At 37.2% G+C, this 72,089-nt stretch overlaps 4 protein-coding genes across 4 annotated transcripts in view; 3 read left to right on the top strand and 1 right to left on the bottom strand.

Moving 5' to 3' along the window:
• Positions 1-21,746, bottom strand: part of LOC140152279 (endoplasmic reticulum membrane-associated RNA degradation protein-like) — a 33,706-nt gene extending 11,960 nt beyond the window's left edge. Inside the window, exons 1-12 of the mRNA XM_072174584.1 lie at positions 21,558-21,746; positions 21,104-21,205; positions 19,483-19,572; positions 17,160-17,257; positions 16,645-16,778; positions 16,176-16,290; positions 15,327-15,429; positions 14,820-14,849; positions 14,207-14,275; positions 12,988-13,167; positions 11,244-11,509; positions 10,610-10,849 (exon numbers count right to left, since the gene is read on the bottom strand). Of these exons, the coding sequence (XP_072030685.1) occupies positions 10,610-10,849; positions 11,244-11,509; positions 12,988-13,167; positions 14,207-14,275; positions 14,820-14,849; positions 15,327-15,429; positions 16,176-16,290; positions 16,645-16,778; positions 17,160-17,257; positions 19,483-19,572; positions 21,104-21,205; positions 21,558-21,746 (1,616 nt within the window). The remainder of the gene's footprint in view (positions 1-10,609; positions 10,850-11,243; positions 11,510-12,987; positions 13,168-14,206; positions 14,276-14,819; positions 14,850-15,326; positions 15,430-16,175; positions 16,291-16,644; positions 16,779-17,159; positions 17,258-19,482; positions 19,573-21,103; positions 21,206-21,557) is intronic.
• A 5,020-nt stretch (positions 21,747-26,766) lies between these two features.
• Positions 26,767-40,544, top strand: LOC140153370 (mitochondrial import inner membrane translocase subunit TIM50-like). The gene is made up of 9 exons (XM_072176104.1): positions 26,767-27,163; positions 28,029-28,060; positions 28,900-28,980; positions 30,101-30,220; positions 32,019-32,126; positions 35,288-35,386; positions 36,518-36,674; positions 38,740-38,843; positions 39,491-40,544. Exons 1-9 carry the CDS (start codon positions 26,779-26,781, stop codon positions 39,584-39,586), a joined length of 1,182 nt encoding a protein of 393 aa, XP_072032205.1. The 5' UTR covers positions 26,767-26,778; the 3' UTR covers positions 39,587-40,544.
• A 24,003-nt stretch (positions 40,545-64,547) lies between these two features.
• On the top strand, positions 64,548-66,058 carry LOC140152278 (gamma-butyrobetaine dioxygenase-like). Its single transcript, XM_072174583.1, has 2 exons — positions 64,548-65,298; positions 65,929-66,058. The coding sequence occupies exons 1-2, from the start codon at positions 64,772-64,774 to the stop codon at positions 66,056-66,058; spliced, it is 657 nt and encodes a 218-aa protein (XP_072030684.1). The 5' UTR covers positions 64,548-64,771.
• Positions 66,059-68,825: 2,767 nt separating this feature from the next.
• LOC140151904 (gamma-butyrobetaine dioxygenase-like) lies at positions 68,826-71,314 on the top strand. Its single transcript, XM_072174217.1, has 3 exons — positions 68,826-69,023; positions 69,281-69,447; positions 70,705-71,314. Exons 1-3 carry the CDS (start codon positions 68,830-68,832, stop codon positions 70,869-70,871), a joined length of 528 nt encoding a protein of 175 aa, XP_072030318.1. The 5' UTR covers positions 68,826-68,829; the 3' UTR covers positions 70,872-71,314.
• Positions 71,315-72,089: the final 775 nt, after the last annotated feature.

The raw sequence follows: 72,089 nt of genomic DNA, 5'->3' as shown, positions 1-72,089 counted from the left end.
ATTTTCAGGATTTTGATTTTGGGATATTTTGTTGATTTCCATGTTTCCACTTCCATTTTCTCCCATTGATCTAGTTCTAGTGGCGTTTCAGAATGTCCTTTTTCTTTTCTAAATACCAAGTGATTTCTGAGATGAGTTCTGTTTCTATCTGCGTGTTTACACTGAGCACTCTGTATTTTTACCCGGTATTACCTGGTAACCCACAATCCGATTCAGGCAACAACCAGCACGTTTCTACTGAGGCTTAAAATAAGGGTTGTGGTGTGTACCGGAAGTACTGAAAATGTTTTCCTGACCCCCAAGCTGTTTTCAGGTCACGATGTGATACATAAAATGTACATAAAAGAAGTTCAACACCCAGCATTAGCCCGGGGGGGCCACTATAGTGTCAGGAGGGGGTATCAGGCGCGTCCGAGGACTCTCAAAAAGCACCCTAAACAAGTATTTCCGAGACTGAAATTTTCCCCCCTAAACAAGTATGAGTTGCACGATTTGCTACCCTAAACAATTTTCCCCAACCCTAAACAAGAAATTGATGCAATTATTAGGCCTACCCCTAAACAAGTAAACAAACAGAACCCAGGCGGCGAGTGGCATGATAGGGCTAGCAATTTGTGGCAAGCCGTCTGAATTTTGAGCCATACAAGTTTACGTGGTGCTAAAGCTTACCTCAAATTTCGTGCAGTAGCCCCCCCCCCCCCCATGTCCAATATTTTCAAGATTTTTGGGCCAATAATTTCCCCATTTTGGATCACAGGTCCAACCCTTTTTATTGAAATGTTGTAGAATGTATTCTTTGGGATTGGGATGTACCCATTTCTCCACATATCCAAGAGAATTTTGAACTGCAAGTCCAACGCAAATTACGACCATGGCGATTGCAAACCACACATTGGAAGAAGACGGCAAACACGGCCAGTTTAGCTTGGTTTATTTCCTAATTTCGTCTCGATTTAAAACATCCTAGAGCATTAATTATCATACTGGATTTAGTGGTAAACCCAACCAATATCCTGAAACTCATTGATTTATATTTTAAGAAAGCCAAAATAGTTCCAAATTATTCAATCGTTGTGTTTGTAAATACCCTGGTAAAATTTCACACATGTCAAAAGTTCATTGACACAACTTGTTTACAAACCTAGAAGTTCGTGGTTGCTTTGTTGCTCCTTTAGACCATGTCCGATCAACCAAATTTTCTGGGCTGGAAGCCACCAAGACTATGAATATTAATGAGTTTAAAGAGGTTCGGCCAATCGAAAATCCTCTTATATTTTTCCTCATAATTTATTGACTCCACAGTAAAGAAAAAGCATGCTGATTGGTTGTAGGCCTATATTCTGAACAAGTTGTGACCTCGTCCGGGGACCTCGTGTTTAGTATGCTAGCTGGGCCAGTATAGGGATCTGTCATCTCTGACAGCTAAAAGATGGCTTTTAACTGCTTTTGGGGTGTAGGAAGAAGACACTTTCCTTTCACTTTTCATGAATGAAGGAGAAAGCACAAAATCCCAAACTTGGCAAAACTACCCTAAGTACGTAAGAGCTCCAAAAACATACCCTTTTACACCAATTTTACATGAATTTGATACCCTATTCACGTTACGCACGTAACGTACCCTAGTCTGAAAAAATACCCTTTTTACGTGAATTTACGGACGCGCCTGATACCCACCTTCACCATTACAGTGGCCCCCCCGGGAGCATTAGCAACCGTTAACCGTTGTGTTTCTACTGACAGAAATACCGGGTGTCACACCACATCGTCTACCTCATGAGGTGGATCACAGTTGCCGGGTGTCCACACCGCATCACTCTGAACCGATCTGTTTCCACTGAGCACATTAACCGGTAACACTCTAAACTAAACCACATTACCCGCCAACCGTTCCTCAGTAGAAACACGCAGTATGTGATGTAAGCAGGTCAAGTAAGGGAACAAACCAAAAGATCGATGACGTCCTATAAACGAAACTAGTTTCATTTAGGGGGGAGGGGGTAAAAATGTGTTATTATTATTATCATGTCAAAATTTTCAACATTTTATTATTACATTTCTGGCAGGGAGGGAGGGGTCGGCTGAGAAACGAAACTAGTTACGTATATAGGACGTCATCGATCTTTTGGTTTGTTCCCTAAGTAGGATGTAGACCATTCAATATTGACTTCATACAATGTAAATACTTTATCTTACTGAAACTGTCATTGCAACTGACCCATTACTTTCTTAATAGACAAGAGCACAAAATTAGTTGCTTAAACAAATGAAAACAAAATAAATGGTTTACTTGTTTTGGCTGTATCTTGAAACAATGGGCTGTTCCAGTTGAAATCTATACACCCCCTTATGAAAGACATGACATTAATCTTTCACACAGGGAGTGTGAATTTCAAACGAGGTTACCTGAATGCAGCGGCGGAACGATTTTGAAAGTGGGGGGACCAGTCAGGGTGATGTAAAAAATCGAAATTATGGCTGCGAAGCAGCGATCGCGTCGCGCTTGCATGATGCAGGGGGGTGTCTAAGGGGGGATATGCCCCCCTCAGAAGTGAGAAACTTGTGCAAAATGAAGGCCCAAATGAAACCATTTGTTGATGGACCATTTTGGTACTATTATTGTGTACAATTTGAATTTGAAAAAGCCGAAAATTGGTGAATTGAAACTATTAAAGCCATTCGTGGACAAGTTCTCACTAATATTATTTATGTATAAATTATTACTGTAAACATTAAGTGTCGGGTGTCCAAAGTAGAAAAGGGGCGAAAGCAGGGGGGTGTATGAGGGGGAAGTGAGAAACTTTTGCAAACTGAAGGCCCAATTGACACCATTTGGTGGACCATTCTGGCACTATTATTGTGTGCAATTTTAGTTTGAAAAATCCGAAACTTGGGTTAAATGAAGGCCCAAATTGAAGCCATTATTGCTTTTAGTGTTGGGTGTCCAAAGCAGAAGCGAAAAGGGGAATTTGTTTATCCATAGGCCTACACACTGTGTATTAACACAGGGGAGTTGGAAAATTTTGCAAAATGAAGGTCCAATTGAAGCCATTTCATGCATCATTTTTACACTTTCTTTAAGCATGTTAAGGGTCTAGAATAGAGATTTTATTATTTATGTTCACCCAGACATGTTACACACAGCACATTATGGGTTCCGCTGCCGATGCCTGAATAAGTAACTACATTTGAAAACAATCTACACCTCTTGTGTGGGAGATTAAGGTCATGTCTATCATGTGTATGGATTCCAACTAGAATAGCCTTATTTCCCAACATCCTACTCATAGTACTTTCACATCACATATTATTCTCACCAACAGGATTCACAATTTCATTAAATTTCCTCACATTATATTTTTAGACATTTATGTTTGTTTCACAACATAGAATCTGTCATCTTAGGCCCCCATATGGCCTATTTTGTAAAAGGATGCTTTTGTTCCGTAAATTAAAATTGATTTATTGCCATTTACTAGGAGATACGCACCTGATATAAAACACTTCTTAATAGATGCATGTTCTAAAATCTAAAATGCATTATACTGAACCTTGTAGGTGAGTGGTCCAGCTGTGTCTTTGACAGCTTATTTGGCTCTGAGCTTGTTGTCTTGTTTGCTATTGAGTTCTATTTCAACAACTCCTCCTATACCTTTGTACAGGAGCCAACCGTTGTTAATCCGTGATGAATCCACACTTTTACTGTAGCGTACTTTCACGCTTGACGCTTGCGAGACTACGCATTCACGCGATAGCGCGTAAAATTCGTCATGTTTGGAAACTGTGTGCGTATGCAAGCTTTACAAATTAAATTCAGTATTTTTCAGCTAAACATTGCAGTTTTATTCTGTAGTTTTTGTCGGTGTGGTTTTGTTTGTCTGCTTATGTGCACAGTGATTTATCACTTCCAGTGTACTTGTGTACCATTTTCCTGACACTTCTGTTGGCTCCAGAATTGGTCATTTTTGGCCATCAAACTTGGTCTACATTGTTGTTTGGTTTATTGTGTCTGCTTATGTGCACAATGATTTTCATCACTTGTTCTAGTGCACTATTCTGTTCGGATTAATCCCTGTTGTTTTTGCGGTTTAACACCTCTATGGGCCTTGGAATTTATAATTTATAATTCCGGTTTAACACCTCTATGGGCCTTGGAATTGATAATTTTTAGCTACTTTTTCTACTTCTATGCCTACATTTCTTGTTTTTGTCACTCCTCTGCATACCGGCTAGTCTGTATTTTACTTGTTTCTCCACATCAAGTTGGTGTACCTTGCTCTTTATCTTTCCATGGTCAACTAACCTTATTTTAAACAGCAACTTCCAAAATATTCATGATACTGTGTACATGGATGATTAACCGTTACACACACACAGATACATGACCATACTTATTCTACACCTTCTCATCCTCTTTTAATGCTCTGCATAGGCTTCAACATAAAAAATCCACTTTTGAGATATTTTCTCAAAATATCAAGAGCTATCTTAAGAACCAATGAACCAATACTAGGCTTGTTTGTACTCATTTCAAAGCATTTGTCATGGTCGTTTATTTGGTTGTGAAAATGTACAATTCTGAAATGTTTGAATTGAACAAAAAAATTGTCGTCTGCAATCAACACCCACCTGGGGACAGTTAAGTGATGTTACCTTGAAAGTGTTGAATGGGAGTGGTCAGGAATCTCTTAATGACATTTTTAAGCTAAGGGGGTGGTGGACCTATATTAATCTTTAAGGATCTTCATTCAAATCTAGGTTAAGCTTTACTTAGCGATGACAAAGTCACATCTTCACAAATAGATAACAGATTCTGGTTTTAAATGATTCATTGTCCAACAGAAACTCAAGCTAACTCACTACAGGCACAAGTTCACCCTATATTTAAATTCTAAAAAAGGGCACAGTTCTGAAGGTACAGTTCTGATGTATAAAACAAAATTAAAAGCATAGTGCCTGAATGTTTAGTTGTAGTTGATGATGTTGTGCACTGCCCTCACTCAATCTATTGGCTATGTAGTGCTGTTGTGCCTGGGTCATTCCTCGCCGAATAAAGGTTGTCAAGAAGTTTGATTCGCTTTAAATGCAGGATTTCACTGTTGTAGAGTTGTTTTATTTTCTCTTGTTCCTTTTACATCTTCATGTTTTGTATCATAATACTAATCATGGCATGTCCGTCCGTCCGTCCCTCGGTCCGCGCGCTATCGCGTGGCTCGCTAAATGCATGCTCGTGGTGCGTATCGCGTAGTGCGCGGAGTACCGGAGTGCGAGCATCGGAAAGCATTAGTGTGGTTAATCGTGCAGGTGCATCTCATCGGATCAATAGGCCTATTTTCAACACATATTTCAAAACGGCACACGTGCAGAGGCCTATAGTAGCAGAACATGAACCACCCAACCCGAGAACCGCGAAATCTAGTCTTTTATAATATCATTGACATTGTACAAGAACGGACCATCAGGTTGATGAGTGCTGTTGTTTCACAAGCGTTGTTCAAATAAAAATTTTATCAGATTGTTATAATACCCCCACATTTATGCACACTGTTGTAAAATATTCATTAAAAAAAAATTTTAAAAATTTATTTGCAAATTAGCTCATTATCATATTAAAGAATATGTAAAATTTGCAAATTAAGACCAAAAAATGGTGTGAGAGAAAATATGAAAAAAAAACATAAAAAAAAGAAGAAATTTGGATAAGAAAAATCAAAATTGGCTCCTTATCATATTATCGAATATGCAAACCCCACATAAAGTAGCCGTATTCTCAACCCATGGCAATACCTATCCTAGAATATCTGAAGTCAATTCACCTATCCATTCAAGAGACACAGCATCCGTAGGTACGGACAAAGGTACATATGGATAATGCAAACACAGTATGCCCCACGACAGAAAAAATGTTTGGCGTTTCCAAATCATTGATATATAATAGGAGTCTAATAATAAAGAACACAGGTTACACAAATGAACTAATCTGGGCAACTACCAAGACATTAATTAGCAATTAATACATTTGGGCCAGTACCAAGACATGTCATCCATATTATAGCTCTATATAGATTACAATAGCTTAGATACATTTTGGACCAATTTCAAGACAATGATTTAAATGTTAACCTACTTACAAGGTGAAATATTACTTAAGAGGGGCAGTCAATAAGTTTGTAGAACAAGGTATTATACCTTGTTGTAAGGTAACAAATTTGGTCTCATTTGAAAGCTTGCTCCTTCACATTACTGTAGAAAATAGAAGATTTTTACATTACTTTATAGGCATAAAGCCTATCTCCATGAATTCACAGGCACTACCAGAAATGAAAACCGGGTCATCGTAGAATTTGTTCCCGACAAAGACAAAAACTCCAGTTGAAATCCATACACCCCCTATGGAAGACATAACCATAATCTCCTACACAGGGAGTGTGAATATCAAACGGGGTTTACTGAATGGGTGGCTCCATTTCAGACCCCCTGTGTGAAAGATTAAGGTCATGTCTTCCATAGGGGTGTATAGATATCAACTGGAATGGCCCAATAGACAGTTGCTGTGAATGGTGATGAAGTCCTTAATATTTAACAGCAGAAAAATGTTCCTTTGAGTTCGAGCCACCTTGAAGATCATCCAAGGTCCAAAAGACCTGATGACTTCACTACTAATGACATGTGTGCTGGTACAAATACATTAATAATGAATAAAGAACCAAATAAGAAAGATGAGATAGCCACAAACTATGACATCACTGATAAATGTGTTTTCATCATAATTCTATTGACATTTGGGTATTCCAGTATTACATGCAGGTCCCATAATCTTTATGCACAAAATTGATACCAGTTGACAGAATTGGATCTCACGCCCCTACATAGATCATCACTCGGTCACCATAGTGCAATGTCTTCATCAATGATTTCATAATATCAGGTTTGCTGGTGATCAATGCTGGTGAACCTTCACTGAAGAGCGGCTTATGCAACAATAGGGAGACTTCCATTTTGTTAACATTTCCATTTGGACATCTTGTAAAGTATGCCAAGGCTTGTGGATAAACCTTAGGCGTTGTGCCTGTGCGTATCACACTATATATATCACTGTGCTTCTTTTTTATTGATTGTTCTAATTATTGTTCTACAATCATTAATTATAGCACCTGCCAATCTGTTATAATCTTGAAGGTAGTCTAGTTTTTCTACAAGGATTTTCATAGAGTTTGACTCAATGCCAAAAGTTAAAACAAGAGGGGAATTTTATTGCATGATTCAAACTAGTCTACTCCAAATATAGACACACAGTTTCCACTCATGTTCTAACATTTAATATCCCAGCTGGCTAGTGCCAAAAAAGTTTCTGCATTTTTAGATGCAGAGAAATCAAAACAATACAAATATTGGGAAATTTAATCAAAATATGTTGCATTTTCGATTAAAGGCACTTTTAAAAAAGTTTTTAAAAAAAGGATAATCATATTTTCGCTGATCCCAAATTTAATTAAAATGTAAAGGTATAAAACAAGTTGTTCCGGTTGTTTCCATAAAATGTCAACAGATTCTATCATAAGACAAACGGAAAATCAATTTTATCAAATTGCCTTCATATGAGCCCCAGACCTCCCAAATAGGTAAATTTGCCCCTAAATGTTTCAAATATATGACTTTCTACTTCCGATTTTGCTAATACATTCTTCCCACAAGGCATTATTTTTGGCTATGTTATCCCATCTGTCCCATAATGCATTCATATTTCCTGCCCTTTCCTGCTCACAAGGCCTCATTTAGTCCATAAGCAATGGTCGCTTGACTGCAGCCTTAGAATTGAAAATGTCATGTCATAGAAATGTTACGTCATCGATGGGCGATGACCATCGTGTTGGGTTATAATCCCGAGGATTATGATAACAATAGCGGTTGAAGTGTATAGAAACATGAATGTACACGTCGGTTATGTGTTTGGAACTTTGATGATGGTTCGTTGTGATTCCTTCTCATCTACTATTTCCATGCATTTACAAAATTATCCATATCTTGAAAAGTATTGATGCTATTTATATAATTTTGGTACCATTTTAAAGCTTATTGTCTAGTGCTTACATTTTTATTCAAATCATGAAATGTCAAAAATGTGACGTGTTCCTGGATTTGTCATGACACGAATATAGGTTAATTGAACCCAAACAATACTGAACCAGACATAATCATGTAATCACCAAATTCATTGTGTTCAATTTCAATCTTCAAGCTCACAAATACATACATGCCAACCCTAAAATCTCACAAATAGGGACAAATGAGAGAAAAAAATCTGAAAATAGGGACATTCCTGAATTATTACTATAGTCATATTTTTGCAAAAATAGGGACACATTGTAAAATCGCTCTCTTTTATGCTTTTTGTTTCAGTAAAAATTGGGACAGTCCCTATTAAATAGGAACAGTTGGCAGGTATGCAAATGTTGCACTCCAGTTGTAGAGTCACAGGACTAATGCTTCCACCCATATGATACAGATGCTGATGATGACAAGTCAATCATCTTCTGAAAACTTTGCTGTGAGGGCCACAAATGCCAACTTCCAAAAGTCTCATTTTTTGTTGAATCACTAATAATGTGTGGGTTATCCAACTGAAGTTTTTGGAATGCTTTGATAGATACTATAGAAATATCATCTTTAATGTGCTAAGTTTGCTTTAACCCCATGAGAACTACCTGCTGATTGGCCAAAAAGAAGTTTTCATTATTAATTCGACCAATCACAACATTGTTACAATAATTTCACCACGAAAGCTCCATTCTGATTGGTGATTCAAGTGAAGATATCATGTAATTGACCAATCAGAAGCAATGTTAGACTGGCAGGTAGTGCTCAGGGGGTTAATGTGAATAATTTTACATGGATGGCAATTTGGTCCACAATATGTGACACTTTATCACAAAAAAAGAAGGAATAATTATATGAAATGTGAGGAAGTTGAACATCTTCTATTAAGTTACAAACATGTACACACACAACAAGCTGTGGTTCTGGAACAGGGATGTAGCTACAGCGGGCGGCAGAGCCCAACACTCAGATTTAGAGCCCACCACTGATAAACAATTTAAGCTCTAGCACCCGGCACTCAAGTGTCAAAAATTGCCAAATCACATAGAATTTAGCTAAATTTAGGCAATTTTCAATAAAATTGTCAATTTTCACAAAAAATTCCCTCAAATACCACCCGGCACTAAAAATTCTCTGGCTGGTCGTATGTCATAAGTTGGTACAATTTCCATTACATGGTCAAATATGACAAAAAATGTATTTTTTGATATGTTGCTAAATGAAATCAGGCAAATAATGACTCTAAGTCCCCCTATAGAACTCTGTGTTAAGCTTAAAGGAAGTGTACAGCAATCACAATATTATGACAACATAATGTTAGAAAAATGTTATGGTCAATATGAGTTTGTTTAAAATAAAACCATGTGATTTGTGCCTGCTAATTATTTTTCTAACATATAACTAGACATAATGTTGTGATTGCCGTACACTTCCTTTAAACGCCCATAATAACCAGTGGGGTTTCTTTCACTTTACCTTGTTATTTCAGCTTATAAATGGACAGAAACCCTTCCCGGCAGTTATTACTAATATTATTTCACCATAATTGGGTGAAGAATAACAAATTTAAAATTTGGGAAAATAAGTTATTTCTGTGATAGAATATGTATCAAGGTTGATATGTGAGCACTATTACTGATACTGTGGATTTCCACAAACCAGAACAATTACCAACATTAGCCTAATTATCTGACACTAGCGGGATACCCGCGCTTCGCGCGGGTCCCCGCTAGATGAGTAAATGGGAGCGTTCACTATAACAGGAAGAATTACTGAACAGGTAGAATCATTGAAAAGGTACATTTTATTTATCTAAATCTGTCTCTTCTTACACTTTCTTTTTATCTTTTCTGTTCTCATTATTTTAGCTTCTTTTTTTCATACATTTCCTGATTAGTTTCCTTCCTTCTTTGTTTCGTTCCCGTTTCATTTAGTTACTTTAACCCGTTGGCCTAATTACTCGTACCCTTTTGTCCTCATTTTAATTTAATTTTTCTTTATAGTACCGCTTCATGTTGTTTACAACACATCTTTTTCCCGTATTTATTACGTCCTCTCTTAGCGTGTCTGCTGACGTGTTCACCCGGTATCCCGTGACCCGTCCATGTACCTTTTTGTCCTTTATTTTTCCTTCTTTCCGTATTATCGTGTCAACTGGTCTCTGGCACGCAAGTCGTGTGCCTCTGCGCCGTTTCGCGCCCATTGGCGTAATGCGTATTACGCACGCGGCCCCGACGCGATGCCGGCCAGCTGCAGTGACGCGTAGGCTGGTAACCGATTTTCATAACAAAAACCCCGTTTTTACCCATATTTTCACTGTTTTTGCAGCTAATTCTTGCCCGTTTCCAACCAAATTTTCGCATAACCGTCTAGGTAAGTTCTTCGATCTCCCGTATGAATTTGGCGACATTTGGATCGAAACTGACGGAGCCTTTATACATGATACATAGATAGATACATAGATACATACAACATTAGCCTATTTATAGTAAGATTGGACAACAGGCCTACTCACTTGTTAAGAAGCCTGGCATAATTATTCCTTTGTCTTGATCTCAGGTTCTTCTCACACCACTGCTGATATCGATCTGTCGCTGTCTTCGCTACATTGGTAACTACTACTCTGCACTCTCGCACTATTCGTCTGAGAAGCGCCACCACTTCAAGTTCACTCCGAGGTCTAAACAGGGTATGAAGCTTACATTCCTTGCAAAATGATTGTAGTAAATCTACATCAGAGAAAGCATTTAAGCACCTATGGAGTGGAGGAACACATGAGGAATTAAATCGCTCTTATCCGCACAAAAAATGTTAATTTTCATTAACCAAATCATTAGTCAAATTCCAGGATGGTAATAAGGAAAATTTGATCCATTATATGAGACCAAAAACTCATCAACATTGAGAAAAAATAGGAGGGAGATGAGGCTGTCGATGGCGGACCTTTAAGCAGTAAAATATCAAAAACATTGGGAGTCAATTCAGAAACCTATTACCTACTAAATAGAGCTGCATTTTGAACCATTGTCAGAAGTGAAGATTAAATTAAGGTTCAGGTCAGTAGACTACCAGTCGCATTCCTAAAAATCTAGAATTTCATAAATTTGTACTATTACAACAATAAAACTTTTTTGAAAATAGCAAAATACCTTATTAACTCAGAAATATCCTGCTCATTAGCATTCCCTGCTAGCATCAAATGTGCTGATGAATACACAGGTGATGTCATGAAGTTTTCCTCTGTGTAGGTGCACCATGGGATATGTTCTAATGCATCATGGGATGGGTGATTGAGGTCAATCCATGAGGTCAAGCTGGCGATGTAATCAGTAAGTTCTGATTTAAGTCTTGACAAAGGATGAAAGACTGATGTGTAGCTGGTTGATAAACACACAAGCTTATCAAGAATATAAACCTGTGACAAAACAAAGCAAAGACATGGCAACATTTATTTCATTGTGTTCCACAGTACTAGTACTGACACGTGTTAGTTAGTTATAAATTTGAGCTGCATAAGGAATGATCTCCGCTGAATAAAATCAAACTGAATGGTCATTCATTTAAAGTTCTGTGTTCTTCCTGCGATCATGTGCTCGTAATCAGCGCTGAATTTGGTGATCACAGACTCAAAAATATTGAATAGACTGTAACATATTTTTGGATTCAAGCATCATTTAGTTGTTTTGTGATGCTTTTCGGGTAATGCATAATGATTGTGGTAAAAAATATGAGTGCTATTTTAATACTATGATCCGTTTTATAATGTGTAGTGCCTATGTGTGTGTACACTATATAATAACAGTATATGGTAGTGATACATCATAGAAAAACAAAATACACACAAATCGTGATGACAAATATTGGCACTCAATTCTTACTTTGTACAATTGTGTTTCTGGTTTAAGAATCATAGTTGATGAATTTCAGAGTAAACCTCAGCAAACTGATTGAGATTTACTATATCGGCAGTTTCCAATTCATGTTGAAATCACTGTGATATTCTAGTTTTTACAAACTATGCCACTGCAGTTGATCTTGCATATCGCACACGGTCTTGTGAAAAATCCAGTCTCCTCCATAGCTGGCTTGATTCCCACTCACCCCACATGAAACTGGATTGAGCAGAATCAAACTGGCTGCAGAAGAGAAGAGATGGTGCCCAGTTTAACCCCATGAGAACTATACCTGCCGATTGTCCAAAAAGAAGTTTTCATTATCAATTGGACCAATCAGCAACATTGTTAGAATAATTTCACCACACAAAAAATTGGGGTGAATTAATTGCAAAGCTCCGTTCTGATTGGTGATTTAAGTTTAGATATCATGTAATTGACCAATCAGAGGCAATTTTAGATCGGTATGTAGTGTTCAGGGGGTTAATGAGGATCAATAATGTGATGAGAAAGCAAGGGCTGCACGTTATGTTATGAAGTACACTACCTCTTATGGTAGGCGACTCGTGTAGGTCTTCAATGGCAGGTTTCATGCAGGATATGCGCATATAGACTGCATGGGTAGGTACGTTTTCCATGAGGGATCTACGCATGTAGACTGCATGGGTAGGTACATTTTCCATGAGGGATCTACGCATGTAGACTCATGGGTAGGTACATTTTCCATGAGGGATCTATGCATATAGACTGCATGGGTAGGTACGTTTTTCATGTGGGATCTACGCATGTAGACTGCATGGGTAGTTAGTTTTCATGGGGGATCTACGCATGTAGACTGCATGGGTAGTTAGTTTTCATGGGGGATCTACACTTATAGACTGCATGGGTAGGTACAGTTTTCTGCTGTGGATTAGTTGCGAAAGATGGCAACTGGTCCAACCAAGGCCATCAAGCAATATTGAAGTTAAGCATCATTACTGAAAATGATTACAACACTTACACAGTCTTTGCTACTGCTAACATCCTTTCTTGGTCCTACACATACACACAAAACAGATGACACTAAGAGAACATAGTTTGCAATGTCTTTGGAAATGTTCAAGATGTCAAGCTCTCCATGGCTGATGTGATCTCGCAATCTTGGCCCCTCTTGGTGCTCAAGAAGATCCAGAAGCATTTCCTGTGGCATAAGTAGAATTGGAGACAAAGAAAGATTGAATCTTCTTGTTCATTTCTGACATTACTTTTATCAAAGTTTAAAACTAAATTGAGAAAGTAATATGATAAAATGCACATAGACAATAATGATTCTAATGGCGAAGTGCTTTATGTTAATTAATACAAAAGATCCTCTAACACTTAAAGGTGACTGAGGCAATACCCATTAATATCTTGCTTTTAGACAATGTCAAGCAGGTCATATTTATGTATTGCTTCGTCATACAATTCATACATTCACACCTCTAAAAATCTTTTTGAGATTCTGACACATGAAAGGAGCAATCATGTGTTTCAAAAGATGAGTTGACTTGTACCTGGTAGTATGTGCGCATCATCACAATTTTCATTGTAAACATCTCAAAAAAAGTAACTAACCTCCCTTAAATAATGATCATTATTCAAAAACGGGTAAAATGTGTTGGAAGCAGAATTTATTTCTGCACATTTTGACACCTCATTTGCAGCAATTGACTAAATATTGACGTCACAGCGTACATTTAAATCAATGTAACCCAAGATTTGAAAGTTGCAGTAAATTGTATTGATTTTGAATTCAGTGTAATGGAAGGAAATCTGTGTAATGATATCTGAGTGTTTTTGTATTGTAAAAATTTGTGTGTAAGTGCAACTTTCAAATCTGGACCTCACTTCATTACATTGACTGGTGTTTTATTGTTTTGTGGGCTATCGTATCAAATGAGGTGTCAAAATGCACAGAAATAAATTCTGCTTTCAACCCATTTTACAGATTTGTAATACTTTTTTTGAGATGTTTATTTGCCTGGCAGTATGCGACTGCATCAGGGCCCGTGGTTTAAACAAAACCCACCACATCACAATAAGGGCTATTGAACAGTGTAGTGGTTGTATGCAGTTTGCTCAAGCATATCAATATACCAGTCCCTTGCCTTTGTTGATAAACATTGAGGTCAACTCATCTATATAAGGACGGAAGAAGTGGACATCACATATTGAACAGAGTACAAAATATATCTTACCATAAATGACACTCCAACTCTCTGTACTAATAAATTGTCTGTATCATCAGGAAGAGTAGAACACATCATCTGAATGTAGAGAAAAAAACAGCAATTCTTATTAAAACTTTTTTACGAAATAGGTAGGTGGGAATTAGTATGAATGCTTGCTGAAGACAAAGAGATTGGATAGATCAACTTATGAACCATAACAACGTTATATGTGTAGTATTTGACTTAAATCAGTGCTTCTGCATCCTTTTCTCTAGGCATTCTACCAATATGTTAACAAATCTTCATAAACTCTGCATAGAGTTGTATAGGATTATGAAGTTTCTTTAATTTCACGAGAAAAGGAATGATCCCTTGGTATCAAAACTGGAATGCCAGAGGGCAGAGCAACATACCAGTTAATTAACAGTCAAGTTCAGTTAACAATGAAATCATATTTATTCTGTGTTGTTATTGAACTATGAGGGGTGGAATATGGTGTGTTCATGTCCCCCTCCTGAATATACCATGATTTTCTCAAAGAGATGATACACTACTGGTCTCAATGTACAGTTCACAGAGATATAGTTATAACATCTACAACATGTTTTATGATTTTTAATAATCTTTATTCATACCTTACCTCATCAAAAGTAGTAAATAGGATGGCAGACTGAAAAATAAAAAAGTGAAAGTAAATATGTGAAATAGTGAGTATTGTTGTGATATGGGTTATATTATTTAAAATTACTCTTAAATCCATGGGCCTACTCTGAAGGAACTAGATTTTGCATTTGAAACATTTATATTTGCACATATACTTGCCTAAATAAGGCCAAAAATATTAATTCTGTGGCATTTTTGGTTTTTGGTAGGGTAAATCACTGTAGCCTAAGGTAGTGCATTTGACTCGTGATGACAAGCTTGTGGCTTCCCAACCTGCCATAGACAACAATAATGTTTTGTGTCCTTGAGCAAAACACTTTCTCTCGATTGTCCCACTCCACCCATGTGTAAAATGGGGAGTTGGCTGTGGAATAAATGTAAAGAACTTTCATAACAAAAAAAAAACAAAACAAACAAAAAAAAAAAAAATAAAGGCTCCATATACATGCCTACATTTCTTTATTTATCATCCTATCATACTTACCTCGGCTGTTAAGACACGATGTTGACACTTATTAGCTGATGCAAACACCTGTCTTAAACTCTGCTCTAATTGAGTCAGTAAAAGCACTACACAAATACCATACCTGTATCACACAAATACATGTGGTCAAAATAGATTACATTATGGAAGAAAGCAGTTACCTTGTATGCCAACAACACCAGAAAATCAACAATAGGGACCAAAATAGAATACCATTGCTCAGGAAATGTATGTTATTGATTGGGACTATAATTTATTCCCACATCCCTTCCCCAACAAAATGGAGGGTACTATGAACTAATTAAGATGTTGAATGTATCTTTTTGACGATATTTATGATAAGCTGCTGAAGGCAAGTGGGATGGCAGGAGCCATATTTTTCCAGTTTTAGCCATTAAACTAAAACACTGCAGTGTACTTCTTAATATTAATACTTTGATCTTATTAGAAATAAGTCAAGGAACAAAATAATTCATTTATATTTCCATTTATAGGTCTTGCAGCTCTCAAGTTAAGGCCAATGATATATTGAAATTAAAGTTTTGGTAATTTTCTCCTTCCAAGAAAAATCATGTCAGGGATGGGTAAAATGACACTCCTTATATCCTGGGGATATCATTTATAGAACCCACACCATTCCTTGTATGTGTCAGCTTTATTTGTCTCAATATTTGAGTGCAATCACTACTAGGTCATGCTCCCCTCGGACTCACTTTAAAGGACTACAGGAATGAGACGACAAAGGAAATACAGAAATACAGTGAACCTGGAGAGCATCATGATTTAGTTTCAATCCAGCTAAGCATTATGGGCTATAGGCACCTCATTATTGCAAGAAAATGTTCAAACCTTTCTTCTCTGTAATACTGCACTGCCGCATCCCAGTAAGGTAGCATTACTTCGGCTATACATATTGAGTTACTAAATAGGTTACTTATCACCTCCAGTTCTGTGTCGGTCAAATCTAGGAAAACAAACAAACAAATAAATATGTTGGTTTGCATATAGAAAACAAAATCATCATATGAATGTAGAATAGATTTCATAAAAAAACATTACATAACCCACATGTAAGAGAATCATATCATACACACTGTAATGTGTCACTGGTCGCATGATGGGCATAAAGAGTGATGTCCAACTACTCAGTGTGATGATCACAAACAAGTAAACAGTTTAGAAAAGTCATGTCTTTAAAGATACCTCATCTTTAAAGATGCCATGATTCTTAACAGCAAAGTACTGGTCTGAATGACATAACAACGAACAAACAGAAGAAAACATACAAGTAATAACTGTGACAAAAATACAACTGTACCTGGCAGACTATGTTGCAATTCACATATTTGAGGAAAACTCAAAGGTTGTCTGTGTGTCACTTTACCACCAGGTATCTTCTTACCAACAATGACTCCTAGACTTGCTGTCAACACAAGCAAGAAACTACTGTATCTGCAAAATTTAAATGAAATAAAAAAAATAAGTGAAATATTGTCATTAACCCATCTTGCTCTGTGATTTTCTTCGCTGACCCAAGCAGATTGATCAATAACATCATCAACGCTTTGAGAAAGCCAGGTTTCTCGCAAAACTGTCAGCAGAAAAACCTAAGTTAATCAATTGGTCTTTGCAAATGAACTCAAAAATAGCTGATTAATTAACAGATGATCTGATGAACCTCTTCAATCATGTTCATGGCATCAGCATGGAAAATGCATTAACATGAGTACAAACAAGCCTATTTTGAGATTTTGATATTTTGAGAAAATATCACAAAACTTGGGACTTTTTATTTTGAAGCCTATGGCCAGTACGCAGAGCACTAATACTTACCTGACTGAGATTTCTTGTGGAGCAGCAAAGCCATGCCAGATAATATTACGTAGATTCAGACTGGTAGGAGGACCAATCAACACACGTAAACAGAAAACCTGATCAAGAAATAGATTTTAAAAAACATGTAAAAATGCATCTTGCCAACAAATAATCAAGTCATATTTCTGATCATTTAATAATGTATCAGTTTGAAATCATAAAATACCTCCAAGACTACCATTAAATAAAACCATACATGTATCAATCATTGATTCAAGGGCTGATACAGACATCAGTTGGTGACAAAAGCCAAGACTATTTTGTGATGTGACTCAAAAGCACACACAGTATAAAAATCAAGGGAAATGGTACAACGTAGATATGCCCGCTTCGTCTTCCATGACTACAGAACTACCAGTAGTGTATCAGCCATGCTTCACCAACTGCAATGGCCATCCCTACAGGAACGGCGTGCCCAGGCTAAAGTGGAAATGATGTACTGCATCACTTATGGACTTGATATTCCATAGTCCTACCTTGTTCCAACCGTGATGCTACATAGGCACTTAATAAAATATCATGTGCCATTTGCCAGGACAACTGTTTACCAACAGACTCTGGAATGCACCACGTAACTGTTATTGATATTGGCGTGGTATTTTGCATTTGTGCTTGAGAGATCAAATGCTGAAGACACCCAAACAATGCATGTACCTATAACTGACATTTGATGCCCGGGGTGGTACTCAAGTTTGGTTTAAGCGTGGTATTTTGCTCCAAACCTCGAAATAGACCAGATTTGGACTGGAAAACTTACAAGGATTCAAATTAACTGAACTGAACTCATATTATGTACAAGGGACTACCCCGGAGAACTACAACAGACTAGTGTCAGAAAAAGTTTATGCATCAAAGAAATTACCTTATAAATAAATACCTTGTAAAAATGTGTTCATAAAACTATTTATTTTTAGAGAGATATAGCAAAAAACACCAAAAAACAAAATATATTACAAAATACAAGTGAGGTGTCTATAATTATGCAATATGGAGACGTTTTATTTTGGCAATAATCATGAAATAACCATGTCAAATAAAAAAATAAAAAAATAAAAAAAGAAACCAACCAGGTAAAGTAAATGAAGGAAATACTGTATATAAGTCAAAAGTCTTAAAAAGCTCTTTGAAAATTTGAAAATGATACTTATAAAGTATACAACAAATTTATTTATGTTCGATTTCAATATTTTGCTGATTTATTTTCTGTCTGTGTTTTCGGGGACCCAGATGGTTTCTACCTTATTTGATTTGTTTGCAATTAACAAAGAACTTTAATTGCAATTATTTTTTATCTTTTTAACATTTTTGTATTAGAAATTGGTAAGAGTTATATATTGTTGGTGTTTTCTTTCTGTTATGTCTGTTAATATTAAGGATGTATGTGTTAAGTGCTCAAAAATTGTAAAACAATGTCACAAGGATATATCATGTAAAATTTGTAACGGTTAAAAAAAAAAAAAATGTACCTTATTAAAGCCTAAACAATTAAAATGTCTAAATCCAAAGGATTGGATCTGCTCGAAATGCATTGAACCCATTGATAATAGCGATAATTCTGATATCGAAGCAACTTAAACCAAGCATACCACGTTAATTTAACAGATACAGACCTAGAAAAATATAATGAATTTAAACCCAAATTGTCTCAGTTTTTACAAATTTTCCCAACATTTTGAAAATTTTGGCTAGATTAAGGAAAAATTGGGCTATTTTCTGAAAAAATTGAGAAAATTTTGAAAAAAGGACCCATTCATATACCAAAATAGGCTTTGAAAAAGGGGTCATTGATATACCAAGAGGCTGAAAATGCAACCCATATTTGCGGCCCGTCCCCGGATGGTTATTTGTACTGATTACCCCCGGATGTGATGTCACATTGGTTATCTCTATACACCTGTTCACTGTAAAATACATAGCTCTCATAATTTAATAGAGACAGGTCAGAGAAGATATCTAACACTTCCCACAATGCATTTCTTCCATTTCAATTTACTGTACTGATTTTCTATCTAGTGTAACATTTGTCGATAGTGATGAAATGTACCAGATCTTGCAAAATATGTTTATTTCTTGACTATCGACCCATGTTTAGCCAGTCTATTCTCAAAATGAAAACAAAGGGAACCTGCACAAAGTAATAAGAGTGTCACTTGATGTAAGGTGATTTGACATCTTGCAAAGGATTCTGGGAAGGGCAAGATATCTTCTCTGCAACAGGTCATAATCTGGAATCAATAGGTGAAAAACCAAAATGACTGCTCATACAGTATAAGCTTCTTACCACAAAACATCCAAATATATCTCTCAGCTCTTCTGTGCTTAACAAGTCTTTCAACATAGATGGACAAGGAGAGTTTCTTGTTAAGAATATCTGCAAATGAATGAAAGTAAAATAAAGTGAGAAGATAGTGAAAAGCAGAGTCTATAACTAAACATTTACCCATCTGACTATCTGTGCACATAAAGCAACAAATCAAACAATGGCACCAATAGGATGACTCACGCTACGCAACTGTTTTTGACACTTTTAGCACTCCTGATATGTGACGGTCATGTCAAAAGGAGACACTTTTGGGCAGGTTATCAATTTTGAGGTTTTTACATATCTTATATAAAGAGATATTTTGCTCCACAACGCCGTTTTCCCCAATGAAATCGGACTTTCCTAAGCAAAGATATCGAGTTCGTAAGTTATGGTATTATAAAATTGGAAATTGAGATATCGGCCTTTAAAAATATTTTTGACAATGTTGAAAGTAGGAAATACCTTGAAAAATGTCTCAAAAAAATACAAGATGCCAGTTATATTCCGGTGTGAAACTATCAGACAATATTTTAAACATTAATAACATCACAAATTTGCAGCAAACCCAAATTGTTAAAAATCACCCCCGGGCAGATATTTGGCTATTTCTCCATTTACGATCCTGCCCAAAAGTGTCTCCTTTTGACATGACACGTCACATATGAGCAAGGAAACCAACTCTCTCTCTGGGTCAGATGGCGCAGGATTGCGCTGCTGTGGTCTTCACAAGAGTACGCCATCTACTTCTATCAAAAGCCAAACGTGTTGCACCATACATTCCGTGTGATGAAACGTTCTTAACATCATTTGTCATGTTGATGGATGTCCCCTTCCACGATGGCCTTCCACAGCTCCCTGAAGAATCTGCGCCAGTCCCCCGGGTAAAAGCAGGGGCGCCCAAATGAAGAAGAAGGGCGGCAAAAACGAAGGGGCGAAAAAGAATTAGTAGAGAAAAAGGGTCTATACTTAAGAATGTGCCGATTTTATGGTGCTAGCGCCTGCAACCCTTTTTTTTTTTTTTTTTTTTTTTTTTTTTTTGCTCTTCACTTTTTCAAACGACCGTGAAAAAATTTGGGGCAACCTTTTCGGGCTGTTGAGGAAGGGGTGGCAAAATTGAATTTTCTTCAGCCCCCCCCCCAGGGTTGGGGCGGCCACGGTACGCCATTGGATTGATTTCAACTTGAATACCCCATTAGTGTCCAATGTCATTCCACTAATCACACTGAATCTCACAAATTCGTAATAATCACACTAAAATGATTAAATAATCAGTCAGTGATTATTGTAGTATTACTCATTTCAGAGTTATTTTAGATTTCACTGATTTTTTTCACTGATTTTATTTCATAGTGAAAGAACTGCAATTCAATGGGATATATCCTTGTTAAGCTACAAATAACTAGATTCCATTTGACTTCCTCAAGGTAGTAACATCAGCATGATCAGTGCGTGCTCCAGTGAGCACAATAATAAGTTGCATGCATTAATTCAAAGAACTGGCATGTTAACACACATGAACAAAGGCAGTGAGCACACATACACGTAAGTAACTGCCTTGAGGAAGCCAAATGGATTATTATCATGATTATAGACTTACATCTCCTAATGATCTTTCTAAAGCAGCAGTCAGCAGCATCAGGCACACAGAATTACCAACTGATTCATTACTTCTTACAGCTTCAAGGCTCTCAATGAAAACCTGTACAGAAGTGAAAAAAATATGTGAAGATCTAGTTTCTCCCTATGAATTGGTGAATTACACGTTTGGACCATTTTGAAGCACAGTGCCTAGGATGACACCATTGCGTGCTATAATGGATACACCGCAGTGGCCTACATGTAGGATGACACCATTTGTGTGCTATAATAGATACACCCCATTGGCCTAGGATGACACTGTTATGTGATACAATGGATACACCCTGGCAGTGGCTTAGGATGACACCATTATGTGCAATAATGGATACATCTCAGTGACCCAGACTGTGCCTTTGAATTTACAACACAATTACTTCAATGTATTATTACAACACTTTCTTTTTTCACTTTACCTCAGCCATTCCTGTCCATTGTAATTGTTCATAATATTTAAGTTTAAACTCTTCCATTGACAATGATGCGACATGACTATGTACAGCCTGGCATACGGGTGCTAATCTTCTTACAAGCTCCTCAAACTTATTAGCATCAGCAGTAATATCTGAAAGAATATAAAAGCACATACTGGTGTTCAACGTCATCATCCAAATAATGTTCAAAACTAATCAAGCAAAATGTGGTAAATGCTTTTAAGAAAGCCATTGAAAGTATTACCATTTTCAAACATAAGGACATTTTGTCATAATTTTTTCTTACTAAAACATTGATTTCAAAGAGTTCACTTTCGACAACACTGAGCTATTATTTGTGATAAGATAACTCAAAAATCCTTTTTGATTTTTCACATTCAAATATTTTTCATTGATACAATGTACATGTGAAATCAGGCCTTTATTGGAATAAGCTTAAAAGTTTTGCAGGTCCTCCAGGTCTGTCTAACAAGTTCATAAACACAAAAGTTTAAGAAATCCAGGACCATATCCTTTTAAGGGCATCTGGGCCAAGAATCCAGGTCTGTGTATTTATTTATTTATTTAATCTTTCTTTAACCAGGGTAGCCCCTTCAGTAACTAGTACTGATCTCCAAGGGGGCCCTGAGTGACAATTCACAATATACATATACATTGTACAATTTCATGCCAGAGGTTAATATAAATTAAATTAAAAGCAATGCATGGAATCAAAAGTTACATGATACATTATTTACATTGTACATCAGGTTCATTTTTACATCAGGTCTGGTAACACAAATAGTTACATGATTAAATACTAATAATATTATAACAATGTACATGTTTGGCAATCAGATATAAAGAAAAGACAAAAGTTGAATAAATTTGTGGAAATTGATAAAATTTTAATCACAAATCTGAAATACAGTTTTTAAAAGTATTAAGGGTCATGGAAGAAAAGTTTCTACGGATGTCTTGAGGGAGTTCATTCCAAGCATAACATGATCTGTAGTGAAAAGTTCTCTTGCCAGGATTTATGTTCCATTTTGGAATGGCAAGAGAATTGAAAGTTTGGCTTCTGGTACCATGAATTATTTCTTACTTTTATGACAGCTCAATATTAAACTGTACATATATGTATGTATGTGCGGTACTTACCAATTCCATGAAAAACAACTGCCTCCAGATAACCCCACTGTAAATATCCATCTTCATCCAAACACATCTTCAATAGCATTTCTTCTTCCTCTTGACTCACAGTTCCTGACCCTATTTCACAGATAAGTTGGTGTACTTTGGCTGAGAGAAAACTCTTGGTACTTGAGATATTTAAGGCTTCCATTTTTCTTCCAGAGGCATAAATAAAACCTACAAAATTAAGACCAACAAGTCAAAATTGTTACAAAAAAGTTACAATACTTGAGTTATTTTACCAACATTTTAGCTAATTGTAAAAGAAGTGTAAAACACAGGAAGAAACAACCCTCCAATAATAACATGAGAAACTATTTACTTCCAAAAAAATGAGTCAAAAAGCACATTTGGAAACAGACAGAGACAGTTTGGTGAATTCAGGAAGGTGACCCAAAGGTGAGGTGCAAGGACCTTTTAAGCATCAAATCAAGCATGAGCATAGGACCTTACAAGTGCAAAATACACACTGGATGGGTATAAGCCAAATTTATACTTGATCACTTTAGCAGAAAAGTGATTCTCAAACATGCTCAGTTTGAAGGACCTTTTGAGGCATCAAGTCAAGCGTGAGCATGGACCTTGAGCAAAATAATACGCTCTAGATGGGTAAACCAAATTTATACTCAATCGCTTTAACAGAAAAGTGATTCTCAAACATGCTCAGTGTTAACTTCCATTTTCAGAGCGTCAAGCCGATCAATTGATACAAATTGCCGAGGCAAAAACAATGTTGATTTTGCGAGTTGATGCAACTCCTGAGTGATGCTGCCTTGTCACATGAATGCATCAACCAATCATTTCCTATCAACTGGTTTTAATTAATTTACCGTTATCAGTCATTAACTTTCGGAGATGAATTTAATTAATCTGTTCTAAAATTTTGTGGCCTTTTTTACTTGTCGTCTGCAATGGCAATGGATTATTCCCACTTGGTCCAATCCCATTTGGTCCAATCCCACTTAGTTCAATCCCATTTGGTCCATTCCCACTTGGTCCAGTTCCCACTTGGTCCAATCCCATTTGGTCCAATCCAACTAGGGCCATGTCCCACTTGATCCATGTCCCACTAGGGCCATGTCCCACTAGGTCCATGTCCCACTTGGGCCATGTCCCACTAGGGCCACGTCCCACTAGGGCCATGTCCCACTAGGGCCATGTCCCACTAGGTCCATGTCCCACTAGGGCCATGTCCCACTAGGGCCATGTCCCACTAGGTCCATGTCCCACTAGGGCCATGTCCCACTTAGGCCATGTCCCATTTGGACCAATTCATAGGCCTATGTGTACATGAAAAGATGACAAGATTTAGAAGAACAGAAAGGAAAAATGAGACAAGAAAGAAAGAAAAGGAAGAATAAGGCTGATGAAGAGGGAGAAGAATAGACAGGGGAAGGAAAAGAGAAAGAAGCAGCAGGACAAAGTAAGGAGATAGAGATTGAAGAAGGCCGGTACTGTTTGCCAACATAATGATGGAGAATGGAAATGATCCATAAATGATGATCTTATCTATAATTATCCCTAGTGGGACATGGACCTAGTGGGACATGGACCTAGTGGGACATGGACCTAGTGGGACATGGCCCTAGTGGGACATGGCCCAAGTGGGACATGGCCCAAGTGGGACATGGCCCAAGTGGGACATGGCCCTAGTGGGACATGGCCTAAGTGTGAAATGGCCTAAGTGGGACATGGACTAAGTGGGACATGGTCTAACTGGGACTGGACCAAGTGAGATTTGGACCAAATGGGATTGGTCTAAGTGGGATTGGACCAAATGGGATTGGATCATGGATAGACATTCCTGGCACTGTTGAAAAATTTTTAAAAATCTGGTTTGTAAAATTGCTCAGAAACCACTCTTTTATGCCAAATAACTTGATAAATATGTCACTTCTAATTGCCGTTAATTGGGTACCGGTACCGGTAATTTTTTTTAAAGTGAGGATCATTCTTAAAAAAAACACACCTTCTAGTAAAATGAGTGTTTTGAGACCCTAATCCCAGATCCACACAGATCCTTTTTTGCTTTTCAAAACCACTCTGCATCCGCACTTTCTTCATGCGGATGCTTGCAAGTAAATTCTGAATCAGATTATGTTTGCGACATATGTATATCCTCTAAGTAAACACTGCTTAAGGTATGTGCATGTGCTGTGTTGCGAGCGCTACTTGACAGCTTTATAATCCCTATTCATGTTACGTGCATCACGCTATTGTGGACCATCCTTCTGATATTTGAGTGTTTGGACAAGCGGAACGGTCTTTTGTCTACCTCTCTGTTTGTAAATAGACGAGGAAGTCAAAATTGTCATCCTCGCCGAATACTATTTACTAAAGAAAGTCAGCGTAATAATACCATTCCTATTATTAATATTAGTGCATGTAGTTCGGCACTGAAAGCAGTAATGCCAACGCGTGCCGCGCCTTAGGCGCACAATTGGGCTACTTGGCGATCACTTGCCGCTACTCTAAAAAAAGCCGCTACTCATGCCGCTACTTGCCATAAAATTGGGCTACTTCTGCCAGTCTCTGGCCGCGGCAGTAATTTTGATGTATTTTCCTTTCAATTTAGCCGATTTATAAAGGTTTTGAGTCTCTGAAGCTCCAAATTGCAATTACAATGGGTTTTGTGACCATTTATTGATCGGTCAGTTACCGTACTTCCCAGTAAGTATCGGAAGTTTTAAAGACAAGTGCTTTTCCGCACTGGGTGTTTAGCGTTCTAAATTCGGGTATATCCGCCCAAATATCCAGTATTGGGCACTTTTTTGAAGCTTACAAAATTGGGCTACTTGAGAATCCTTTACCGCGGCCTGGCGATTCGAGTCAATGCTGAAAAGTTTTGGCAACACCGACTGAAAGTGGGCCAAGCACAAAACAGAAAGAAACAGAGCGCAGTACAACCAGTAAAGTCCCAGTGTATTGTATGATGTAAGTTCTCGCATATTCATGAGGGTTGATTGTTCGATCGTGCCGTGTCTAGTAACAATCACGGCAGCGCTGCATGCCTTTGCGTAGTGCCGTACTATTACGCTGACTTTCGTATCCGGCGAGGAGGACGATTTCGACCTCCTGGTTTGTTTACAAACAGAGAGGTAGACAAAAGACCGTCCCGCTTGTCCAAACACTCAAGTATCAGAAGGATGGTCCACAATAGCGTGATTCACGTAACATGAATAGGGATTAAAAAGCTGTCACGTAGAACCATGTGCTTCTATTGTCCAATTTGCCATCAAGATTTCATATGGAAACAGTTCAGACCCAGTACAGGATCATGTCAGAAATTAATATTTTGTTCTGGGTCTGATTATTCGGACTAGCCTTTGCGTAGGGTACGCGATAGCGTTGAACTGCATGCTTTCGCGATTACGCGATAGGCTGTGAAAATATGCGGTATGCGGTAATTGCGTAGCAGTCTTGCCTGTCGCATTTAATGGAACAATCGTCCCTCATTATTGGGTGATGCTGAGACTTTGACTGGTTGTGGTTGCAGACGCTGTTTCTTTCTCCTCTCTGTGGGGCCAAAGTCAGCAGGCCTACTTAATTCAGTTTCAGTGAAGACTTTTGTTAGAGGAGCAGTTTTTTAGTTTAAAGCATGGTTAAAACAAATGTCAGTATGAAAACAGTCAATGTCTGTGCTGACGAAATTAAGTTCTCACCATAAATTATGTCGAATCAATATTCCTCATCATATGAAGAATTGTGTGCAGCAACCAGCAACTGAGCTGTGATGTCAACATGTTTAACCAACCGGAAACAAGAACTTTTATTTACCTTCCCAGCATGCTTTGCCGGACTATGCTACTATAGAGAGAGGGAGGTCTACAGAACTGAGGTGCTATTTACTCCCTAGTATATCAGTTGAAAAATTAACAAATAATAAAAACTTCTATCTTAATCACTCAAAATATAAATAAACCCTTAATATTGTATTATTATAGTATTTTAGTATCGTTATAAACATAATATATTTTTACACATGAAGTGTAAAATAAGTTGTGCCCTACAAATAGTAGAATAATCCAAGATGGCAGCGCTCAGTGGCACATGTATTTTCCGTAACGCCGGCCGAATTTTAACTTCAAAGTATAATTGCTTAGCTTACAAGCCTCAGATTGTGTTCTGTAAGCAGCTAGCTAATTTCTCGTCATATAAAATACCACATATTTGTAGAATTTCAACTTCTTGTGTGTGGAAAATTGAAGAACAATCTCAAAAACCAAAGTCAACACTACCGTTTGGTGAACTGTTGCAACAGGCCGAGCAGGAACAGAAAGAAAAGGAAAAGTCAGATGATGAAAAAGCACGCAAAAAGAAGAGAAAAGAGAAGATTAAGCGTATTCAAAGGTGGGCTATGGGTATTACAGGTGCATTGATGGTTGGCTCCACAGTATTATCTATCTACGAAATGGGTATGTATCATCATAAGAAAAAATAATCTAGTTCGTTTTTTGGCCGAATTAAAAATATTTACAATGTACGTTTCACACGTTCAGCCATTTAAATCGCTTCTAGGCATTTAAACGTTTAGTATTGACAGCCTCTACTGGGAGTACGCTGTTGTGTGCATGAGTCGGAGCTTTATACTGATTGAATATTTTAATTTTCACTTCATTGCATCTTTTTATGTAGTCCTGCCAGCAAGACTTTATCATGTACACTGCACCACTAAATAAAAATGGAAATAAAATAACATTGTTGTTTGTATCTTATTTTTATATGATGTCATTTTGTAATCTTCCCCTGTTAAGGTTTATATTAATTATTATAAAATGTTGTGATTTGGTAGTTCACAGCATCAATTCATAGCGAGCGTGTAGAAGAATTAAAATATCACAGATACTTTTATAGGTGCTGCGCCTTGAGTTACGCTGTGAAGAGGGCTGAAACAACAACACTTTTGTAAAACGTATATAAATTAACAACAATAAATTAAGCAAGTATGCAGAGTATACAATTTGTAGAATGAACTTTTGCAAAACATCAAGGTGTTAATTTTCAATAATATATTGATCTACATGTACATGTAGATTATGAAAATCGATTTTTAGGTTGCTTCGACCAACAATACCTCGTCTACCCTTAAAGTGGTTCATGATATATCATGTATGAATTAGGCATATTACATAATTATTTTACTGTAAGTTATTTTAACACAGCTATGTGGAAGATCAATTTTGTAAAATGAACATGTTTAAAAAAACAAAATTGTATAATAAAAAATATAATAATGAAATAAAAGTAAGGTTTTGATGTCACAATTTTATATTTGTACAGGTTCACCAATTCTAGATGAAGAAGGCAAACCAGTAAGTTACTTTTTATCAGTCATGGCATAAAATTCATAGTATTCAAATTGAACAAATTAAAGGGGGTACTACACCCCTGTGGTAAATTTGTGAATATTTTTGCATTTTTCTCAAAAAATAATAACACATTGGTAACAAAAGTTATGTATATTATTGGGGCAAGGAATCCAATTACTACATTGAAATTTCAGTGACTAAAGACAAGCGGTTCAGTTTATATGATAGAAAATGAGGTACATTCTAGCGGTACCCCTTTTCTTATCATAAATAACGAACCGCTTATCTTGGGTCACTGAAATTCCTGTGTAGTAATTGGATTCCTTGCCCCTATAATATACGCAACTTTTGTTACCACTGTGTTCTTAGTTTTTGAGAGAAATGGAAAAATAGACACAAATTTATTGAGGGGTGTAGTACCCCTTTAATCAGGTCTATTACAAGTAGTTTACAGTTTACACAGCTAACAGCTCTGATCAAATTTTTTATTGGTTTTTCATGTGTAATTAAAACTATGTCATGATGTGATCATCCTCCATCCATGCCAAGCCAGGTGTAAAATTGCAATTATCAATTTTTCAATTTTTAATTAGTTCACTGTAGTCACTTTGGTCAGCAAAAGTGACCAAATAAATATGTTTGGAGACAGTGTTCGAAATATGCCTCAAAAGTTACAGGCCAGCCGGGCTTGACCTTAAAAAGTTACCGGCCAGCCGGGCTGGCAACTAGATGCTAGTCAGAAAAGATACCGCCAGGCCAAAAGTTATTGGCCATTGGCGGCTGACCGCCCTATTTCAACGCTGTTTGGAGATATCTCAAGATACAAATTGTTTATCTTACAGATTCCTGATGAGTATGACAATTCATTTGTACTGTGGGCATACCTAGCAAGGACATTCAAAGAACTCAGAGGTTACAAAACGGTAGGTACTTCTAAAGGGAAATAAATGAGTTTTTAGATCCTAGAATTTTGACTCATATTTTTTATGGGTGTACTACACCCCTGGCCAATTTTGTGCCTATTTTTGCATTTTTCTCAAAAATTATAGCACATTGGTGACAAGTAAGATGTGTATATTATAGGGGCAAGGACTACAACTACTGCACTGAAAATTCAGCAACTCAAGGGAAGTAGTTATTGATTTATTGATCAAATATTGGTTTTCCGTCATTTTTGACTGTAACTCCACAACTGTTGTCTGTGCTGAAATAAAATTTCCAGTGCAGTAGTTGTACATGTAGTCGTTGCCCCTATAATATACATATATTACTTGTCACCAATACACTAAAAATTTTGAGAAAAATGCAAAAATAGGCACAAAATTAGGCAGGGGTGTAGTACCCCCTTAAGCGATTGTGTAAAAATAAATGTAAACTGGAATCAATCCATGTGGATTCACATAAACTAAAAGCCATCATTGTTTCGTGATACAGAAAATTAAAAATAGTTCACGTGCAAATCGAAGTGCACTGTCACAAATTTCTAGGTCTGGTACATATACGTATTCGTACATGTTTCATGCTTAGTTTTTGCTTTTACCTTTTACAGGCTTTGAGTTTTAAAAAAATTGATGAGTGTGATAAATAGCACTCCTCAAACTTGTGAGGATTGTTATTTTGTGAATGAGGAGTGTGATTATGCTTAAATGAGATATATAAGCTTAAAGATAAAAGGAGTGTGAGAAATCGCACTCCTTATGATCATTTAAGGGGTACGGAGGAGTGTGATCGCACTCCTCAAAACTCAAAGCCTGCTTTTAAGAATTTTTGTTCAGCAGTAACATAGCTTACGACACCATCACAGCTTCTCTGGCTTCTCTGATCATCCTGTTCCAAAAATGAAGGGATGTCAGATACGACCTGCCTGCCATCTATGATCTGCTGACGGATGGTCAGGTGTAAACAACACTGAATGAAGATGACATGTTGGTGTCACAAGCTATGTTGCTAGCCAAAAAAACTTAAGCCAATGTTAAAATCAAAATGGTCCAAAGTTAAAATAAAAATATAACTAGGAAATTTCTATTGAACTTTTTCAAATAGATGATAGAGGAACCATCAGCAGAGAAACTTCTTCCAGACCCATTGTCCGAGCCATACTTCCAGCCTCCTTACACGCTAGTTCTAGAAATGACCAATGTACTTGTGCATCCCGAATGGACTGTGAGTATAATTAAATTATTCAGGGGTTCATGGTAAACTTTTTTTATAAACTTGTTAGTTGACTGACCTCTTGTAAACATAAACAAATTAGTTAACATCAAGTGTGTTAAATTCAGTGTGGGAAGCTGTACATAATCATGTACGTAGACTCAAAAGAGCTAGGGTATACTCTTGTACACAAAGATAAAACATCTGCCTATGTACACAAGGAAAGGTGTACAGTTGCTGGGCCTCATATAATTTAACATGATCAGCATTTGATGTGCAGATCAAGTACAGACGACAGGTAAACAGGTAAAGATTGCTGCTTCATAGCGGACACAAGTTTTGAAGAGTTCACTTACACCACTTCATTTTGCCAGTGGTTAAACAGACCTATGAAATGTTGCTATAATTAAGGGATCTGGAATGAGCGTTTTGACAGTATTTTTTGTGGGACATGAGAGCACATCAGACATCAAATTGCATTCCGAATACGAAGAATATCTTTCTGATATCAAATAATTTTCATTTTTTGAAATTCACAATATAATACAAATTTTATGACAAATTAATAAAATTTGATATTTTTCACATTGTTGATATATAACAGTCCTCAAAGTAAATTTTTGTAAATCTAATGACCTAATTTTTGGTGTTTTGGGAAAAAAATCCATATCTTCAATAATGAAAGGTCAAAATTTTCAATTGATCGTCGGCTTTTCATCCCACCTACATACACTTTAAGTATAAATCATCAGATTATAAAGTTTACTTCGAGTACTGTTAAATATATCAAAAATATCAATTTTTAATCTTTTGCCATAAAATTTGTATTACATTGCGAATTTCAAAAAATCAAAATTATTTGATATCAGCAGGACATTCTTCGTATTCATAATGCAAGTCGATATGTCTGATGTGCTCTAATGTCCCACAATAAATACTGTCCAAACATTCATACCCCAGCCCTTAATGAATTCATATTGATGAATGTGATGTCTGAGTTGGACTTATATTGGAATTGGAGTTGGAAATATTTACAATTCAAGGGTATAGGACCAGAAGGCCTTATCTGTAGTAGCTTCCCCATAGACTTTTGGATAATTTCTGCATTCTTTATTTTACCTGTGTAAACATATGACACCTGGCAGCAATTGCAGACAAGGTTTTCTTGCCCTCCAGATGTCTACTTTATCTCCTGCATAATATGTTATGTTAAAAAATACATGAAGGTTTAGGGAAAGAATGCTTTATCTGCAATTCAGGCCCTTAGCCAGGATTTATTTTGGCTTTTTGGACCGAAAGTGGATTTGGACATTTTTGGACCAAAAAGGCATAAAAACCTCTATTTTTTTCGCTCTCTACGCTCGCAAATGGGATGTTTTGGGCCTTTGTTATTTTATTTGGGGGGGGGGCTGCGTCGCACCCCTGGCTACGGGCCTGTCTGCAATAGCTGTCAGGTACCATATTTTTAGTTTGTGTGTAATATAGAATGCAGAAATTATCCAAATGACTACATATGGGCAGCTATTAACCAACCATTGGTTACTGGTTCAAGCCTGGGCTAATACACCTGTTCCGAATTATGATATGCCATTGTGCTCATTCCGATCAGTGGCTCGTAACAAAGAAAGAGTGAGCCAGTTGGCTATAGCAACGATCATATTCTAATGTGCCATACGCCAGTGAATTGCTGATAGTACCTTCTGCCACTCATCAACTGCAACTCATCATAAGTTAAAAGGTTTCAGTTCACAAAGAAGATATACATTTGATTTGAATAGTGAATCCATCATTCTTTGTGCAATCATTGCAGTATGCTAATGGATGGAGGTTCAAGAAGAGACCAGGAGTTGACTACTTCCTACAGCAAGTTGGTCCACCTTTGTTTGAAGTGGTAATCTACACAGCTGAACAAGGATTTGTAAGTAGTCAGTGATAGTATCAGGGGGGGGGAAGGGTGGCATTTTTTCACTTAAATATTCAGAACTCTCCTGAATTTTTAAAAATTTATATCATAAGTTGATTTCTCAGGCCTTGTCTTTTGAAAATTGCTGGCGAGTGACAAATCACTCTCCTCAAAACTTGCCAGGTGAGCTGTAGGCGAGTGATTTTAATCACTTGTATTATTATTACACCAAATGTAGGCAAGTGATTAAAAGCTCTTCTCAGCTTCATTTTAGGCGAGTGATGGCGAGTGATCACTCTCACTCGCCTCAAAAGACAAGGACTGGTTTCTTTTACAGAAAAAATTCACTTGCCATTCTTTGGGTTTGTGACATCAGTGTTTTATGTACATAGTTTAAAATGTGTGTGTGTGTGTGTGTGTGTTTTTAAGTTCCCATCGGGTAATGAGATTGTGATGATGTATTCTCAATCAGACTTGATATAAGTCCAGTCTAGTCCGAGGGCAGAAACCATGCACAAAGCCTCTGATCACCAAAGGTCCTTAGACTGCCCCTTACCTCTGATCGTGAAATATTTAGTGACTGCTGACAGGCACATCTAGGACAGCTCAGAGAAGGTAGGTCATGGTTTCATTTTATTGAGGACTCATATCAAGTATACTCTTGAAGAGGTTCATTAGGTTTGAAGAAACTCAAAATATACATTTCATCTTGTCAAAACCAATTTTTTTACTGACCTGATAGTTTTGACCATCTTAGGCGATGGCCATCTTCAGAGTGATGTTTTTCTATCCAACTTCTGTACACCAACAGAAGGTACATTAATCAGTCCTGTACAATGATTTTATAAAGTCGATAATATATTATCGACTTACAACACATGGGCGCAGCCATTTGCAGTTGGCACCAGGTTGTCTGGCATGTGGCTTGAAGCTCTGCGGGTGGTCTTCCTGTAGTTTTTTTTAGTTTTTTATTTATTTATTTATTTATTCACGGTATACAAATAGCCGGCAGGCAGCATAGGCTGAAAAGCGCCGGCTTTACAAAATACAATTTACACATCAAAAATATACATTATATACACTCAACAATTTACTTAAAAACAAAATGAAAACAGAGATACAGGCAGAGGAGTAAAATACCCGCAGAAGCATATGGTTGAATCCAACCAAAAGTGTCCACGGTCCAAAAATAAAAGTCCAAAATAAAAATGTCTCCACAATCTAGTTTCAATGGCAAGATAGGAAATGTGGCCATTTTTCTGCTTAGAAAATTGTATTTTGTGCTAATTTAAAACAATATTACAGAAAATTCTCTCGATAACTTTTTAAATCTCTCGACAAAGATTTTACAAATATTGTTTTGTGCATTGTATGTGAAATTCAGAATCCCCCCGTGCTCAGAATTTTTGCCGTAAGCGGTTTATCAAAAAGTCATGATTCATTTTCAAAATTCTCCTATTCATTTGTGTGTGCAGCTGAAAATCATCCAGCCATCTGACAATGGGTGGTCTGCTAATGGCTGCCTCCATGAGCTCTACTCGATAATATATTATTGACTATATAAAATCATTGTACAGGACTGTTAATGTCCAGAAGTGGATCGTATATATGACTAAGATAATGGGCAATTATCTAAGTCAGGTATACAGTCCACTTCTGGCCACCCTCGACTAGATAATTTGGTTCCTCAAAGCTTCATAATATACAGGTAATTCAGGTATGATATAATACCTAATTTGTTGACTGTCTCTTTTACAGACTGCCTACCCTCTGCTAGATAATTTGGTTCCTCAAAGCTTCATAATATACAGGTAATTCAGGTATGATATGATACCTAATTTGTTGACTGTCTCTTTTACAGACTGCCTACCCTCTGCTAGATAATTTGGTTCCTCAAAGCTTCATAATATACAGGTAATTCAGGTATGATATAATACCTAATTTGTTGACTGTCTCTTTTACAGACTGCCTACCCTCTGCTAGATAATCTGGTTCCTCAAAGCTTCATAATATACAGGTAATTCAGGTATGATATGATACCTAATTTGTTGACTGTCTCTTTTACAGACTGCCTACCCTCTGCTAGATAATCTGGTTCCTCAAAGCTTCATAATGTACAGGTTATTCAGGGATAATACCTAATTTGTTGACTGTCTCTTTTACAGACTGCCTACCCTCTGCTAGATAATCTGGTTCCTCAAAGCTTCATAATATACAGGTAATTCAGGTATGATATAATACCTAATTTGTTGACTGTCTCTTTTACAGACTGCCTACCCTCTGCTAGATAATCTGGTTCCTCAAAGCTTCATAATATACAGGTAATTCAGGTATGATATGATACCTAATTTGTTGACTGTCTCTTTTACAGACTGCCTACCCTCTGCTAGATAATCTGGTTCCTCAAAGCTTCATAATATACAGGTAATTCAGGTATGATATAATACCTAATTTGTTGACTGTCTCTTTTACAGACTGCCTACCCTCTGCTAGATAATCTGGATCCTCAAGGCTTCATAATATTCAGGTATGATATGATACCTAATTTGTTGACTGTCTCTTTTACAGACTGCCTACCCTCTGCTAGATAATTTGGTTCCTCAAAGCTTCATAATATACAGGTAATTCAGGTATGATATAATACCTAATTTGTTGACTGTCTCTTTTACAGACTGCCTACCCTCTGCTAGATAATCTGGTTCCTCAAAGCTTCATAATTTACAGGTAATTCAGGTATGATATGATACCTAATTTGTTGACTGTCTCTTTTACAGACTGCCTACCCTCTGCTAGATAATCTGGATCCTCAAGGCTTCATAATGTACAGGTTATTCAGGTATGATATGATACCTAATTTGTTGACTGTCTCTTTTACAGACTGCCTACCCTCTGCTAGATAATCTGGTTCCTCAAAGCATTATAATATACAGGTAATTCAGGTATGATATGATACCTAATTTGTTGACTGTCTCTTTTACAGACTGCCTACCCTCTGCTAGATAATCTGGTTCCTCAAAGCTTCATAATGTACAGGTTATTCAGGGATAATACCTAATTTGTTGACTGTCTCTTTTACAGACTGCCTACCCTCTGCTAGATAATATGGTTCCTCAAGGCTTCATAATGTACAGGTTATTCAGGGATAATACCTAATTTGTTGACTGTCTCTTTTACAGACTGCCTACCCTCTGCTAGATAATCTGGATCCTCAAGGCTTCATAATGTACAGGTTATTCAGGGATGCCACAAAGTACAAGGATGGACATCATGTCAAGGTGAGATGGAAAACAAATTTGAGGTCTCAGAAAAAAACCCCATTAGAATGTTATAATGTTAGAATTTATAATCCACATCCCCTCCCCTCCTGTGGAAGATTTTACTATCATCTCAATTGCCACTGCACCTAAGTTCAAAATCCAGCTGGAATTTTGTGTTTATTTTTTGTTAAATTCCAGTTGAAAATTGTCAAAATTTAAAAAATCCAGATAAATTTTGCACAATCTCACCCAAAATTAGACAATTTTGTTTGGAATTCCAAAATCTTTCACTGCTTTTCCACTTTTTATTGATGAAAATGGTTAACTGTTGGAATTCCAAATCTTCCACGGGGGTGGGGGTTGCATGGTTTTCAAATGGAATAGCCTTCCACAAGAGGGGGGCATGGTTTTCAAATGGAATAGCCCATTGTATAATAACCATCACAGCCCTGTTATGTATTATTGTTCAGGAACTAGTTACTAGGACAATTGTCAATTTCAAGCTATAGCCCGACCCCCTCTGATGGGGAGGGGGAACCAGTTGGGGTGGGGCAAAACTGCACTGCTACCAGAGACATCATGGGGTATACAAAAATCCATGATAGCAATTGAACCAGAGTAGCTTTTGACGGGAAAAGGTCATCAAACTTTATGCAGGGTCAAATTTCAAACTTGCTGAAATTGCGTTGAAAAAAAAAAAAAAACTATATATAGTTTGACCTATCTATATGTAGGACGTAGCATTCTTGAGTTATTACCAAAAAGGTTAAAGTTCACATTTTTGGCTCTATAATAGAATTCCTTCTACAAGCATAAGTGAGGGTGTTTTTTTTTGTTGACAAAAGTGATGAAAGGCAGACACCCTCTACAAAACATTTGAAGTTTGAGCAACTGCATAACTGATACAGGTGGCTGTACAAACATGTATTATTGTAAGACCAATCTATTGTAATGTTTTTGTGGACGGCATCTGCATTTCATCTCTGTCATCAAAACCCCTCATTTAGAGGCATGCACGCATGTAGACAAACTTCTATGGTATGTGTGAAGTACCTAGTCACATATTTTGAGAAAACCTCTCTGCCTGTGCCTTGCTTCAATATCTTATTGGGGGTGTTCATACCTAACTTTTCTCATTTATTTTTCTAGGATCTCTCACGTCTAAATAGAGACCTCTCAAAAGTGATCATCGTAGACTGCAATAAGAAATCCTTTGAGTTACAGCCGCAAAATGGAGTTGCGTTGAAGAAATGGGATGGCAATGATGAAGACAGGATATTGTTTGATTTGGCAGCTTTCCTTAGAAGTAAGTGCTAAGATCAACATTTAAGAAGTAAGTGCTTAGATCAACATGTAGGTTTACGGTAATGTTTAATGCTATACAGCCACAATATGGGGTTGTGTTGATGAAATGGCACAGCGATGAATACAGGATATTGCTTTGGTGCTCACTCAGATATAAACACACAAAAGATTAACACTTTGAACAGAATGAAAAACATTACACCTGATGAAAATATTCAGTCATTAAAATTTGGAGCAATTTTGATTTTGTTCACGAGTGATAAAGTAATAAATTGCAGCTATAGTATATTATATTATCCACCTCGAGTGACCAACACTAACTTTGAAGTTCAGTGTGTGCTGCGTTGGCTTAGCGTGGTTTCTTGCGTGTACATATGCAGCACGTTGATCGCTCGCGTAAAAGTATGTATACGCACCAAGTAATGCTAAGCTAAGGGCTCATATTGAAATACCCTACCACGCTTTCACACAAAAAGAAGGCAGGATTCCCCTCGCTAAGCCCGCGCCTCAGGAAAGCTCGGTCATAAAACGGATTATAAAGATGGATAATATGCATCAGTGATACACCCTGCCTTTTGAAGTGGTCCATGACGAATGGGAAGAAAACAAACTGACTATGGCTCATCGCACAACCCAGGAAAGCGCGCTCATAATTTAAGTGGCTAATTGCAGTGTTATAATCACACAGGATTTTAACAAAAGAAGGCTAGCATAGGAAAGCTGCAGGATGGCGCACACCTTCCTGTGTAAGGGAATTTCAATATGAGCCCTAATGCAGAACACGCTGAACTTCAAAGCTAGTGCCGGTGACTCGAGGTAGATATATCTAATAGACTGTAACAAATTTGTATACTTCTTGTATTAAAAGCTATAACCATCAAAACAAGTGTGAGCCTTTTTTTCAGTGCTCTTAGTACTAGCCTGTCTGAGATGTTGTTCACTGGGGTTTAAGGGGATATTACATCCCTGTCCAATTTTGTGCCTATTTTTGGATTTTTCTCAAAAATCATAGAGTATTGGTGACAAGTAAGATATGTATATTTTAGGGCAAGGACTACAACTACTGCACTGGAAATTTTATTTCAGCACAGACAACAGTTGTGGAGTTACAGTCAAAAATGAGGAAAACCAATATTTGATCAATAAATCAATAACTTCTTGTCTTGAGTTGCTGAATGTTCAGTGCAGTAGTTGTAGTCCTTGCCCCTATAATATACATATCTTACTTGTCACCAATTCGCTATAATTTTTGAGAAAAATGCAAAAATATGCACAAAATTGGACAGGGGTGTAGTACCCCCTTAATATTGTCAATTTCTTTTTATTAAAATGATGTGTCTTAGAATGACCATATTTGAAATCAGCTTGAAAAATGCAATTAAATGAGTACAAACAAACCCTGTATTGGTTCAGTGGTTCTTGAGATAGCTCTTGATATTTTGAGAAAATCTCTAAATGTGGACTTTTCATGTTGAAGCCTATGGCCATCAATCAATCAATCAATCAATTCTGGAAACCCCGCCTCTTATTTCAGGCGCATCACTGCTCAGCAGTGTAAATCTATCTATATCACCATTTCACAACATTACATGAACACAACTTATCTACTACCATATACTGTACACACAACTACTAACTGCCCTGGGACCTAGGTAGGGTGCAGGTAACAAGCCCGGGGATGATCCCCCTACTCTTTTTCGATAAGGCCTGCAACTTTTTACGTGCTCAGGTTTGAATCGTCTGACACACGGAACCGCCATTTTACGTGACCCTTCGAACCACGAGACGCCGGGCACCCACCATGTATATTCTACACAGTGGGTGGGAGCGAGGAGAAATATCACAATTATATTCTACTAGACTGAAAGGGAATATGATTGTGAAATTTCCGACCTATTGGAACTATTTAGAGTGAGCAACAAGGATCGGGCAGGATGGGGTTTCGAACCACGGACCCCTCGCTCAACTCTCCCTAATGGTCCAGCGCCTTAGACCACTAGGCCACCTCGCCCTCCATCATGCAAAACATTAATTTATCTTATGTGTATTTTGTTGACACTTAACAGCTATAGCCATGAGTGGTGTGGATGATGTCAGAAGTGTTTTGGACTTTTACAGTCAGCAAGATGATCCAATAGAAGCATTTAAAATAAACCAAGCAAGACTACAGGTAAATGTAATGGGATGTATCTCCTTTTAAAATACACACTCCCACTGTGCAAGATTTTAGACAAATCTTCACAGGGGAGTATGAGTTACGAATGGAATGAACACAGACAGCTTCATTTGATTTTCATACACCCTCTGAGAAAGATTCAACTTGAGAAAGTCTGAATCTGAATCTTTCACAGAGGGAGGGTGAATTTCAAATAGGGTTGTTTATGTGCTCATTCCTTGTGTCTCATCCAAGAATCACCTCTTTAGTACTGATGGGAGTTATTTGTAGACGTTTTCCATGAATCAAGTCATGTAACCGGGAAGTTGATCCCAAGTCACATGACTCTACACTTATCAGTAACATAGCGTACAGACCCGTGTAATAGACCTATCCCTTTTAAACTGAAATATGATTTTGGAATGGGATTATAATCCACAATGACCGATCTTGGAATCCTATTCGCACTACCCGCTACAACATGTTATTGATATCTTTTCACTACCAACTTCTTCACTACATTGCACTGTTTTTGATTGATGATTTCCCAATTTTGACCCATCTTTTATTGACCTTGCCGTCCCTTACCGTCCGTTTTTGTTTGAATCTATATTAAATTCATTACTTTTCCTTTCTTTGTCTTCTAATAATGTCATAAACAGGAGGAACAAGACAGACTTGCCAAGGAACAAGCTCAATCCAAAGAAAAGGTGTCTCTAGCAGGCAGCTGGACTAAAAATCTATTAGGGCGCAGGTAGTGTGAAGGAAGGAAGAACCTGCGTTGAATGTGTGACAATGACAGATGATTGGGGTCATTGATTATTGCCAAATATCAAAGGAACAGACTATATTCCATTGTGCTCTTCCATTAGCAGTTGGCTTGTATATTCAGCTATGTGGTTGTAGGCACATATAACTATACCATTTTTCACTCTGATCTAGGAGTGACGTCAGTGCAAATTCCATTGAGTGCAGCCTCAAATCGCTAGCGTTCATGTGTACACAAGCACGCCTTTAAAGACGCTGCAGAGATGCGCGAGCGAAACATCTGCATCAACGCGTTGACATCACTGCCACATCAGGGTGAAAAATGGAATACTATGGATGTATCATACTGAGCAGTCGCTACCACTGGGTTTCTCATGCTTGGGCTATTCCAGTCGATATCCATACACCCCCATGGAAGATTTCCAACACATGGGGTATAGATTTCAAACAGAGTCACTCAGTCAGGTAACCCCATTTAAAATTCACATTCCCTGTGTGGGAGATTAAGGTCATGTCTTCCACAGGGGGTGTATGGATTTCATCAGGAATAGCCTAATCATAGTGACTTGCTATCAAGTTGGCTTGAGTTCAATCAAGCGTTAGCAGTTTGATGTCAAACATGGTAATTAAGTGTGTGGGAGACATGAAGAACACTGCTGATATGATAGCAAATCAAGTGTTTGGTATAATATATGACCATCCAACATAAATGAGCTGTAATGTCAGCAGAGCTTGTTTTGAGATATATGTGATGTGATCAAGCAAAATGAGTTGGATGTCAGGAATATTGAGATATAGCCAATAATAGTATCCAACTTTCTTTGTATTTTATTGTTCTGAGCAACACTAAAATGGCCATATCTGTGGAACCCCTAAGTCTAATTATGATGGGGTTTTCAGCTTTGAGAATGGCTCATGTAATGCAATTGAAAACTAAATTTTAATTTTGCTTGCTCGCATCACATATGGTAATTGAATCTTGCAAAAAGCAAAAATGAAACAAAACAAAAGAATTTCCACAATTATTTTACTGATTATTTAATACTTCCTTCAAACAAGCAAAAGAGGCAAGTATTGATGTAAAGCTTATTTTGAGGAAATATTGGCTGTCCAATATCTCAAAAAGTGGAAATTACACCATTATAGCTCGTTTGTGATGGACTGTCTCATTGTGATCATTATTGGTATAGAAGCAGAGCTCAGTGGCATTGCAGGGGCACTCTGCAATTCACCCCACTCTCCTCTGTGTGTGTGACTGAGACCAGGTGAGAAAGATGGAAAATAATCCTTTCTAGATTTGTTGGAAGGTAATGTTTGCAGTTGATTATATTTCGGTAAAAAAAGGTTAATTTTGTATTTCTTCTGTGGCCTGGGCTGTGCATATCGCATACACGAGCGTAAACACACAGCTGCTGATAAACAATCACGCCGATTGGCTGATCAACGGTCTTGACAACAAGACGGTTGACCAATTGGGCCATTGGCGCATAGAAACAGAGGACACCTCGCCACTTCTACATGATCGCCGATCACCAGCACATACCTGGACAATGGAAGAAGTAAAAATTAACTTTTCTTGACGTTCTTGATATAATGAAAAAAAAAGACTATTATTTTTTAATGTTTAATCCATGCAGTTACTACTGTAAAAATGGAAATTTTTGCATGTGTAATTTTTCACAGTTTGCCAAGTTTGAACTGTTTCACTTATTTTTAAATTTGTAAGCTTTGTAGAATCTTCCTATACTCAAAAGGAATATTATTACACTGGCCAACAAAATTTCACTTTTTTTCTGGTGACTTGGATTTAAGAGTTGTTTTTAACTAATTTGGGATCGCTGATTTCAAATATGGCATCAGTTTTTCCCTATCAGGTCAAGTTTTTTTTCTATGACAAATGGTGAAATTTCATGAATTACTATTTAGAACACATGTTTAATAAGCAAGGACAGGATGAGTTATACTTTTTGCCTTTGTCTTAAAAATATTGTACATTAAGTGGAATTGGACTGATAAATACAGCTTAATAGCAGACAATCATACCTTCCCATGATGCTTTGCACCACATAATGGAGCTCTGAAACACATGGAATCATGTATATTTCTACATGATTTATAGTCATGCATTTAATTGTTATACAATCAGATTTCAAAACATCAATTAGAAAACTTACAGGTATACAAAATATTATGCTCTGGTTCAGAATGACTAGAATAAGGCATCATGGGAAGGCATGATTGTCTGCTGTGATGCAGCTTCAAATATTAAAAGAAGTTGCATTTTTTGGATAAAAGTGGTCTACCAACACCACCATTCTAATTCATGTGTTTTCCTTATGTTTGGGTGATGTAAGCGATGAGCACGGTGAAGGATTTCACTAGGATATAAAGGTTATGGTAGAGAGATACAAAGGCCGATGGGACACTCATATGATGGCTGACTACTGTTGGAGTATTCAAAGAGACTACGGAAATTTGTTCCATAAACATGCTAAGGCAAATCTTCTTGCGAAATTAGTGTACCTTTATATAGTTGATATTATTATGTCAATATTTATGCATTTACCATTTGACTTTGAATTGGGTTCATGTGATTTAGTAACTTCATGGACCCGGGCAATACACCTCTCATATAAGCGGGGTATACCATAGAGTGAAAATTTGACGTGATATGCAAAAACTAATGCTATATTTGAAATCAGCGACCCAAAATTACCTAAAAACAACTCTCAAACCAAAGTCACCAAAAACTGTGTTGGACAGTGTTATTTTTGCAGTTGATTCTTGGAATGCGAAAGTAAATGTAGTGTGAAAATGTCCACTTTTACAGAATGAAGATTTTTTAGTGGGGCTTTGGCATATGTAGGTTGGATTAGCTCTAAGAGCAACAACCTTGCCTTGTTATTGCTTCCAGCGAAAGTATAAAATAATTAAAATTGTTATAAATTACATATAATAAAAGTGGAGAAGTCATTGTCATCAGGTATTTTTGAAATGAAAAAATTTGGGCAAAAAACCAAGGAAACAGCATTATTGTCAAAGTTGAAGCCCCTTATGTAGCTAGTTTCTCGACTTAAGGGTAGATGAGGTATTGTTGGTCGAAGCAACCTAAAAATCGATTTTCATTATCTACATCAATATATTATTGAAAATTAACACCTTGATGTTTTGCAAAAGTTCATTTTACAAATCGTATACTTTGCAAACTTGCTTAATTTATTGGTGTTAATGAGTTATGTACGTTTTACAAAAGTGTTGTTGTTTCAGCCCTCTTTACAACGTAACTCAAGAACCGCAGCACCTATAAAAGTATATATGTGATATTTTAATTCTTCTACACGCTTTCGCTATGAATTGATCAATGCAGTTTTTGCCACAGCTCACTACCATTCATAAGATGCTGTGAACTACCAAATCACAACAGTTTAAAATAATTAATAACCTTAAGGGATCTGGAAATAGCGTTTTAAGCGTTTGACAGTATTTTTTGGGACATGAGAGCACATCAGACATATCAAATTGCATTCTGAATACGCAGAATGTCTTTCTGATATCAAATAATTTTCATTTTTGAAAATCACGATATAATACAAATTTTATGACAAATTATTAAAATTTGATATTTTTCACATTTTTGATATATCACAGTCCTAAGAAGTAAATTTTATAAATCTAATGATATATTTTAAAGTGTATGTAGCTAGGAGGAAAAGTCCGACGATCAATTGAAAATTTTGACCTTTCATATTGAAGATATGGATTTTTTCCCAAAAGACCTAATTTTTTTTGGTATTTTGGGAAAAAAATCCATATCTTCAATACGAAAGGTCAAAATTTTTCAATTGATCGTCAGCTTTTTATCCCACCTACATACACTTCAAGTATAAATCATCAGATTTATAAAGTTTACTTCGAGTACTGTTAAATATCAAAAATATCAAATTTTAATGATTTGCCATAAAACGTGTATTACATTGCGAATTTCAAAAAATCAAAATTATTTGATATCAGAAGGACATTCTTCGTATTCAGAACGCAATTCGATATGTCTGATGTGCTCTAATGTCCCACAATAAATACTGTCCAAACGTCATACCCCACCCCTTAAGTAGAGAAATTACAGATTCATGTAAAATATCTTATTTTGTTTTTAATACACAGCTTTCGGGTTAACCACAAACAATGTTAGCACATCTATGACACTGACAAAGGTGCAACAATCTAAATTTTGATGATTTTTACAATCCTCCGGATGAACAAATCACTTAATGGGCCTTTAAATGAACCACTTTATAAATGCCTTTTCAGAAGACAAGGAGTTTAATCATGCTCTTGCAACTCCTGTAGAGGGTATGCAATATGATGTCACTCATGACAGAGTCATCCTCATTTAAATAAAATTGTGACCTTCACAAGGTACCACAGGGTAAATTGCATGGTAATACAATAAAACAACTGATAGGTATGAATGGTTGTGGAATCGATCTAGAGACCTTTCCCTATGTCATCTTTATCTATCTTAGAACTGTCCTCCAACATGGTTGCCAATTCAATTGCTATACAGTTCCGGTTGGTTTATTGCATTCACTCAATACCAGAGCAATACAAGAAGGTGGGGACAGCACAACTCATTACACAGGGCTTACCTTACTGTTAGAAGCAGGAAAATGATGCTGCCACAGGGAGGCTACATCCGGGGCTTCGTAAAATTCAGTGAAGTTAAGATGACAAAAACATGGCAGACCCCATGAATAAATAGCAGAAAAATGATGCTGCCACCATCATAGCCCAAGTAAATCAGCGTATTGATATGAAGACTTATGTTCAAAAATACAGATCGTATGTGACATTTACCATGCACTGCATGCATACTGGATCATCTTTGGTTTAATATTAGGAATAATATTGAATATAACAAATTATTCCAAGATACTTATTATTTCTTTGTGTAAAAGTGATCATTTCTTAAGAAGTAAAGACACTAAATATCATTATTGTAAACCAAGTTGCAATAATCAGTGTGTTCTATGAACTCTTGTATTTTGTAGAATTATTTTGGAATTAGATGTACGATGAAATGACTCGATTAGTCTCAGTACCAGATTGTTTGTGTCGTCTGCTATGAAATGACACAAAGTATTGTGTACCTGAACACTATTGATGAGTGATACATAAGATTATTACAAAGACACTTATTTACCATCGCCATGAACACCACATATGGACCAGTCCAAGATTACTACAAACTTCCCTTATATAATTGTATAACCTACCCAATTCAAATGCAGCAGATTCAAAGTGGTGTCAAAATGTATAGAATAAGATATTGCATCTACTGAAAACATGCCATTACTCAATATTATTAAAATTATGAACTGTAAAAGATAGTTTTTGTGTGCAGTTTATCAATGGTATAAAGTTCACACCAGGACCACTTAGGTAGAATCTGTTCAAAATAGCTTTTGATCCCTGGTTGGAATAATTAATCCAGAGGGGTTCAGATGTGACATGCTGTAATTGTCTGTTATCTTCATCATAAAGTTATTGCTATATATGACACGATCTGGCCCAATCAGACCAAGTCGGCACTAATACAATTAGGATATAGGCAAAAATAGGGAGCAAAAACACAGTAAAAGCATAAGAAAATGGACAGTAAAAAAACTTTGCAATTAAGTACGAGGGTCATTCAAAAAGTTCTACCTGTTGGGTCATAACTTTTGTTTTGTTAAAGGTAGCTACTTGAAAATGAGCATACATATAGCTCGTAATGTCACCTACAGGTGGTGAAAAAGTCATGTCAAGACCATTTTCAGATTTTTGTTGGTGACCTGAAAACCACAGTAAGATATGGTTCTCCGGAAACGGTCAAAATATGTACAATATTTACAAAGGCGTCTCAAGTACAGTGTGTTTAAGATCCCATAATTATTCCATTTGGTCATGTTATACAGTAAAAACTGTATAAAACACAAGAATAATCATAAAATTATATGTACTGGTTAAAAGGTTGCCACAAACTGAAAATGATGGACATTTAATATGCACAAAACTAATAGAACAAATAGCCAGTGTAATAAAATTAGTATAAATGACCACAAACACAGTTTATGAAGATATTGACTTTAATAAAACATGGTGTAAAATGGTGGCATTATATCGCTTGCTTTGGAATAAAATACCACAATAGATCACAAAGGGAATTAAATTTACTTTTTTGACTGAAAAATGTGTTATAGTAGCTTTAACTTTTGTATTTTATCTAAAAGCGCAGCTAGAAAGGTCACGCTGTACGAATGGACACTATGCTGATTATCTTTACCTGAGATGTTACAAGATATCCCTCCAAAAAGTGAAATTCTGGGTAATTTCTGTCCATCAAAATTTTACTTTTTCAGTCACAGGTGATGTTTTGGACTGTAAGGTGTATATTCATTCAAAATTTATAATGATTTTTTTGCATAAAGAGGGAAGTTCGTACATTGGCTGCACGCATGTTTTGAAGTGCAATATCCAAAGATGCGTCACCGTTTCCGGTGTACCATATCTTACAGTGTTTTTCAGGTCACCTACAAAAATCTGGAAATGGTCTTGACATGAATTTTTCACCACCTGTAGGGGACATTACAAGCTATATGTATGCAACTTTTCAAGTAGCTATCTTTAACAGAACAAAAGTTATGACCCAACAGGTAGAACTTTTTGAATGACCCTCGTACATCATGTACTAAGGGATTTCAACATTAGGAAACTTAATGAGGAAGTTAGATATGGTAATAACTAAATTGTCAAGATTCCCGAATTCTTTCTGAGTGGATCAGATCCTGCTATTATACAACATATGGTATTTGCACAGTGGGAATTAAATTGACTCAAATTTAATAAGTAAATTTTGTGATATACTTTTATATAATTTTATCTTCATAGCTATGAATGCTAAAAATGAAGAAATAAATGAAGCATATGTAATGTGAAATAAAGTTGTATTCTTGCCTTTGCTTTGTATGGCCAGGTACAAATATTTGATTCACATGGGGGGGGGGGGCCAATGGGTTAGCGTAGCGGTTTTGTCCTCGCTTTGCACTGCTGAGGTCCTCTGTTTGAGCTCTGGTCATCTCAGATAACTTTATGTGCATTTGATTTCCAGTCTGCCCTCACTGCCACAGGACTTTCCTCTGTGATAATGAAGGTTAAAACCAATTTCCATATTGGATATGATTATAGGTACAATGTACCAGTATAGATAATGGTGCAAATAGACCGATTAGCTGAAAGTTCAAACAAATCAAAAACAAACCAGTTTGATTCATTATTATGTTTTGATGAATCCAAGTGTGTGAAAATATTGGATCCAAAACATAAGAATGATAAAATTGGATGCTTTACGCCCAATATTTATTGGTCTCAGACTCAAACTCATAGCTCGACCAATAAATATGGGCTCAATCGATCCAATTTTATATCATAAGATGTAAAGTTCACAGATGCAACTGTACTTATGTTGTGTTGCTCTATGACAGGCAGCTGGGCAATCATACATTCATACTTCGTTTCATTTCATTTCAAGTTTGGTAGGGATGTCGGATTGTTGGTGCCTCCACGCAGTTGTACCACGTGCTGACAAACTTTTCTTGTAAACTCGTGTATACAAGTTAGGTATTCGTGTCGGTGCACATTTTGCTGTTCAGTATTGAATTGGAGTGAGGGAGTACTAATTGTAGTGGGGTTTTACAAGTTTCTTTCAGTGAATAAGAGCATACCAAATCCCTACTGGTTCATACTTTTCTTCTCCTCACACCTGGATAGCTGTAACAACTTGCTATATGGCTTACCTGAGGTTGAGTTTGTCTACCTCTAGTGTGTTCAGAATGCTGCTGCACAGCTACATGTAGTTGCTGGTGCTCATTAACATGAATGCATCCTGCCTATTCTCCGTGGCCTCCAGAATCCATGAATAGTCTTACTCCAACATACCTGATCTTGCCATATACTCAAACACACTCATTCCATTCCATTGTCTGTTTTACATACGGTTGTATCTCAAAAAGATGCCTTTTGTGATTTAAAAAAAAAATTTGTCATCTATTAATTGTGATTAGATACTCTGTAAAATTAACTTTATAGCCTATATATTAAGTTTGAGGTATTATCACAATATTACAATCTCATGTCCATTCATAAGAAAGAAGCATGCTGAAATATAAAATAGCAACATGAAATACAACGGTGATAAAAATTACACAATTAGCCTTTTTGATATTATGACAATGTGTGATACAGACAATTTCTAGCTCCCTCAGATATTTCTGCAAGTCCCTAGTGTGGCATGTAGGCCTGGTTCAACCTACATGTTATTTGTTAGTGCTTTCTTGGGAAGCAGTGCCTAAATAATGGAATTGGTTTCCAGAGAACATCATTGTAGCACCTTTTTGTTTTTACAAATGTGTCACTTGTGATTCGCTCTGGGGTTTGTTAAATGCCTCGGTAGTTAATCTTAAAGTATTTCGGACCCAACTTATTAATAAAGCCATGAGAATGGATGTTTGTAAAAGTTTTAATTGAAACACTTTGGGTTGGTTAGTCTTTTGTATTCACCATTAAGCAAATGTAATCAATCTAATCAGGGTAGTCCAGAGGTAGGAAGGTCTACGCTGCTAGTGACTGTGAAATCTACTTTAGGCAGTCCAGAGCAAGGAAAGTCTACGCTACTAGTGATTGTGAAATCTTCTTTAGGCAGTCCAGAGCAAGGAAAGTCTACGCTACTTGTGACTGTGAAATCTACTTTAGGGTAGTCCAGAGCAAGGAAGGTATACGCTGCTAGTGACTGTGAAATCTACTTTAGGGGAGTCCAGAGCTAGGAAAGGCTATGCTACTAGTGATAGTGAAATCTCATTTTGGGGCAGTCCAGAGCAAGGAAGTCCATGCTACAAGTGACTGTGAAATCTACTTTAGGGCAGTCCAGAGCAAGGAAAGTCTACGCTGCTAGTGATTGTGAAATCTACTTTAGAGCAGTCCAGAGCTAGGAAAGGCTACACTACTAGTGATTGTGAAATCTACTTTGGGGCAGTCCAGAGCAAGGAAAGTCTATGCTACAAGTGATTGTGAAATCTACTTTAGGCAGTCCAGAGCTAGGAAAGTCTTCGCTACTAGTGATTGTGAAATCTACTTTAGGGCAGTGTAGAGCAAGAAAAGTCTACACTATTACTGATTGTGAAATCTACTTTAAAGCAGTCCAGAGCAAGGTAAGTCCTCACTACTACAAAAACTTACTAACTGTGAAATCTACATTCCAAAACTAGGAAATTCCACGGTACCAGTGATTGTGAAATCTACTTAGGGCACTCCAGAGTTACTACATGTAATAACTGTAAAATCAACTTAAGAACATTCCAGAGCTAGGAAATTCCATGGTACTAGTGATTGTGAAATCTACTTGGGACAATACGGAGTAAGGGTCAAGGATGTGAAGGAGGGCATTATAATCTTTTAGTGGTGTAGCTGAGGATCAAGGATGTGAAGTAGGGTAATATAATCTAGCGGTTTAGCTGAGGTTCACGGATGTGGAGAAGGGTAATATAATCTCTTCATGGTGTTGCCGAGGTCAAGGATGTGAAGGAGGGCAATATAGTCTCTGAGTGGTGTAGCTGAGGATCAAGGATGTGAAAGAGGGTAGCGAAATCTTTTAGTAGTGTAGCTAAGGATGTAAAGGAGGGTAATATAGTCTCTTAGTGTTGTAACGGAGGGTCAAGGATCTGAAGGAGGGTAATATAATCTCTTCATGGTGTAGCTGAGGATCAAGGATATGAAGGAGAGTAATATAATCTCTTCATGGTGAAGCTGAGGATCAATGATGTGAAGATGGGTAATATAACCTCTTAGTGGTGCAGCTGAGGATTAAGGATGTGAAGTAGGGTAACATAATCTCCTTAGTTTTGTAACTGAGGATCAAGGATGTGAAGTAGGGTAATACAATCTCTTAATGGTGAAGCTGAGGATCAAGGATGTAAAGGAGGGTATATAATATCTTAGTAGTGTAGCTACGGATCATGGATGTAAATATGGTTAATATAATCTCTTGTAATTTAATGAGGATCAAGGATGTGATGGAGGGTAATAGAATATCTTAATGGTGTAGCTGAGGATCAAGGATGTGAAGGAGGGTAATAATAACCTCTTAGTGGTGTAGCTGTGTTTCAAGCATGTGAAGTAGGGTAACATAATCTCTTAGTTCTGTAACTGAGGATCAAGGATGTGAAGGAGAGTAATATAATCTCTTCATGGTGAAGCTGAGGATCAATGATGTGAAGATGGGTAATATAACCTCTTAGTGGTGCAGCTGAGGATTAAGGATGTGAAGTAGGGTAACATAATCTCCTTAGTTTTGTAACTGAGGATCAAGGATGTGAAGTAGGGTAATACAATCTCTTAATGGTGAAGCTGAGGATCAAGGATGTAAAGGAGGGTATATAATATCTTAGTAGTGTAGCTACGGATCATGGATGTACATATGGGTAATATAATCTCTTTAGTGTAATTTAATGAGGATCAAGGATGTGATGGAGGGTAATAGAATATCTTAATGGTGTAGCTGAGGATCAAGGACGTGAAGGAGGGTAATAACCCGGGGGGTACTCAAGTTTGGTTTTGGTAGGGATGAGCCGCTGAGAATTTGAAAGTGGACCCATAAATATACCAATTTTGCAAGACTTTGGACCCATTGATATACCAAAAGTCAAAATTTTCGGCCGAATTTAACCCAAATTGTCCTAGTTTTTACACATTTTCCCAAAATTTTGGGAAAATTTTGAAAATTTTTGCTAAATTAACGAAAAATTGGGCTATTTTCCGAAAAAATTGAGAAAATTTTGAAAAAAGGACCCATTCATATACCAAAATAGGCTTTGAAAAAGGGGTCATTGATATACCAAGAGGCTGAAAATGCTACCCATATTTGCGGCACGTCCCCGTATGGTCATTTGTACTGAGAACCCCCCCCCCCCGGGGGTAATAATAACCTCTTAGTGGTGTAGCTGTGTTTCAAGGATGTGAAGGAGGGTAATATAATCTCTTCATGGTGTAGCTGAGGATCAAGGATATGAAGATGGGTAATATAACCTCTTAGTGGTACAGCTGAGGATTAAGGATGTGAAGTAGGGTAACATAATATCTTAAGGCATGGTGTAGCTGAGGATCAAGGATATGAAGGAGAGTAATATAATCTCTTCATGGTGTAGCTGAGGATCAAGGATATGAAGATGGGTAATATAACTTCTTAGTGGTACAGCTGAGGATTAACGATGTGAAGTAGGGTAACATAATCTCCTTAGTTTTGTAACTGAGGATCAAGGATGTGAAGTAGGGTAATACAATCTCTTAATGGTGAAGCTGAGGATCAAGGATGTAAAGGAGGGTATATAATATCTTAGTGGTGTAGCTACGGATCAAGGATGTGAATATGGGTAATATAATTTGTTTGGTGTTATTTAACTGAGGATCAAGGATGTGAAAGAGGCTAATAGAATATCTTAATGGTGTAGCTGAGGATCAAGGATGTGAAGATGGGTAATAATAACCTCTTAATGGTGTAGCTGTGTTTCAAGGATGTGAAGTAGGATAACATAATCTCTTAGTTTTGTAACTGAGAATTAAGGATGTGAAGGAGGGTAATATAATCTCTTAGTGGTGTAGCTGAGGATCAAGGATGTGAAGTAGGGTAACATAATCTCTCAGTTTTGTAACTGAGAATCAAGGATGTGAAGGAGGGTAATATAATCTCTTAGTGGTGCAGTTGAGGATCACATATGTGAAGGAGGGTAATATAATTTCTTAGTGGTGTAGCTGAGGATCAAGGATGTAAAGGAGGGTATTATAATCTCGTAGTGTTGTAACTGAGGGTCAAGGATCCGAAGGAGTGTAATATAATCTCTTAATGGCGTAGCTGAGGATCAAGGATGTAAAGGAGGGTATATAACATCTTAGTGGTGTAGCTACGGATCATGGATATGAATATTGGTAATATAATATCTTTAGTGTTATTTAAGTGAGGATCAAGGATTTAAAGGATGGTTGATATAACTTCTTAGTGGTGTAGCTGAGGATCCTACGTGGGAATAGACCCTCCCTCGGGTCCATGGAGAACGACTGGTAATGTAGATTCCATTGCATTAAAAAGCAACCCAATACAGGACTTTCGCGTTCACTTATAATACGAGTATATTTCTATATTGCTGCATGGTTGACTGTGTGTGTAATCAGTGGCGTCGATTTGTGGATGAAGAGGAATGGATTTTTGGCATTGAGGAAAATAAGGGGGGATTACAGGACTTTGGCATTTTTTTCATAGGGCATTATGTAATTATTTATTGTTACATGTACATTATCCAGAGATGGAACCGAACCGAGACTGGGGGCCAGTCTAACGTGGGAACCAATTAGGTTTAGCCACTTTGAAAGTGACTTTGTCACTATCTGTCTATCCCTGCCAGGGGTTCTCTTGTCCTTTGTTTAAATTGTTCCTGGTTAAGGCAAATCCTTGTTCTCATGTATCAGTGTATTAATAACAGTGCCCCTACCTACTTGTCTGAGCTAATTTCTATGTATAACACCCATTCCAGCAAACGTAATCTTCGCTCATCCACGGTACCAGTGATTGTGAAATCTACTTAGGGCACTCCAGAGTTACTACATGTAATAACTGTAAAATCAACTTAAGAACATTCCAGAGCTAGGAAATTCCATGGTACTAGTGATTGTGAAATCTACTTGGGACAATACGGAGTAAGGGTCAAGGATGTGAAGGAGGGCATTATAATCTTTTAGTGGTGTAGCTGAGGATCAAGGATGTGAAGTAGGGTAATATAATCTAGCGGTTTAGCTGAGGTTCACGGATGTGGAGAAGGGTAATATAATCTCTTCATGGTGTTGCCGAGGTCAAGGATGTGAAGTAGGGCAATATAGTCTCTGAGTGGTGTAGCTGAGGATCAAGGATGTGAAAGAGGGTAGCGAAATCTTTTAGTAGTGTAGCTAAGGATGTAAAGGAGGGTAATATAGTCTCTTAGTGTTGTAACGGAGGGTCAAGGATCTGAAGGAGGGTAATATAATCTCTTCATGGTGTAGCTGAGGATCAAGGATATGAAGGAGAGTAATATAATCTCTTCATGGTGAAGCTGAGGATCAATGATGTGAAGATGGGTAATATAACCTCTTAGTGGTGCAGCTGAGGATTAAGGATGTGAAGTAGGGTAACATAATCTCCTTAGTTTTGTAACTGAGGATCAAGGATGTGAAGTAGGGTAATACAATCTCTTAATGGTGAAGCTGAGGATCAAGGATGTAAAGGAGGGTATATAATATCTTAGTAGTGTAGCTACGGATCATGGATGTAAATATGGTTAATATAATCTCTTGTAATTTAATGAGGATCAAGGATGTGATGGAGGGTAATAGAATATCTTAATGGTGTAGCTGAGGATCAAGGATGTGAAGGAGGGTAATAATAACCTCTTAGTGGTGTAGCTGTGTTTCAAGCATGTGAAGTAGGGTAACATAATCTCTTAGTTCTGTAACTGAGGATCAAGGATGTGAAGGAGAGTAATATAATCTCTTCATGGTGAAGCTGAGGATCAATGATGTGAAGATGGGTAATATAACCTCTTAGTGGTGCAGCTGAGGATTAAGGATGTGAAGTAGGGTAACATAATCTCCTTAGTTTTGTAACTGAGGATCAAGGATGTGAAGTAGGGTAATACAATCTCTTAATGGTGAAGCTGAGGATCAAGGATGTAAAGGAGGGTATATAATATCTTAGTAGTGTAGCTACGGATCATGGATGTACATATGGGTAATATAATCTCTTTAGTGTAATTTAATGAGGATCAAGGATGTGATGGAGGGTAATAGAATATCTTAATGGTGTAGCTGAGGATCAAGGACGTGAAGGAGGGTAATAACCTGGGGGGGTACTCAAGTTTGGTTTTGGTAGGGACGTGCCGCTGAGAATTTGAAAGTGGACCCATAAATATACCAATTTTGCAAGACTTTGGACCCATTGATATACCAAAAGTCAAAATTTTCGGCCGAATTTAACCCAAATTGTCCTAGTTTTTACACATTTTCCCAAAATTTTGGGAAAATTTTGAAAATTTTTTCTAAATTAACGAAAAATTGGGCTATTTTCCAAAAAAATTGAGAAATTTTGAAAAAAGGACCCATTCATATACCAAAATAGGCTTTGAAAAAGGGGTCATTGATATACCAAGAGGCTGAAAATGCTACCCATATTTGCGGCACGTCCCCGTATGGTCATTTGTACTGAGAACCCCCCCCCGGGGGTAATAATAACCTCTTAGTGGTGTAGCTGTGTTTCAAGGATGTGAAGGAGGGTAATATAATCTCTTCATGGTGTAGCTGAGGATCAAGGATATGAAGATGGGTAATATAACCTCTTAGTGGTACAGCTGAGGATTAAGGATGTGAAGTAGGGTAACATAATATCTTAAGGCATGGTGTAGCTGAGGATCAAGGATATGAAGGAGAGTAATATAATCTCTTCATGGTGTAGCTGAGGATCAAGGATATGAAGATGGGTAATATAACTTCTTAGTGGTACAGCTGAGGATTAACGATGTGAAGTAGGGTAACATAATCTCCTTAGTTTTGTAACTGAGGATCAAGGATGTGAAGTAGGGTAATACAATCTCTTAATGGTGAAGCTGAGGATCAAGGATGTAAAGGAGGGTATATAATATCTTAGTAGTGTAGCTACGGATCATGGATGTAAATATGGTTAATATAATCTCTTGTAATTTAATGAGGATCAAGGATGTGATGGAGGGTAATAGAATATCTTAATGGTGTAGCTGAGGATCAAGGATGTGAAGGAGGGTAATAATAACCTCTTAGTGGTGTAGCTGTGTTTCAAGCATGTGAAGTAGGGTAACATAATCTCTTAGTTCTGTAACTGAGGATCAAGGATGTGAAGGAGAGTAATATAATCTCTTCATGGTGAAGCTGAGGATCAATGATGTGAAGATGGGTAATATAACCTCTTAGTGGTGCAGCTGAGGATTAAGGATGTGAAGTAGGGTAACATAATCTCCTTAGTTTTGTAACTGAGGATCAAGGATGTGAAGTAGGGTAATACAATCTCTTAATGGTGAAGCTGAGGATCAAGGATGTAAAGGAGGGTATATAATATCTTAGTAGTGTAGCTACGGATCATGGATGTACATATGGGTAATATAATCTCTTTAGTGTAATTTAATGAGGATCAAGGATGTGATGGAGGGTAATAGAATATCTTAATGGTGTAGCTGAGGATCAAGGACGTGAAGGAGGGTAATAACCCGGGGGGTACTCAAGTTTGGTTTTGGTAGGGACGTGCCGCTGAGAATTTGAAAGTGGACCCATAAATATACCAATTTTGCAAGACTTTGGACCCATTGATATACCAAAAGTCAAAATTTTCGGCCGAATTTAACCCAAATTGTCCTAGTTTTTACACATTTTCCCAAAATTTTGGGAAAATTTTGAAAAATTTTTCTAAATTAACGAAAAATTGGGCTATTTTCCAAAAAATTGAGAAAATTTTGAAAAAGGACCCATTCATATACCAAAATAGGCTTTGAAAAAGGGTCATTGATATACCAAGAGGCTGAAAATGCTACCCATATTTGCGGCACGTCCCCGTATGGTCATTTGTACTGAGAACCCCCCCCCCCCCGGGGGTAATAATAACCTCTTAGTGGTGTAGCTGTGTTTCAAGGATGTGAAGGAGGGTAATATAATCTCTTCATGGTGTAGCTGAGGATCAAGGATATGAAGATGGGTAATATAACCTCTTAGTGGTACAGCTGAGGATTAAGGATGTGAAGTAGGGTAACATAATATCTTAAGGCATGGTGTAGCTGAGGATCAAGGATATGAAGGAGAGTAATATAATCTCTTCATGGTGTAGCTGAGGATCAAGGATATGAAGATGGGTAATATAACTTCTTAGTGGTACAGCTGAGGATTAACGATGTGAAGTAGGGTAACATAATAGCTCATAATCTCCTTAGTTTTGTAACTGAGGATCAAGGATGTGAAGTAGGGTAATACAATCTCTTAATGGTGAAGCTGAGGATCAAGGATGTAAAGGAGGGTATATAATATCTTAGTGGTGTAGCTACGGATCAAGGATGTGAATATGGGTAATATAATTTGTTTGGTGTTATTTAACTGAGGATCAAGGATGTGAAAGAGGCTAATAGAATATCTTAATGGTGTAGCTGAGGATCAAGGATGTGAAGATGGGTAATAATAACCTCTTAATGGTGTAGCTGTGTTTCAAGGATGTGAAGTAGGATAACATAATCTCTTAGTTTTGTAACTGAGAATTAAGGATGTGAAGGAGGGTAATATAATCTCTTAGTGGTGTAGCTGAGGATCAAGGATGTGAAGTAGGGTAACATAATCTCTCAGTTTTGTAACTGAGAATCAAGGATGTGAAGGAGGGTAATATAATCTCTTAGTGGTGCAGTTGAGGATCACATATGTGAAGGAGGGTAATATAATTTCTTAGTGGTGTAGCTGAGGATCAAGGATGTAAAGGAGGGTATTATAATCTCGTAGTGTTGTAACTGAGGGTCAAGGATCCGAAGGAGTGTAATATAATCTCTTAATGGCGTAGCTGAGGATCAAGGATGTAAAGGAGGGTATATAACATCTTAGTGGTGTAGCTACGGATCATGGATATGAATAAACTGAACTCAACTGAACTGATATTGGTAATATAATATCTTTAGTGTTATTTAAGTGAGGATCAAGGATTTAAAGGATGGTTGATATAACTTCTTAGTGGTGTAGCTGAGGATCCTACGTGGGAATAGACCCTCCCTCGGGTCCATGGAGAACGACTGGTAATGTAGATTCCATTGCATTAAAAAGCAACCCAATACAGGACTTTCGCGTTCACTTATAATACGAGTATATTTCTATATTGCTGCATGGTTGACTGTGTGTGTAATCAGTGGCGTCGATTTGTGGATGAAGAGGAATGGATTTTTGGCATTGAGGAAAATAAGGGGGGATTACAGGACTTTGGCATTTTTTTCATAGGGCATTATGTAATTATTTATTGTCTAATAAAGAACTTTGGGAATAGGACTCGCTAAATATTTTAACCGGCGAGGTAGGTACCAGGGAATAATCACACGGCTTGGTAGATGCGTCTTGGTTCACTCGTCTCGACTAGTCCCTCAGATTGGTATTCGGTTCATCGTCTCTTCATCATAGGCCTGAGTAGGGGCGCTAAAATAAAGTTCTTCATAGAACCAGAGGTTCAACCAGGGACTTATTGAGGCTTTTAGAATCAGCCAAGCACGAGTATTATCACACAAACATGAAGACAACCAAAACCACAATTTACGGTTAATTAAGTTATATTTATTACTTACTACATCTTCTTCATTCGATATGAAACTTTATATTAAATCTAACACGTGAACTAGGAGTAGAACAAACTCCATTATCAAGTAATAATTAGCGAGAATTGTACTCGCTCTAAACTAAGAAGTTGTGTTCAAATCTTGACGCACACGGAGAGTTTATAAAGAGATGTTAACCATCTGAGTGAATGCCACAGACTACAATTAAACATCCGTTTGCATCGTCCACAAAACCTCTCTTTACAAAAGACCATTGTGACGTTTAACGATAGTCTAATCGACATGATACGAGAGAGTGATCTCACTCGAGGTGAATGACACCATAATTTTGAATAAATAAATAAATTAAAATAGAAGGCATGGGATATAAAATAATATATCGCCACAACAATTGTTACATGTACATTATCCAGAGATGGAACCGAACCGAGACTGGGGGCCAGTCTAACGTGGGAACCAATTAGGTTTAGCCACTTTGAAAGTGACTTTGTCACTATCTGTCTATCCCTGCCAGGGGTTCTCTTGTCCTTTGTTTAAATTGTTCCTGGTTAAGGCAAATCCTTGTTCTCATGTATCAGTGTATTAATAACAGTGCCCCTACCTACTTGTCTGAGCTAATTTCTATGTATAACACCCATTCCAGCAAACGTAATCTTCGCTCATCCAAGGACGTTACCAGACTTGCTATTCCCAAGACCAAAAGATCTGCAGGTGACTGTGGGTTCTCAGTGTACGGTCCTCGCCACTGGAATTCACTGCCCACTTCCATCAGAGAGGCCCCGTCACTGCAGATCTTTAAAAGGCATCTTAAAACACACCTTTTTGAATTGTTGTAATTTCATTTGTTTTTCTTTGTATTGTGAAGCGCTTTGAACTGCGAAAAAGCGCTATAGAAATATTGTATGTATGTATGTATGTATGTATGCCATCTCTCTATTTTCTCCAACATGGGTCAATTCAATTTCAATTTCTTGCTTTATGACCTTCCATGGTTTACATTTTTATATCTTTGCATGTGTAATTTATGTATTTATGTGTAATTTTGATATTGTGCATTATTTTATATGTATATGTGTCTTTTTACTGGCAAATAAAATGATATGATATGATATGATATCAAGGATGTGAAGTAGGGTAACATAATCTCTTTTGTAACTGAGGATCAAGGATGTGAAGGGGGAAACATAATCTCTTAACGGTGCAGCTGAGGACCACGGATATTAAAGAGGGTAATATAATTTCTTCATGGTGGTGCTTAGGATCAAGGATGTTAAGGACGGTAATATAATCTCTTAGTGGTGTAGCTGAGGATCAAGGATGTGAAGGTAATATAAACTGTTAGTGGTATAGCTGAGGATCACGGGTGTAAAAGAGGGTAACATAATCTCTTAGTTTTGTAACTGAGGATCAAGGATGTGAAGGGGGAAATATAATCTCTTAATGGTGTAGTTGAGGATCAAGGATGTAAAGTAGGGTATATAATATCTAAGTGTTGTAGTGGATGTGAAGATGGGTAATATAATCTCTTACTGGTACAACTTAGGATCAAGGATGTGAAAGAGATTTAAATAATCTCATTAATGGTGTAGTTGACGATCACGGATGTCAAGGAGGGTGATATGATCTCTTAGTGATTTAGCTGAGGATCAAGGATGTGAAGGAGGGTAATATAATCTGTCGCTCTCTATTTTTATCCTTGAGACAAATTGGCAAAATTCGTCCATATTTGTCTGAGAAGCGACGTCATATCTTGTTAACTCTCTTACATTATCACGTCTCGCCTTGATTTCTGTAATTCCGCTTTGGCTGGTATCACTTCCGATCAAATTTTCCGCCTCCAGAGGATCCAAAACTCCCGGAGGGGGTACTCACATGTAAATGGGGTATGGGTATGTGCGGCGGTCAAGGGTCCCTTTTTCAGACTCCCCGGCAGTTCCTTAAGACCCACATTGGGATCATGCTTCAGTTCTTTGAGCCTCAAACTCTGGCAATTGTAGCTCTTTAGCCAAAATTTGGAAAAATTTGGAATTTTTTAGCTCCAAAGCCTATAATTTGGCCCAATTTTAGTTCATAAGACCCACCAAAAATGTTGACATTTCAGTTCATCAAGCCCCTATTTTTCCAAAAATCAGTTCTTAGTTCCCAAAGTTTGGCGCTCCGCGCCGCACACCCCTACCAAAATTTCAGTTGAGTGCCCCCCCGGGCCAAAACTCTGCCGCCCGGCTCATTGTTAAAAACGTAAATATAATCATATCACCCCATTATTGTTATTATTATTATTATTATTATTATTATTATTATTATTATTATTATTATTATTATTATTATTATTATTATTATTATTATTATTATTATTATTATTATTATTATTATTATTATTATTATTATTATTATTATTATTATTATTATTATTATTATTATTATTACTAGCGGAATGGCCGCGCTCCTTAATATAATCTCTTAGTATAGCTGAGGATCACGGATGTGAAGGAGGGTATTATAGTCTCTTCATGGTTTGCTGGTTTGCTGGGGATCAAGGATGTGAAGGACGGTACTATAATCTCTTATTGATGTAGCTGAGGATCAAGGATATGAAGGACGGTAATATAGTCTCTTATTGGTGTAGCTGAGGATCAAGGCTGTCAAGGACGGTAATATAGTCTCTTAGTGGTGTAGCTGAGGATCACGGATGTGAAGGAGGGTTATAGGATATCTTAATGGTGTAGCTGAGGATCAAGGCTGTGAAGGACGGTAATATAGTTTCTTAGTGGTGTAGCTGAGGATCACGGATGTGAAGGAGGGTTATAGGATTATATCTTAATGGTGTAGCTGAGGATCAAGGCTGTGAAGATGGGTAACCTCTTATTGATGTAGCTGAGGATCAAGGATGTGAAAGAGGGTAGTAGAATCTCTTAGTAGTGTAGCAAAGGATCGCTAAGGATCAAGGATATAAAAGAGAAGGGTAATATAGTCTCTTAGTGGTGTAACTGAGGACCAAGGATGTGAAGTAGGATAGCATACTCTCTTAGTGTTGTAAATTAGGATCAAGGATGTGAAGTGGGAAAATATATATCATCTCTTAATGGTGCAGCTGAGGATGAAGGATGTAAATGAGGGCAATATAATACCTTAGTGGTGTAGCTACGGAACATGGAGGTGAAGATGGGTAATATAATCTCTTACTGGTATAACTTAGGAACAAGGATGTGAAGGAGAGTGATATTATCTCTTAGTGTTGTAGCTGAGGATCAAGGATGTGACGGAGGGAAATATAATCTTTTAGTGGTGTAGCTGAGGATCAAGTGTGTGAAGAAGGGCAATATATTATATTAATGGTGTAGATAAGGATCAAGGATGTGAAGGTGTGCAATATGATCTCTCAGTGGTGTAGCCATGGATCGAGAGTGTGAAGGAGGGTAACAGAATATCTCAGTGGTGTAGCTGATGATCACGGATGTGAACGAGGCCAATATAATCTTTTAGGATCAAGGACGTGAAAGAGGGCAATATCTAATCTCTTAGTGGTGTAGCTAAGGATCAAGGATAATTTATAAAGAAGGGAAATATAATATCTTAGTTGTGTATCTGAGGATCAAGGATGTAAAGGAGAGTAATATAATCTCTTAGTGGTGTAGCCCGGGTGGTGTAGCTGAGGATAACGTATATGAAGGACGGTAATATAATCTATAAGTGGCGGTGTAGCTGAGGTTCAAGGATATGGAGGAGGGTAATAAAATATTTAAAGGATCAAGAATGTGAAGAAGGGTAATCGAAGGATCAAAGGTGTGGAGGAGGGTAATACGATTTCTAAGTGGTGTAGCTACGGATCAAGGATATAAAGATGGGTACGGTAATATAATAGTGGCGTATCTGAGGATCAGGGATGTGAATGAGAGTAATATAATCTCTTAGTGGTAGCTTAGTGGTGTAGCTGAAGATCAAGGATGTGAAGGACGGTAATATAATCTCTTAGTGGTGGTGTAGCTGAGGATCAAGGATATGAAGGAGGGTAACAGAATATTTTTTTAAATATTATCATTAAAATGATGTAACTAATGATCAAGGATGTGAAGATGGGTAATGTAACCTTTTGGTTATTTGCCTAAGGATCAAGGATGTGAAAGGGGTAATATAATCTCTTAATGGTGTGGCTGAGCAGCAAGGATGTGATGGAGGTTAGTATAATCTTTTAATTATGTAGCTGAGGATCAAGGATGTAAACGAAGGTAATATATAATCTCTTAGTAGTGTAGCCACGGATCAAAGCTGATCAAGACTGTGAAGATGGGCAATATAATATCTTAGTGGTGTAGCTGAGGATCAAGGATGTGAAGGAGGGCAATATAATCTCTTAGTTGTGTAGCCGAGGATCAAGAAGGAGGGTAGAATCTCCTAGTGGTGTAGCTGAGGATCAAGGATATGAATGAGGGTAATATAATCTTAATGGTGTAGCTAGTCCGACGTATAGGACTTTTTTTTTCTTATTTACCAGACAATGTTGAGGATCTGAGGATCAAGGATATGAAGGAGGGTAACAGAATATTATAATGATGTAACTAATGATCAAGGATGTGAAGATGGGTAATGTAACCTTTGGGTTATTTGCCTAAGGATCAAGGATGTGAAAGGGGTAATATAATCTCTTAATGGTGTAGCTGAGCAGCAAGGATGTGATGGAGGTTAGTATAATCTTTTAATTATGTAGCTGAGGATCAAGGATGTAAACGAAGGTAATATATAATCTCTTAGTAGTGTAGCCACGGATCAAAGCTGATCAAGACTGTGAAGATGGGCAATATAATATCTTAGTGGTGTAGCTGAGGATCAAGGATGGGCAATATAATATCTTAGTGGTGTAGCTGAGGATCAAGAATGTGAATAAAGGTAATACAATCTCTTAGTGGTATAGCTGAGGATCAAGGACGTGAAAGAGGGTAATAGAATATTTTAATGGTGTAGCTAAGGATCAAGGATGTGAAGGAGGGCAATATAATTTCTTAGTTGTGTAGCCGAGGATCAAGAAGGAGGGTAGAATCTCCTAGTGGTGTAGCTAAGGATCAAGGATGTGAAGGAGGACAATATAATTTCTTAGTTGTGTAGCCGAGGATCAAGAAGGAGGGTAGAATCTCCTAGTGGTGTAGCTGAGGATCAAGGATATGAATGAGGGTAATAGAATCTTAATGGTGTAGCTAGTCCGACGTGTAGGACATTTTTTTTCTTATTTACCAGACCATGTTGAGGATCTGAGGATCAAGGATATGAAGGAGAGTAACAGAATATTTTAATGATGTAACTAATGATCAAGGATGTGAAGATGGGTAATGTAACCTTTTGGTTATTTGCCTAAGGATCAAGGATGTGAAAGAGGGTAATATAATCTCTTAATGGTGTGGCTGAGCAGCAAGGATGTGATGGAGGTTAGTATAATCTTTTAATTATGTAGCTGAGGATCAAGGATGTAAACGAAGGTAATATATAATCTCTTATACATTGGTATGCGGTGTTTTGTGATATGAACGGACGAAATTCACTCAAAGAGTGTGCTGAAAGTGGAGGGAATATATCGGATATCATAACATCCACTCCAGCAATGAGAATCGTTGGGAGCACACGACAGGGAACACACAGAACTGTCAGACCACCTGTGAATATAACATCAATTACAGTGATAATGAGGGGGATACAAGTTGATATATGTTTGTAACCAATGTATAAGTGTGTTATCAGACCACCTGTCAAGTTGATAATGAGGGGGTACAAGTTGATATATGTTTGTAACCAATGTATAAGTGTGTTATCAGACCACCTGTCAAGTTGATATATGTTTGTAACCAATGTATAAGTGTGTTATCAGACCACCTGTGAATAATGTTATGATTTTCGAGACATAACATCAATTACAGTGATAATGAGGGGGTACAAGTTGATATATGTTTGTAACCAATGTATAAGTATGTTATCACACTCGTTGGGCTGCGCCCAACTCGTGTGATAACATACACTTAGTAGTGTAGCCACGGATCAAGAATGTGAATAAAGGTAATACAATCTCTTAGTGGTATAGCTGAGGATCAAGGACGTGAAAGAGGGTAATAGAATATTTTAATGGTGTAGCTAAGGATCAAGGATGTGAAGGAGGGCAATATAATCTCTTAGTTGTGTAGCCGAGGATCAAGAAGGAGGGTAGAATCTCCTAGTGGTGTAGCTGAGGATCAAGGATATGAATGAGGGTAATAGAATCTTAATGGTGTAGCTAGTCCGACGTATAGGACTTTTTTTTCTTATTTACCAGACAATGTTCAGCTCAGACTATGACCACTATCTCATAATGGCACAAGAAAGACGGTCAATCTTTCTTGAGCAATCAGAGCCTGCATGAGCAGTAATAAGTACTATAATAGTTGGTAACTGAGAAAAAAACAGGTCCTATTCGTCGGACGCCGGCGTCGGACTAGGTGTAGCTGAGGATTAAGGATATGAAGGAGGGTACTATGGATATTATAATATGTTGTAACATTTACCAGCTAGCATCTGCCTGTCAAACACATGTTACGAGCCTTCAGTTTCATAAGTTGATCATTCCTCGGTGGTACTATTAAACTAGTTGATCACTGTTTAAAATTATTTTTCAAATGTTTTTCATGTTTTATATATGCTTTTATTTAGTTTTAATGTATTCATTTTTATTTCTTTTCCTTTTTTTCTTCTAAATATTATTGTTATTGAACGCACCGTTGCAAAGCGTTTGTTAAACGAGTGCCGCTGATGTGAAAGCGTACGTTCAAATAAATAAATAAAATAAATAAATAAAATAAATAAATAAAATAAATAAATGAAATAAATAAATAATATAAATATTAGGAATTATTTCCTAGCCTCTTAACCGGTTGGTGGGCTACAAAAGTACAAGGTTAAACTGTCCATGAGTGCGCCGACCCTAATTTTTCAACATTTCAAGATTAAGTAGCCTACATTTCTGGACGTGCGCGGGCGTCAGCCGAGTACGAAATTACGTTTGTACTTTTTGACCACTTGATCAAGCCAATCTGTAATCTGTATAATTTTGTGTATATATCTACATTAGCAAGGTTATTTTGATCATGAAGGAAGTTCACCTTCCTGTTTTGATCGAAGGAAGCCGAGTCACGTGGCCAAGTTTGTAAGCAATTAGGTCATGCAATGCTATACAGGCTGTGGAAATTGCTGATATTACGTCGCTTCGTATTGGTTGATATTTTGAATTTTACAGTTTGACGGTGGTTTATTTTAACCATTCAGAAAGAATTTCATATCAGCATTTTGCTAAGATTGTCAGTAAAACGATGGCGCTTTCGTCCAAAAGAATTAATACAGACCGGATGATTTATATTCAAAGGAAGCCGGTCACCGTGGACTAAAAACGATCGCGCCACAGGAAATTGGCGAAACTTGGGAACAGTAAAACATTAAATGACGGCTGATTTTTACAAAATGTATATATATTAAGATCGGTAACAAATTAAGCTTCAACAAACCCTTTTCGGCCGTGAAAAGGACGGAAAGTTCCATTCAAAAGAACGCAACCGTGCGATATCGGCCATTCTTCAAGGTTTTTCAAGCCTTTTTTGACCCGAAAACAAGTCGCGCTGATAATGAAGCTTGAGTGAACAAGACAAATTCATATGTATTACTATTTTGTGAATAGAGGCGGGCTAGACGTGAATTCAGATACTCCATACTCAGCAACCGCTGTAGTTACATGTTTTTAAAATGTCTGCATTTATGCGAGTCGAACTTGATCATCCTTCTCGGTCTTGTCTTTTAAAACATGATGACGGGAATGTTATTGGAACATATCCTTATGTGTGGTTGCGAGATAACTGTCGATGTGACAAATGTTTTCATCCTTCTTCACGTGCTCGTCTTGTACTCATGGCCAACTTGGACCCTGACGTCATTCCAGATGTAGCAGATGTCGACGACCAAACATTGAACATTAAATGGTCTGATGACCACAGCAGTCAGTTTCCCGTCTCCTGGCTTAAAGAAAACCAATTTTCCGATATGAGTGAGGATCCCGTGAGTGCACCAGTTAGTCAGTTTTGGGGCAACGAGATGCAACATAAGATACCCAAGTTCTCATTTGCAGATATCCTTCACAATGACAAGAGCCTTCATGATTGGATAGAAGCATTGCAGGTTCATGGGTTGGCACTCATCAAAGATGCCCCACACAAAGAAGGAGCAGTTCTTGAAATAGGGAAAAGGATCTCATACTTGAAGACGACACATTCTGGGTAAGACATTGTATACTTTACGACTCGTAACTTGAAATTCTAATGCCCATTGCTATCGTCAATCTTGATTAAAATTCTGGTTTTGTACAAAATAAATTTGTTCAGTCTATTGCAATTGATTTATCAGAAATTCACAATGAAAGGCGATAATATAAATTTAAGTGATAACGTTTGGAGGTAAATGACAGCAACGTCTTTTATTAACAGAGTACATACAGAAAAAAACCTGCCGATGTATACTTAATTTTTCGATCTAATTTTGTCAGCCATATAATTTAAAAAATATTTGTAAGCCTTCCTATATTTCATATATCACTATACTTACATTGTTTTAATAATATCGGAAATAATAATAATAATAATAATAATAATAATAATAATAATAATAATAATAATAATAATAATAATAATAATAATAGTAATAATAATAATAATAATAATAGTAAAATAATAACACTAATAATAATAATAATAATAATAAGCATAATAATAATAATAATAATAATAATAATAATAATAATAATAATCGAGATACTCCTTCAACCTCGTTCATTTGATTTATGTACTTATACACATTTCGTGGTTCTTGTTGTTGACTTAATACCGAATCTGTTTGCTTTTGTTTTTCAGTGATACATTTCAGGTTATCAGCAAGTTTGAAGCAAGCAACCTCGCTTACACCAATGCAGAGTTGGGACTCCACACTGATTTTCCCTACTACGCTCGTTCACCAAATGTAAGCGTTCTTTTGCATCTTTAAGAAATGTTTCGGTAATTCCCCACTCAATATTGTTGTTTAGTTGTGTGTGGTTTGAATACTGAAAAAACTTTTGGAACAATAAAAGGTCAAATTCTAAAATTGATTACATTCTGTTCAAAACCAACGATATGCCGTCGATTGTGACGTAGTCCTGTTTCCGTCAATATTACTTTCCTACCATGGCAAAGAGAGGGAGGCATGGTTAAAGAGCAGTGCGCACGCGAGATGTGAATGACCTTTACCAGCAACTGCAACCCTGGTTGCAAAGTATTGGTATCAATGTATGTGCTCCTTATCATAGGGCCGACGAATCCTCTTCGTCCTACCCCTCTTAATTCTGTATATAGCTTGTCGCGAAGGTTACCAAAGGAAAGCCTCGAAACCCAACATATCACAAGTTGCATGGCTAAGCTGACACTCCGAGGTGTCAGGTTAAACAAATGCCAGTTAGAAACCAGGATCCCCCTCGGTAACGCCGGTTCCCCCCGCGGGTCCCCTTCTCAGTTCTCATCACTGAATCCAAGCTGGACAGCTCGGTTCTTGATGATGGCTCAGAGATCATAGCCTAAACGGCTACACAGATAGCTACACATATTCCTATAGCGGAATAGAAGCAACGAAAGTGGATGGGGAAGCTGCTAAAAAATGATCGTGAAAGATTCTCTTCGTAATAAGTGGATGGCGTTTTCTACTCAATATGACAGTGGAAATATGCTGTTATCACCGACATGTTGTCCACCGCAGAAAGTGAAATGAGCTCTGGAATTGTATGACAAAACAGCAAACATGATTCGACCTTTGCAGTACTTAAACCTGATTAACAGGAAATTACTCCAGCAAAATCAATCGATAAAGTCTAGCCCATCCTCCACATTGAATGGTGGACTGTACTTATGCCCAAATATGGCACTTGCCAATCAATAATCACCCACTTGAAATCCTCTGGCTCGCTCCACTGACCAAAGTTATGGACAGATATGGGAGTTGTTTTTGCTGTTATTTGTCACTTACATATCAGGGAGGTACGAACATTTGCAGATGCCCCACCTACTCTGTTTTTAGTCTACATGTAATATATACATTATTCTTGATTGACATCAAGTACAAAAACTATCAGTCAAGTGGTTTAGCTTTAATGCCTTCGGAAGAGAGTGGTCCACAATGAGTGATAGTCGCTAAAAGTTTTTACACAGGGAATTTGGCAGGCCATGCGTGCCCTTTCTTACTAAATCACTAAAGTGCGAATATTTTCAAACATCTAAATTTGCTAAAAATGTAGGACATGTTACAAAACTATATTTTCTAGAATTTCAGAGAGTACAAAGCATATTGGCCGGTTATTTTTCACACAAGGACGTTAACTAGGCAATGCCCTATACCTATAACATGCACTGTTTGTAGAGGTCACGCGTCAATGGTGAGAGCACTGTGTATTGTGTATAGGAAAATGAACAGTAACTGCAGTATGTATCACCGGTTTGGTTGTTGGTACTGTATACATTTAAATTCCGTGCTGATGAGGAAGGTAAGAAAGTAGCTCTCAACCTCCACAGATCTTAGAGCTCAGATTCTCCAACCCCGAAAGCAAACTGGAGTGAACTAAAGAATATTCTAACTACTGCTGATTATATACTGACCAGGAATGATCACCCAGCAAACACAAAACGTTTTCGACATCATTCGCAAAAGGTTATAAAAGGTTGTCAAAAAACGTTTAAATGTCGGGTTATACAAAGGGTATATTAAGAGTATAAAACGTTTTCATAACCTGAAAAAGCATTTTTGATAACCTACTGCTCAGCAAACAAACATCTTTTACAGAAAACGTTTAAATGTCGGGTTATATAAAGGGTATAAAAACGTTTTAATAACATTCCAAAAACATTCTTGAACACTTGATACAAAACATTCTAAACAGAATGTTATTTTGGGAGTTGAAAAATATTTTGCGAAAAATGTTTGCCCAAAATATTTGCAATAACGTTTTAAAACGTTTTCATGACCTTTATATAACCCGACATTTAAATGTTATTAAAAGGTTTTGAAAAGAACATTTTAAGAACATTTCTGTGTTTGCTGGGTTCAAATATTTTAACATAATGTTATTTAAGTATTGACAAAATATTTGGCAAAAATGTTTGCAAAAATAGTTTAAAATAACATTTTTTTGAAAACATTAAAAAATATTGTTGTAGTGTGTTTTCATACAAAACGTTTTAAAATGTTATCATGACCTTTATATAACCCGACATGTTAATGTTATTAAAACGTTTTTACCTAAACCAAAAGCCCAAATATAACTTATTTAAAACGTTTTTAAAACGTTTTTGTGTTTGCTGGGCAAGCATCACAAACATCTGTGATATGTGAGGGATGACACACACCAGACAACTATAGGCCCATCTCGTTGCTCTCTGTGATTGCAAAAGTAATGGAGACACTCTACAGCAAGAAGATGTGAAAGTACCTTGACAAACATTGTCTAAGTATCAACCGAATCATTACACTTTTTCATTTTCATTGTACGAATATTCTACAAGGAATCAGGTGTGAAAATCTATCAAATGTACACAAATTAATACAAATTAATGCTAAAAGTCACAACCAGAGTATGCACAATAGGCAAGTGGAATACGGAGAAATCTACAAAGTGGCAGGAACTGTTTCCTATTAAATAATATATCATGAAGATTTCCTCCATGCGTTCAGGAAACGTTGCTGTAAAATTTAACATTATTGGTCGTTATTTGCATTTTCATCAACAGATTCAGATGTTGCATTGTATTAAACAAGTTCACTCAAAGGGTGGAGAGAATCAGTTCTGTGACGGATACAAAGTAGCTGAAGACATAAAACACGTTGACCCGGAAGTGTTTCGTATTCTTACTACAATTCCAGTAGACTTCAGAGAGTGGGGGACGGACTCTAATGAGTATCACTTCAAACACAGATCACCAATAATACAGTATGTCTGAAAGTAGAGGAACACTTTCATATTTTTCTTCTTCTTATTATTATTATTACACCACCACCACCACCACCACCACCACCACCACCACCATCATCATCATCATCATCATCATCATCATCATCATCATCATCATCATCATCATCATCATCATCATCACCATCACCATCACCATCATCATCATCATCCAACCTCATCATCATCATCATCATCATCATCATCGTTTAACTGCTACTATTGGTTTTTTTACCCAGGCTTCTTCCAGATGGGCGCTTCAAAGCTATTAGTTACCACGACCATGTGAGGGCACCTTATATCCAAATCCCAGTGCAAGATGTAAACAAACTTTACCGAGCCATCAAGATATTTAATACGGAGTTATACAAAGAGGAAAACAAAATTGAAATCAAGATGGTTGAAGGTATGGGTCTATAGATACCAAAATTCAATACTACATAATAAAGTTACTGTTTACAAGTGACGACATGGTTTAACGTCTAAATCGCCAATAACAGGCTGTATCAAAATGATTGTTCCCGTTTTTGGTGTTTGCCACTTCATTATGACCAGACGTTGAAATATGAAGTGTAAAGTATAAAGTCTGAATGTTCATTTCAAATGGATATAAATAGATGTGCCTTTTGAAGAGGCAGGTTTTTTTCAGAAAGACCAAAAACAGATAGAGAACAATAATTTCTATGATGCATGAAGTTTTGTAAGATGATCGTTTGACATCCATGCAAATGTTGCTGAAATTGTTTTTATGTGTAAGTTTATCCTCTAATTAAACCTGTTTGTTGTCCTGTCTCGTGATCGTCGGTTACATGTCGCATTTGCCGACAGTTAGATTAATCCCTCAGTCCATCAAGACCAACGCGCGGCCATTGAGCCATTTATTTTCCGCCGTGTTTGATACCTGAAATGGGCGGCTGAGGAACTTTTACAGCTGTGGTGCCAATGGTCAGAAATGAAACTCAACTGATTCACAATGTAAATGCTGTTTAACAAATGCTAATAAATTAGTCTGATCGTTTAAATCTTGTGAGTAGTGTAGCCAATATTGACTTCTGTACTTTCTCCAAACATTATTTTACTTGCCGTGAATGCAGTCTCCTAAACAGGTAGAATGCTGATGGGAATTTTTCAGAATATTCTTGTTTACAAAATTAAGGATTTCGGATTCCGATCCTTATCGAACTAAGATTTCGGATTCCGATCCTTCTCATAAACGGCCATAGCCGAGTCATGCCGATATATTTAGATCCGGATAGTTTAGAACAATGGAAATGCAAAAAGATGGGATCTCGACCAATCATAGTACGAGATTGTATGGGCTGATGTCTTGGGCTTTTAACAAACCCGGGCGCGTGGGAGGAGAACTCACTCTCTCTCTCTCTCTCTTACCACAGACACATCAACATGGGGTTGTAACTGGGAGCTTTTGCTCTGGTTGTTTATCATTTTAGTTCTTTTGTATCTGCATCAGTCTGAAGAATAATAAGCATTATATCACTACAAAACATGGTTTCCAGTTGGTCTGATTTTCCAGTGGCATGTCGACCCCGGGATGTCGACTCAGCACGTCATACTCCTGTTAGATCAATTGCACTGAAGCTATATTTTCGGTAGCATACAATAATTCAATCTGAATCTATTGTTCTCAATCTTTCATACACAGGAGACATCGTGAGTTTTGCTAACCAGAGAGTTCTTCATGGTCGAAGCAGTTTCACTGTTACAGAAACCAATGAAAGACATCTCGAAGGAGCGTACATCGATTGGGATGAAGCCTGTTCTCGGATGAGAGTCATTCGTGAAAAGATGCTCAATCAGAAACCAATGTAACAATGGTGGTCGATAAACCCCGCCCTACGCATCGAAGATGTATAACATGATCAACACAAGCAGAGATACTGGCTGGTCTTTTCTACCTGAAATACTGACTGGTCTTTTCTACCTACAGCCATTCTAATTCAATGCCCAAACAGCAATATAATATATATCTTATAAATAATATGAAATTGGTTAATTTTTTTCAAACCTGATACTTTAGCATAATGTGTAATGTCCCAACTTGCACCTAAATGGAATCAGCCAAATTAGTTGTGTTTGTAGGTCAACAGAGCAAAGTTTGACACAATTCATGAAATTATGACTTTATGTCCTCCTATTGAACTACATGTTAAATGGCCAAAATAACCAGTAGGATTTCTTTCACTTTACCTTGTTATTTCAGCTCAAAATGGACAGAAACCCTAGTATTACTTCAGCATTTTAAGTATAGAATAACAAATTTAAGGAAATGGTACACAAAATATCGATATGCCTAAATGTTAATTAGTCAATAAACACAGTATCTCGAAATCACTAGTGGCATTCATTTTGTTGTAGTTGTGGCATATAGGCAGACTTGTAACGAACGAGTTATGACACGAGACTCGATTGGTAGTTCTATGAGTACTTCATCGCTTTTGCTATTCTTAAATTATGTGAAGAAGGGTAATAGAATATCTCAGTAGTGTAGCTGAGGATGAAGGAGGGCAATATAACCTCTTAGTGGTGTAGCTGAGAATCAATGATGTGAAGGACGGTAATATAATCTCTTAGTGGTGTAGCTGAGAATCAATGATGTGAAGGACGGTAATATAATCTCTTAGTGGTGTAGCTGAGGATCAAGGATATGAAGGAGGGTAATATTATCTCTTAGTGGTGAAGCTGAGGATCAAAGATGTGAAGGAGGGTAATATTATATCTTAGTGGTGAAGCTGAGGATCAAGGACGTGAAGGGGGGTAATATAATCTCTTAGTATAATAGAATATCTTAATGATGTAACTGAGGATCAAGGATGTGAAGAAGGGTGATATAATCTCTTAGTGGTGTAGCTGAAGATCATGGATGTGAAAGAGATTAGTAAAGCTCTTAATAGTGTACCTAAGGATCGCCAAGGATCAAGGATGTAAAGGAGGGTAATATAGTCTCCAGGGCGTGATCACATCAGGCACTTTTGATGTAGGGACGTGGAGTCGACCCTACATCGAAACCACTTCCCAGTGTAGTGTGAA

The sequence above is a fragment of the Amphiura filiformis genome, chromosome 5 (assembly GCF_039555335.1).
Source record: "Amphiura filiformis chromosome 5, Afil_fr2py, whole genome shotgun sequence".
NCBI classification, from domain to species: domain Eukaryota; kingdom Metazoa; phylum Echinodermata; class Ophiuroidea; order Amphilepidida; family Amphiuridae; genus Amphiura; species Amphiura filiformis.
This window is presented reverse-complemented; position numbering and strand designations above follow the sequence as displayed.

Excerpts from the sequence above, each read along its gene's own strand:
- LOC140153370 (XM_072176104.1), top strand. The coding sequence starts at position 26,779 with ATGGCAGCGCTCAGTGGCACATGTATTTTCCGTAACGCCGGCCGAATT. Across the intron at positions 36,675-38,739 it reads TTTGGCAGCTTTCCTTAGAA|CTATAGCCATGAGTGGTGTG; the intron begins GTAAGTGCTAAG and ends GACACTTAACAG. Across the intron at positions 38,844-39,490 it reads TAAACCAAGCAAGACTACAG|GAGGAACAAGACAGACTTGC; the intron begins GTAAATGTAATG and ends TGTCATAAACAG.
- LOC140152278 (XM_072174583.1), top strand. The coding sequence starts at position 64,772 with ATGTCTGCATTTATGCGAGTCGAACTTGATCATCCTTCTCGGTCTTGT. Across the intron at positions 65,299-65,928 it reads TTGAAGACGACACATTCTGG|TGATACATTTCAGGTTATCA; the intron begins GTAAGACATTGT and ends TTTGTTTTTCAG.
- LOC140151904 (XM_072174217.1), top strand. The coding sequence starts at position 68,830 with ATGTTGCATTGTATTAAACAAGTTCACTCAAAGGGTGGAGAGAATCAG. Across the intron at positions 69,024-69,280 it reads CACAGATCACCAATAATACA|GCTTCTTCCAGATGGGCGCT; the intron begins GTATGTCTGAAA and ends TTTTTTACCCAG. Across the intron at positions 69,448-70,704 it reads TGAAATCAAGATGGTTGAAG|GAGACATCGTGAGTTTTGCT; the intron begins GTATGGGTCTAT and ends TTTCATACACAG.